At 41.2% G+C, this 72,089-nt stretch overlaps 2 long non-coding RNA genes across 2 annotated transcripts in view; one reads left to right on the top strand and one right to left on the bottom strand.

The window, feature by feature from the left end:
* Window positions 1-16,970: 16,970 nt before the first annotated feature.
* LOC117502931 lies at window positions 16,971-41,286 on the bottom strand. The gene is made up of 4 exons (XR_004558438.1): window positions 41,276-41,286; window positions 38,753-38,758; window positions 31,150-31,334; window positions 16,971-16,981 (listed from the first exon to the last, which is right to left on the bottom strand). It is a non-coding gene; the product is annotated as an uncharacterized LOC117502931 (long non-coding RNA).
* A 16,949-nt stretch (window positions 41,287-58,235) lies between these two features.
* Window positions 58,236-72,089, top strand: part of LOC117502938 — a 16,189-nt gene continuing 2,335 nt past the window's right edge. The window contains exons 1-2 of the long non-coding RNA XR_004558439.1: window positions 58,236-58,247; window positions 60,533-60,543. This is a non-coding gene — a long non-coding RNA (uncharacterized LOC117502938). The remainder of the gene's footprint in view (window positions 58,248-60,532; window positions 60,544-72,089) is intronic.

Raw genomic sequence — 72,089 nt, forward strand, 5'->3', positions numbered from 1 at the left:
AATTTGGATTCTGGATCAAGATTTCTCTTTATATATGCTTTGAAGGATTACATCAAAAGTAGTTCACAGATTGTCACCAAATTTGCACCAGAGATAGGGCATGGAAGACTCCACTGAATTTTGGAGGTGATCTAGATCCAGATTGGCGAATGTCAGAAAGGGTTTTTCTTGTTTGTAGTTTGTCGATTATTGGCCAATGCTACAGAATTAGTTGTTTTTCAGATTCAATTACAGTGTTAATGCGCATAAAAGTAAAGATTGGCTTTCTTTATATTTGGATGTTGATGGAATTTTTATAGGCAAAGGTGGAGATCAGTGAACAAATGTGTATTTTCATGCCAGGTACTCAAGCTTCAGCACTGTACATTGTCAATATTTTTATAACCTGTTCTATCCTCTTGAGTTTAGCCTCCTCTTATATCTGTCCATTATTGTGGTAATCACTCAGTTCTTAGTGTGGATGGTCATTCTTTGTGGCTTCTCATTTTTTGGCACTACAGGGTGCGGCGAAAATCAGCCATGTACAAACTCTACGGATTCAAATTCTAAATTTATACTCACAAGTTTGTTATCTCCTTATCCACTCCATGTTGAACTGGGTGCAGCTAATGTTTCTGCCAGTCAGTGCTGACAAGTGATGAATAATGTAGTATGCAAATATATATTCTAGGTTTTGTGCTGTACCTCCAACAATCTCACACTGAGAGACAGACAGACATAGGGAGATGGAGCGAGAGAGGGAGAGATGTAGAGAGAACCTAAGGGATAGGTATCAACCTGACACCTTATGATACCCCGTGTACTCAGAGTAGTCAATCAAACTGTGCACTTCAGTTTGATTCTCACTTTGATTAATGGACTTGTTCATGTTTTTGAATGTGCTTAATAAATAACTCAAGGAAGAATATATTTGTCTTTTCTTTCAACTGCAAGATTAAATCCAATTTCTGTGTTTTGATTTTAAGACCTCAGGCATTTCTGGGGGAAAATTGGGGTCAATGCAACAATTTTAGTGTTGATGATTCAACATTGGTTACAGCTGAAAGGTAAAATTACTGTGGAAATGTGGTGAGCATTTTGATTTTCTTAATTTAATTGGTGCAACAGTGTTCCATTTTTCTGTCCCATCACTGTGGACAAAGCATGGAGGACATGATGTCCGCATCTTTGCTCCATGTGTTTCTGTGTCTGTTATTGTTGAAAAATTATTGTGAATAACAGAAATTAAATAGATGTTAGATGCTTGATATTGACAGTGTAGTAGTCCTTACATATGTAGTACTGTCATTGAAGAGAGCATGTTTTCAAGAATAATTTTAACCGAAGCCATGAAATTCTGACCATCGGTTATTGCAAAGGGTTTGCTTCCTTCTGCCCATCTGTCCATCTGTCTGTCTGCCTGTGCTCAGCATAAGTCGAGTCCTATTACTCCCAGAGTCTTCAAATTTACAGGAAACATTCTTGGGACACAGATCTTGGACAGGTTCAAAGATGGCTAACATTGACCTATTTTAACAGGTATTTTAAGATGTTAAACGTCACACTCTGTTTCAAACTGTTCAGTTCTGTGTTTGAATGATGGGCATGATGGCTAATCAGAGTAGAGCTGCACTATGACATCATTGTTTCATTTTGTGTGTTTATATACATTTCTCACATATTATGTAAATGCTAGGAAAAAATAAACATTTCTATAAGTGAAAATGCTGTTTATAGAACCTATGAAATTATTTACAAGCCATTTCATGGATGTTTCATCACAGGCTGGTAGCTGTGATGTCACCATTTGGTTTGTGTGTAAATATAACCTCTGTGTCATATATTATGTAAACAAATGCTAGCGAGAAATAAAAACTTCTAAAACTGAAAACGCTGTTTATGTAACCTGATAACATCTCTGGAGTCATTTACAAGACATTTTGCAGGCATTAGCGTGCATGCTAACTTTCGCTAACTCAAAGCTAACTTTCTATGCAGTTTCATTTGTCTCATTAATACCTGCAAATGCAAAGAGGGTGATCTACAAATATTCCTTGATTTGCACAACTTCCGCTCTTAAAATGTAAATATTGTTTTTGATTGATTGACAGAGGGGCTTTATTGAACATGTACAAACTGTATGTAAGACAGTAGGAAATTAATAATTAATTCAACAACTCCAAATTATAAAGAACACAATGTTCATATGACCGAGGTATTTTAGCACTGCATTATATTAAAGGTTTGCGTTATAAACTGGTGATTAAATGGGCATCACTATTATATCTCAGTGGAACTGAAAAGTGTAAAATTAGGGAATAACCCTGTTTTGTCTGATGATTTGCAAATTGCCAGCGACACGTTGGTAAAACGGATATTTGCAACCATAATCTGGTATTAACGTCCGCAAATCATCAGATACAAGGGGGTTATTCCTATTCTGATCCAATTCCATCGTTTGCACAGTTTATTTTTCTCTAAGTAATTTGGTCAGTGAATCGTTGTGAAAGGATGTGGTCGGCTCATCAGAGATTACTGTAGCAACAGCATCTTCATGCCAAACTGGAAATTCTGTGAGCAGACCCACAGATTTCTCCTTCTCGTAGGTGCATTGAGTTAAATCCACAGTAAATCCATTAAATTCACCCATTTCGGGATCGTCGTCACTGCATGAGTTTCTGTCGCTGTCAGCTGACAGCATCATTATTGACACCTGCATAGCAATGCATTCAGGTGTGAAACGGTCAAATAGTTTACCTCCTCCAACGCAGTATTTTATCGCCTGAAATCTCACACAATTAACCAATCAGATTTGTGGAACAAATGTAATAGGATTAGAATTAGTATTTACTCTCTCAGTACAACATGTGGAGTGTTGATTGGCCGGCACGATGGCTTAATGGTTAGCAATGCTGCATCGCAGTGAGAACATCTTGGGTTGAAATCCTTCCTGGTCCTTTCTGTGTTGAGTTTGCATGTTTGTGTTGCTTCCCAACTGGTACTCCAGTTTTCTTCCATGTCCTACAACTGGTGTTCACTTCCTGCACGTTTAAATTGACCATAGCTGTGAGTGAAAGTGTCTGTCTGTCTGTATATGTCAAACCTTACCTCTCACCCAATGACTGCTGTGATATGCTCTAGCCCCCCGTGACCCTTAAATGGAATCAGCAGGTTTAGAAAATGAATGAATGTATAATAATGGAAGGAGCTCATGGTTATATCTCAGCAGTACTGAGCAGCAAAAAGTTCACATTCACATTAGGGGTACCTCATGCGGAGTAGATGGTGCAATACGAGTGTAACTGTCATGTTTTTGCACAGATTTACATATGAATGAGGAAAGCCTGATTTTGGAGTTCTGGAAATATCTCACAACTGCTAAGAACTGCAGAACATCCATATTTAGGTACCTCATGTTGAGAAGGAGCAACAGGTATATCACAATTTAATTTAATTTTATTTTATTGTATAATAATAATAATAATATCTCTAGATCAATACATTACAAATATAATGTGAACAATAGCCAAATTTTGTTCTGTGAACAAAGTTGCACATTTATTGAGAGAGCAGAGGACAAATACAGTTCAACAAGTTGTCCACTAAGTTAAATGTCAATGGGTTTGATCCCTAAGTGCATCTGAGTGTTGTTGAGCAAGACAATCAACCTATAAACTGCACAGTCTGGAGCAACGTTGTCACCTTTGAGAAACAGAAAAAAACATGAGAACAATTTTGCATTTTTCATCACTACTCTTAGCTTCATAGTGGAGTAGAGTGGAGAAGGATATTCTTTCACCAAAACAGACCAAATCCAGGCTTGCATCTCAGATGTACCTTCTGGCAATTTGTAGCTAAACTTTCAGGTCTTCTTTTTATGAAAATCCTTTAACAAAATGCAAAGCTTGTAGTTTGCACAATTTCTCCAATCACAGCCACATAAGCCTATAACTTCTTCTGGGTTGTCTGGGTGGCTTGGTGGCTTTCCTCATTCTTCTCTTTCTTGCACAGTCAGTCATTTTTTGAGAACTGTCAACTCCATGCAGATTTATCATAGAATGCCATACTGTTTGTATTTCTTCATAACTGATGTAAATAAAGTCCAAAACAAATTCAGTGGCAGCTTTACCATCAGCCTAAGACAAATTTCCCTAATGGGACAATAAAGTTGACCTTGACCTTGACCTTGAGAGCCTCATCCACAACTACCACAAAAGATTCCAAGCTGTCATTGATGTTACAGGGAGCAACACACAGTATTAAGAAGAGGAGTATGGAAAATTTTGATCAGGGACATTTTGGTAGTTTCTGTTGTTATTATGATTTTAAAAGAGTAAACAGTTGTTTGACAATAAATGGCTTCACCCAACCACTAACCATGAGTGAACAAAAAGTTTTTGTGTTATCATTAATATTCTCTGAAAAAGGGCCAAAAATATTTAAGAATTCATGCCACGGTATGTAAACCTTTGTGCACAACTGTATGTACATGTGATTTCTTCTTTTGTTTTAATAAATTTGCAAAAATAAGAAAAAAAAACTTTTTCATGTTGTCATTATGAGGTATTGTGGGTACAATTGTGAGGGGAAAAAAATGATCCATCCATCCATCCATTTTCTTCCGCTTTATCCGGAGTCGGGTCGCGGGGGCAGCAGCTCAAGCAAAGCCGCCCAGACCTCCCGATCCACACACACCTCCCCCAGCTCCTCCAGGGAAGCTGGGGGAGAAAAAAAAAATGATCTTCCTCCATTTTGGAATAACGCTGTAACATAAAATGTGGAAAGTGCTGTGAATACTTCCTAGATGCACTGTAACAGTCTGTGTTGTAAGAGTTCACCTGTTGTTACACCAGCTCAAAGTAGTGTTGTGGCTTGCTCTGTGTTGTGTATTTGACTCCTCCCAATCTTTCCCCTTAGGATGCAAACTCAAGATCTCCTCCATGGGAGGCAGACGCTCTGACCAGTCGGGTTAAAACTGGCCTGAGTGACCAGAGTATCCTTTGGCTCTTGGGGGAGTGAGGCCCATTGACTACCATATGCAAAGCAACTCCTCCCGACTTCCATCACAGAAGCACATAACATGGGTACTGTTTTAAGATGTGCCCCTCAATCCAGTCATCTGTCCATCTATGTGGAAGTAAAGCTGGCCTCTTGACTTTTGACACCTGTCTGTGTTTGTTTTGGGCAGGATAAAAGGATCCCCAAATGGGGCCTGAAAATCTGTGTAATTTGTGGTTAAAGCAACATTGTTTAATATTGTGAGCATTCAGGAAAGTCATTTTTTTATTATTGCCACACATGAACACATCGTGATCCACAAAATGTGAATAATCAGATGTAATTTGCACACATAGGGGGTAATATTTATTGATGGCTTTCATTTTTTAGTTCATTAGAGTATCATGAAATATATGATTTTTGCTTTAATGTGAACTTGGTTTCAGTTATTTTTGATGTCAGGTTACAGTTTGAGTTAAAATTAATATACAGTGCAGACTGTTTTCTGTTTTGGAGCAAGCTGTGAGTGATTTCATTGGTGCAGTGTAACACCTGATTGGAGTCACATTGACCATGTGTGCTGTGGCCATTCAGTTGGGAGTGGGGGGAGGCATACAGCCCCATGACATGCACAGCTCTGTTAGGTGCACAGCTCCCCTCATCACTCAGGTAATAAATGTCATATATATGTATGATATATTTGCGGCAAATGTGGGTAACGTGGACAATGAAGTAAAACTTCCACTGATATTGACCTACCATTCCATAATCAATCACCATCACTAACGAGAAGTTATTAGGCCTTGGCATGTTAAAAGGCATTGTAGAAGCTTAAGCACCAGTTATTAAAAGATGTGAATTTATATATTTGAGGCTGTATGTATAATTTTGACCATGTGTATCAGAGAAGATCCCAAATGAATTCAAACTTGTGCACACAATTCTTATTTTTTTAAAGTAATTAATGATGTATGTAATGAGGGTAAAGAGTAAGGTATATTCTAATTTTTTGAAAAAAAAATGGATTTGATGAAGTGGACGGGTTTAAGCTGATATTGAAGAGAGCTATAGCAAACAAACAAGGCAACCACTCATTACAAGTTAACGGTTTATTTAACAAATAATTTAAAGTATTTAAAAAGATAAAAACACAAGTTCAAAATGAACGGTCTCTAAACTAAGAAGCTAACTACACCAGTGGGTGGAGAGTGAGCAGTCTGGGCCCAAACGAAGCGTCCGTGAGTGGAGCCAGTCCAATGCGCATCTTTGAGATGTTGGTTTATTTGGGGAGGGTCCTCTTGACATTCAGTGTGTGTCACAATCTTCCCCTAGGCCCAAGGGAATTTAATGGCAAAGCCAACACAATGTCACCAACACTAGTTGTACTTCAAACGGCAAAGGCTATCTGTTACATTGTTCCAAGCACCGCCACAAATACTCACAGGTGGGGCAGGGTTCCTCCCCTGCCGCTGCATGTGATCAACTTCCCGGTACTCATCTCCGCTCTCATCTTTCCTCTGCCGGCATCTCTCCTTCCCTACACCTGATAGACACACACACGGGGGCCAGCGAACGCACAGCGAAACGTTCCTGGAGCCAAAGACTCTTGCTTGACAAGACCCACTACAAACACAGAAACTGTAATCATGGACCTGGCAGGGTTCCCCCTGCTGCTGCATGTGAGCCACATTGTGGTGCTCCTTCTGGACGGTAATCCAGCTGGGCCCTGTGGTGCCTGCACCGATGCGGTTCCCGATTTCTCCGGCAGCCTCTCCTGCTGTACTCTGCTCTCTGTGCCAAACCGCTTAGGACGCCGCCCCTGATGCTGCTCCCGTGCCCCCTGCACGTGTCCCCTCTGCCCCTGTCTGCCCCTTTGCCCAACTCCACCGTCTTTTATGGGCCACATTAAGCTCCATGCCCCAGGTGCGTTGATTGCAGGCAACATCAGATTAAACAAAAGTTAGTTGCTTTTGGGGTTGCCATAACAACCACTGAGGAGGCAGAACTCAAAAAGCACAGCAAATAAGACAAAAACATGCAGACACCACAGCAAACAAAAATTAAGCCTTCCCCAGGGCTGGATCACATGTGTAATCATTCCACACTGGCAAAAGAACAGTTCAAGAACATTATTATGAGCATAAAATTAATGCCCATGAAGCGTGTCCACAACTGTATGATTAAAACATTGAATTAAAAAAAATGCATGAAACTATGTCAGACATCTAAGGCTTGGGTGCTGCATGCTCTGAGTTTTGCTTCTTGTCCTCTCATATCTGTCAGTGTTCTTCCATTCAACAGTTGTACAACATAAGTTCATCTGATTAACAGTCAACATTGTGTTGCCACACGAGCACCCCATGTGCCACTTTTTGCATCTTATTTTCAAGCAAGTCCTGACTTTACTGTATGTGCCTATTTTAACACGAATCAAAAAGACTGTCCTTACATTTAATTTATACAAACACAAAATAAAACTGAATCCATATAAACAACATACCTGGCACATAAAGCTCATTGGTGCCAAGCAGGCTGTTTGCAGGACTCTGTGATTATTGACCAAATGTGTGAATGTGTAGATTAAGCACCAGATGCCTGAGGCAGACCTCATTCTTCATTCTTGAGAAAAAGAAAGAAGAAGATGAAGAAGAAGAAAAGTCCTATATTGCCCTGAGGCCCCATTGGTAATACTGCTTAATGCTAGAATTTATGTGGTAGCATGGTGGATTAGTGGTGAGCACTGTTACCTCAGAGCAAGAAGGTCATGGGATCAATTCCCACCTGTGGCCTTTCTGTGTGGAGTTTGCATGTTCTCACCAGGTACTCTGGCTTCCTCCCACATCCAAAGACATGCAGGTTAACCCTCTGGGGCTGATGCCGTCGTATACGACGGCTAAGACCAAGCTTTACTAAATTATAAATAACTTTTGAATGATATGAGATAGAAACTTACTCTTTTTTTTGCTGAAAAGTTAACTCTGTGGACCTTCGAGCCAGCCATAGGCCATCTTTGTACTCCTCATAGAAGCTGTGTGATGATGTGCGCAATGTGAGTGTCCAATCAGAATTGGTTCACCATCACATGGTTTTCCAAAATCCAATCGTAGGGCAGATTTACCTCACGTGAAAAGCCAAAGATCATTTTCAGGAGTGATGTGTTACTAGTTGGCCCCTTTTGAATAGCCCCCTGGGTGCTCCAATGAGTACATACTATTAGTACATACTCAGTGTGCCCTGCGCCATTACGCACAGCGATCAGTGAAAGCAGGAGTACATGGAGAGCCTTTGATGACAATCTCACGTGCTCAAACAAAGAGTGTGTAACTATCAGGATTGCTCCACTAGTTTGCATGTGAATGTTACTGAATAACTCTGTTGCTTTCTCTGTGTTGTTTACCATATCAATGGACAACAAAACGCATAGACCATTTTGTATATATTGTTCAAAATGTGCATTTGTGTTTATTGTTTGAACCTTTTTGTTGTACAGTCCTTCACACAAGACCTCAAACTACCTTTATAAAGTGTCAAAACAGTTGTTTATTATAGTTTGCTGTGTGTTTTGAATAAATGTGTGTGGGAAATTATTTTTTGCTTTATTTTTTCCTTACCTATTTTTGATTGTAAACCTTTATTACACTTTATTTACTTTATTACACAGGTTGTCCTGAAAAAAAGAGACATAAAACTTGATTGTGGATGCAGGGAGAGCTGTTAACAGCAATAATAATACATTTATGCCAGGCGAGTGAACTGTCCAAAAATGCCCTCAGACCCCAGAGGGTTAAGTGAATTGGAAACTTGGCAGTTATCCAGGTCTCCCTTGTAAAAGACATCTCAATCTCAATGGGACTAACCTGGTTAAATTCAAATAAAAGAAAAAAAATCATGTGGATTACAGTCTGGTACTCCCACTGGAAGTGACATTTGTCCAACACAGGTTACTTCCTCACCAAATTCCAATACCCATTTGCAGCTGGGTGGAATGAATTATCTTGATAGCTGAAAAGCGATTCTCACCAAGAGCTACACATTGGAAGTCCAACTAATGATATCACTGAGCTATCTGCTCTTTGTCCTTGGCTGGCCTCAAAATTAGCCCAGAGTTCAGGTTTAAACATATCTAAAATCTACCACATCACAAAAAACCCCCAATCACAATACAAACCTGTCAAGATTTCTATTAATGAACTAACTACAAATGAAACACATCAACACTTGTCACTTTAATTTGAAACATTTTGGTCTGTAAAAAGCACTCAGATTCTTCAGAAATGATTTGCTACTGTTGTGTTATCACTTGAAGCTGGGACAAAAGTATATTATCTTACAAGAACATCACTGGAAGTGCAACATGAATTTTGCTGCTATTATCGATTCAATCTGAAAATCACTGCTTATTGTATTCAGTTGCAAAAGAAATCTTTAAAATGACAAAAAAGTGTGTGTGTGTGTGTGTGTGTGTGTGTGTATGTATTGGGAGCGGGGGGTAACATTCATAGTGCTTTAGCCAAGCTTAAAAATAACTGCTGTTTTTCTCTTCAGCGGCCTGAGGGTGACAAAATAAGAAAGAAGTATTTTAGAATGTGTAGGCTAATTTAAAATCTCTCACTCTTTCAACATTTATTTTTCTTGCATAGCAAAAGTAATGCAAAGCAGCCAGAAGAACTGCAATTATCCAAATTTCTAATTACACTAAAAAAATCTCTTAATGATATACCACACGTCCTCTCAGAACAATGAAGATAATGACGAGTGATTTGTACACTTTACAGCTCACCTCAGTTGCAGCTGACTCACAGAGAGGAAAACATCAGCGGGGCTATTATCCGCAATCTGAAGCCTGCAGCTTGTGATGCTGTTCCGCCTACAAGCTGAGCCACTGTTCACTCTCAAGGCTGCACTTCTGCACTAATCTAATTTGAGTTCTTTCTTTTTTATCACAGAAACTCTTTAACTGAGCCTTTTGTTTATTTTAATGCTATCTTGAGTGAGATGTGTAAAATTCAAACAAAGAAACTTGTTTTGTTCCATCTTACATTGAGTGCGTTTTTGGCGCCATGGGAAAAGAAAACAACAGATTTCTATTTCTGTGGGTTAGCCCACTCTTTGCCCTCAGCATCATTACTTTTATTTGTTCTTTGAAAGAACCACAAAACAGACAACACTTGCAATACCTGTTGAAGATATGGGCTTTCATCTGTAAAGGACTGGTTCTCAAATAGTGGTGCACAGTGTGGTGCAGAGCAATTGCAAAGGTGACACAGATGAGTGGGAGTAAAAACGTGTATATATATATATATATATATATATATATATATATATATATATATATATATATATATATATATATATATATATTCACAATGCTTTACTTTTTCTACATTTTATGTTACAGCCTTATTCCAAAATGAATTGAATACTTTTTCCCCTCAAAATTCTACTCACAACATCCCATAATGCCAACATGAAAAAAGTTTTTTGATTTTTTTAAATAACTAAGAAATCACATGTACCTAAGAATTCACACCCTTTGCTCGATACTTTGTTGATGCACCTTCGGCAGCCATTACTAGCCTAGTCTTCTTGAATATGATGCCACAAGCTTGGTGCACCTACCTTTGGGCAGTTTTGCCCATTCCTCTTTGCAGCACCTCTCAAGTTACATCAGGTTGGATGGGGAGTGTCGGTGCACAGCCATTTTCAGATTTCTCTGGAGATGTTCAGTCAGATTCAGCTCTGGGCTCTGGCTGAGCCACTCAAGGACATTCACAGAGTTGTCCTGGATCCACTCTTTTATACCTTGGCTGTGTGCTTAGGGTCATTGCCCTGCTAACAGATGAACTGGCGCTGCAATCTGAGGTCAAGAGTGCTCTACAGCAGGTTTTCATCCAGGATGTCTCTGTACATTGGTGCATTCATTTTTCCATCAATCCTGACTAGTCCTGACTAGAGTTATACAGCTACATGATGAAGTGGTACAGAGGAGGATTTTATGAAAAAGAAGACCTGAAAGTTCAGCTACATTTTGAGGTGATACTGTCGCTTTAAGGACTGACGTCGCGCAGCGGTCCCGGGCGCCGTCGTCAGCCTGTTTCAAGCTGAAAACCTCCACATTTCAGGCTCTATTGATCCAGGACGTCGTGAGAGAACAGAGAAGTTTCAGAAGAAGTCGGTTTCAGCATTTTATCCGGATATTCCACTGTTAAAAGAGATTTTTTTAATGAAAGACGTGTGGACGGGTCCGCGCGTTGGGACGCAGCCGGCGCGGTGCGGCGGCACAGGAAAAACACCTCCGTGTTGATAACCATTTGTAAAATCCAGGTGGCTTTTGATGGCTTTCAGTGGAGTGAGTATATGAGAAATTGTTTAACAGCTGGACATGTTCCAACTTGTCCTTAAGGCTTCCAACGGAGGTGTTTTTCCTGTGGCGGAGCGTCGCAGCGGCTGCGAGCCGACGCTGCAATCCGCCCGCACCGTGGGAAGTCCTTAAAGCAACAGTATCACCTCAAAATCTCTCATCAGCTGTTAAAATTTTCACCGAAAACCAGCTTAATTTTTCGAACCGTGTCCACTTCGATGTGTCTCACAGGTTTAGAAAAAATTTTGATCAAACAAAGCGCCAGTCTCTCAGCAACTTCTCAGACAAAGGAATTCCGACGAGGGGCTGGACGACTCCTCCCACAAGGAGTGCTCACAGGCGAATGACGTCACCGACAGGCGTGGAAAAACTCACGCATGCGCACGAGGGTTCAAGCATGTCTGACGTAAAAACATATGAATAAAATCCATATAGGTTTTGAAAAAAAAAAAAGGACCTATACTTTATGGACAGACCTCGTAATTCTGAAATAATTAAACATAAATCAGTGTCTAATATTTAATACCCCTTTAATATTTTTTAATTCTTAAATTAAAGTGCGTCCTTTTATGGTTTTTAATGCCTCAATTAAAGAAGGATTAAAAAATACCCGTATCTTTTGCACAATTATGGGAGGTTTTCTTCAATTTAGTGATTAAACATGAATATTTGAATACCCCTTTAATATTTTTTAATTCTTAAATTAATGCGTCTCCTTTTCTGTTTTTTAATTCTTAAATTAAAGAAGGGTTAAAAATAACCGTCTCACGGCTGTAACGGCTGTAAGTCTTTGCAGCAAGATGGTCAAATACCCACGCATAGAGCTCCTCACAGAAACATGACCCCACGGCTGTAATACCTGTTGCAGACGCTAGCTGTGTGCGTGTGTGTCTGTCTGGGGGTGTGTGTGCGTGTGTGTGTGCGTGTGTGTGTGTGTGTGTGTGTGTGTGTGACCTGCGCAGTGGGGGTGTCACGCCGGATGGTCTTTTATAACATAGTAGAGAAGCTTGAATCTTTGGTTGAAGCTTGAATGTTTTATTACATCTGATTTCCTGATGACGGAGTCGTTCGCTGGGCTTGTTTGAAGATGGAAAAACAAAGCTTATTCTTACTCAAGATAGATGCAGTTTCTTTTAAGATATTATCCGGTCGATCAGGGACTGCGGGACACCCGCTGATCGGAGATGCCGCCCGAGGTGATGAAGGCGGAAAAAACAAAGTTTCTTCTCAGTTACGTCCCCCTGTGGGAAGGAGTCACCGCTCATTTCCACTACGACCGGTGAAGAGTGAAGGCGTCTGGACCCTGCGATGGATATAAAATAGAATTCATTTGCGGTAAAAAAAATCCCCTGGTCCTGAAAAATCATGTTGTTTAATTAAGTTTTCTTGTCTTCGAGCAGAGTGCGAAAACCACATCAGCTTTCAGGGTAAGTGATTTAAGTAATCTTTTTTTGATAGAAATGACTGTTTTTAAATGATGCACGCGGTCTGAAACTGTGTCTTTTTTAGACAAAACCACGCAGACGCTCCAGAGTGCGTTCGGACCCGGCCTCAGTAATATATTTGAAATATTACAGAATATCTGCTTGCGAGGGTGCTGCTTTTTATTTATTTATTTATTTTAATTCTAGAAATCAAGTCAGAGCCCCCTGACTTCACCACGCAGATGTAAGTACACCGACCAAAATTAAATCACGGTTAAAACTCTGGAATAACCTGATTTTTTCTGTTACAGCCCGTGGAGAAGCGGGTCAGCGGCAGAGAACCGTAAAACGATCCACGGATTTACGGTAAGGAGTCGGAATTTATGTATTTATTTATTTTAAATATTTAATAACTAACGTTTTTCTCTTTTTTTTCAGCACGCGGTGGAGGGAGACTGTCTATTTTCCTCCGAGACACAAGGCTTGAAGATATTCTGAGCTGGGATTAATCTCATCTCGCAACTTTTTTGGAAATGTGTATTCTGTTTTTTTTTTTTTTCTTATTCCGATGGAACGGGAGAATTTATTTTGAAGAGGTATATTAATTGATTTTCTTGAGGTAGATTCATCCTGGTACAGATTTTAAAAGATGGAAGGAGAGAATTCAGGTCGGGAAAATAACTTCGGACGTGTATCGGATTTAAACGCTTCAATAATCGACTCAGCGGGGAGCGCTCCTGGAACAGATGGCCCATTACCCGAGGCGTTAAATTCGCCGCCTTGAAATAACATCGAGTCCGGAGAGAGACTTTTAAGCCATGTTCGTTTAACACCGCTAAATGATGCTCTTAACAATTTGGCGGCTGAATGAGAATCGGAAGAAATTAACCCCTACATCATTTCTGCGATTAACGCGATAAATTCGACGGTCCAGTCTGATACTGAAGAGCCCCCTGACCCCCCGCACACCCCGCCTCCAGACGAGTCCGGTCCCGCGGTGTTGAACCAGGTACGTCTGACTCCTCTAAATAATGCCGTAAACCTCCTCGCATGTGAAGTTAATCCTCACGTCCAATCCGCGGTGGATGAATTAAATCAAATGCCTAACAACGCACGCGTTTTTTCACTTTTAAGAAGTCCCTCCCAGCGCAATGCGCACGGAGAAGATATTTTAAACAGAGCTCGTTTAACCCAGATAAACGCGGCAATCTCTGTTTTGATGGAAGGCGGGGATGATGCACGACCGGGGTCCAGCCGACACTCTCCCATGACGGGTGGTGGGGCTGCTAACGTCATCAGGAGACCGGCTTTTAACAATATCGAAATCAGGCAGCCTCTAAATTTCCACCGCGTCGATGAAATTCCTGACTACACGGAATTTTATCGTAACGTCGTTGGGACTCTTCAGAACTCGGTCGAAAAGGCTTTAACACACGCCAGGGCCGGGGACTTTATCCAGATGGAGATTCGTGGGGACTCAGTCTACAATGAGGCCGCTTTGATCAGCTCATATAACGACGCGGGCGATGTGACGGGCTTCCAAAATCTGTTAGAACGATTGATACAATCAAATTCCAACGTTTTATCCGACGAGTCTCTGGAATTAGTGGTCCAAGTCATCCGCAACCAGAACAGCGCGGGGAAACACAGAATAGATGACCTCCTCCATCACGAGGTTCTGAGGAAAAAATCCAAATGCCTTAATATCGTGTATAATCCTGACAACAGCGATAAACCTCGTTCAGTTATTGAATCCTCATCTGACTATATGCACGAGGCGGAGCAGCGCAGGCAGGCGTTACAAATTAGCGTCGGATTAACGGCTGCTACACCAGTATCTTTAGAGTAGGTGGGAACATTTGAAAACGTTCTGGGTTGTAAAATTGTGGTGTTTTTCAGAGCTGAAGGGGAGAGAAAGCTGACAAAATTCCAAACAGGAATACCGGCGCAGCAGAAAACTTTTCGTTTTTCTGTTTAATAATCATTTTTACGGAATCACCGATTTAAAGAGATTTTTGGGAGTGAGATATGTATGTGAGTTTTGCTTTGAGGGGTACAATAACCCCGCCTCCCATAATTGTCCGTCATATTGTAAAATTTGTGAATCCACGCAGTGTTACGAGAAAAATAACCTGGTATTCTGCAGCGAATGTGACAAGAAGTGTCGCTCGCCCGCCTGTTACAGCCTGCATAAACAGCCGAACTATCGTTCTTCCGCCGGTAAGTTCGTTAATGTGTGTGATAACAGAAAAAAATGCCCTCGATGTAAACGCGAGTATTACATAGCATTTTCTAAAAACAGCGCTCTGCACGTGTGTAAGCAGAAGAGGTGTCATATATGCGGCGAGGCTCTCCAGGAGCCAGGCGAGGGTCACCTCTGCTATATGACGCCGGTCAAAGCTGAAGAGATGCATTCAGAGAAATATGTTTTTTATGACTTTGAAACGTATGTCGATAATAACGGGGAACACGTGCCGTTTTACGTCAGCACTGTAACAAAGACGGGTGATTTTTGGAGTGCATGGGGGACAGACTGCGTAGCCCGCTTCTTTAAACATTTTAGAATGAGAAAATTCAAAGAATACGTGTTCATCGCTCACAACTCAAAAGGTTTTGACAGCTATCTGCTTCTAAAGTATTTAGTCCAGCAGGGTGTAACCCCCGCTGTGATTATGACCGGGAGTAAACTATTACTCATGACAGACGCCGCCTTGAAACAGAAATATATAGATTCGTTATCTTTCCTTACAATGCGCTTATCTCAGATGCCTAAAGCCCTGGGAAGCCCTGGGAATCCGGCTGAAAGACGAAATCGTCCGCAAAGGTGACTTTCCGCACCTGTTCAGTTCAGGAAAAAATCTGAACTATGTCGGGCCGTACCCTGACTCTGCGGCTTACGGGGTCGCAAATATGTCAGAGGGAGAAAGAGAGGAATTTAACGCGTGGTATGTGAGCAAAAAAAACGCGATTTTTGATTTTAAAGCCGAGGCCGTTATGTATTGTGATAACGATACAAAAATCCTGGCTGCAGCCTGCTCCAAATTTATGGCTGAATTCATCGCTGAAACATGCGTGGATCCTTTTACCTGCGTTACAATCGCCTCGGCGTGTATGAAAGTCTTCCAAACTAACTTTCTCGCTCCAAAATCGCTGGCGATCCCCTCCACCGACAATTATAGAACGAAGCATAAAAAATATTCAGACGTGGCCGTGCAGTGGTTAGAATGGGTTGCTGAGACGCAAAACATTACCATCAATCACGCTCTAAACGGGGCGAGAAAAAAATAGGAGGTTATTATGTTGATGGGTATGCTCAGATTGACGGGCGGATAAAAGTGTGGGAGTTTCTCGGGTGTTTTTACCACGGGTGTGCAACGTGTTTTACACAGCACGAAATAAACCCTCTCACAAACACCTCATTTGGAGAGCTCCACGCAGCGTGTCAGAAAAAAATAGCCTTTCTGCGGGCTATGCCGGGTGTCACCCTCAGCGTAATTTGGGAACATCAGTGGCTTGAAATGAGGCTGAGGGATGAGAGCGTTCGCCATTTCTTCAGCCGCAGGGGGTTACCACTGTCCCTCGAACCTCGCGACGCTTTATACGGCGGTCGGACTTGCGCGTCCCATCTGAGGTACACGGCTAAGCAAGATGAGAGGGTCTATTACGTCGACGTGACCTCGCTGTATCCTTATGTTAACGTAAATTTCACATATCCTACGGGGCATCCGGAAATTATCGAGAGAAATTTCCGAGACCCCAGGACTTATTTCGGGCTCATCAAAGCCGTCGTGTATCCGCCCCGGGGGCTAAAATTCCCCATCCTCCCACACAGAACTCCTCACGGTAAACAGGTGTTTACTCTGTGTCACACCTGCGCTGATGAAAATAATCAAGCGGGAGCGTGCACACACAGTCAGCAGCAGAGAGCTCTGTCTGGGACTTGGACGACCCCAGAATTCCACAAAGCTCTGGATACAGGCTACGTTGTAACTAAGATTTTTGAAATCTGGCATTTTGAGGAAAAAAGTGATAAAATCTTTGAGGGGTACATAAACACCTTCTTAAAACACAAGCAGGAAGCCTCCGGTTTCCCTCCCGAATTTGATAAAGACCCAGAGAGCAGAGAAAAATATATCACGGACTACTGGCTGAATCAGAAGATTCGTTTAGACCCAGAAAAAATCAGTCCCAATCCGGCAAAACGACAGATGGCTAAGATCTGCCTCAACTCCTGGGGGAAATTCGCCCAGAGGTCAAATCTGATGCAGACCGCGTTCGTTAAAAACGCTGACGATCTGTTCAGGTATCTGTTTTCTGAAGAGTACAAGGTCACATATCTAACATTCCTCAGCAGTCAGGTGGCTATGGTTCAATGGAGGTACGGCCCGCGGTACGTCAGCCGACCGGGTAAAGCCGTCAATATTTTCATCGCAGCGTTTACAACGGCATACGCGCGTTTGACCTTGTACGGTTTAATGGAGGCTGTGGCAAATCCTGACAGGATTCTGTATTATGATACAGATAGCCTGATTTACGTTTGTAGGCGGGGTGAAACCCCGCTGCCTACCGGTAATTATCTGGGGCAGCTCACCGACGAGTTGAACGGCGACGTCATCACAGAGTTTGCAGCAGCGGGGCCTAAAAGTTACGCATATAAAACTGTACGAGGTAAAATGGTCATGCGTGTGAAGGGGATTACTCAAACCCACGAGAGCTGTCAGAAAATAAACTTTGACAGCATCAAAGATCTGGTCGTGGGTTATATAAAAGACCCCACCCTGACTGCATCTATCAAAACACCGCAGCAGGGAATTAAACGTCATAAAAGCAGTTTCAGTTTGACAAACGTGTCATTTCAAAAATCCTTCAGGGTGGTGTATGACAAGCGTCGTCTTTTAAAGGAGGGGGAAACCGAACCTTTCGGATTTTGAAACATGTCTCACTCGGGAAATACGGTGGAGTTTGACCCCAGACTTCAGCCCCCATTCTCCTGTCTCATTGTTGGACCGAGTGGTTCGGGAAAGACTGTGTTTGTGAAAACATTGCTGGAAAATTGTAGCCACGCTATGAGATATGTGCCTGACAACATTGTATGGCTGTATATGTCTGAACAACCTCTGTATTCTGAACTGAATTTGTAAGAGGACTCCCTGACTCATTTCTGGACGACAGCCTTTTCCCTGAAGGTCAGAGCCATCTGGTTATTTTGGACGATCTCATCTTTCAAGCAACGGATCATCCTGAAGTTGTAAGAATTTTCACCCAGTACAGACATCAATCAATCAATTTTATTTATATAGCGCCAAATCACAACAAACAGTTGCCCCAAGGCGCTTTATATTGTAAGGCAAGGCCATACAATAATTCCGTAAAAACGCCAACGGTGAAAACGACCCCCTGTGAGCAAGCACTTGGCGACAGTGGGAAGGAAAAACTCCATTTTAACAGGAAGAAACCTCCAGCAGAACCAGACTCAGGGAGGGGCAGTCTTCTGCTGGGACTGGTTGGGGCTGAGGGAGAGAACCAGGAAAAAGACATGCTGTGGAGGGGAGCAGAGATCAATCACTAATGATTAAATGCAGAGTGGTGCATACAGAGCAAAAGGAGAAACACTCAGTGCATCACAGGAACCCCCCAGCAGTCTAAGTCCATAGCAGCATAACTAAGGGATGGTTCAGGGTCACCTGATCCAGCCCTAACTATAAGCTTTAGCAAAAAGGAAAGTTTTAAGCCTAATCTTAAAAGTAGAGAGGGTGTCTGTCTCCCTGATCTGAATTGGGAGCTGGTTCCACAGGAGAGGAGCCTGAAAGCTGAAGGCTCTGCCTCCCATTCTACTCTTACAAACCCTAGGAACTACAAGTAAGCCTGCAGTCTGAGAGCGAAGCGCTCTATTGGGGTGATATGGTACTATGAGGTCCCTAAGATAAGATGGGACCTGATTATTCAAAACCTTATAAGTAAGAAGAAGAATTTTAAATTCTATTCTAGAATTAACAGGAAGCCAATGAAGAGAGGCCAATATGGGTGAGATATGCTCTCTCCTTCTATTCCCTGTTAGTACTCTAGCTGCAGCATTTTGAATTAACTGAAGGCTTTTCAGGGAACTTTTAGGAAAACCTGATTATAATGAATTACAATAGTCCAGCCTAGAGGAAATAAATGCATGAATTAGTTTTTCAGCATCACTGTGAGACAAGACCTTTCTAATTTTAGAGATATTGCGTATGCGTAAATATCAGTCGCAAAAAAGCAGTCCTACATATTTGTTTAATATGCGCTTTGAATGACATATCCTGATCAAAAATGACTCCAAGATTTCTCACAGTATTACTAGAGGTCAGGGTAATGCCATCCAGAGTAAGGATCTGGTTAGACACCATGTTTCTAAGATTTGTGGGGCCAAGTACAACAACTTTTAAGTTTTATCTGCGTTTAAAAGCAGGAAATTAGAGGTCATCCATGTCTTTATGTCTGTAAGACAGTCCTGCAGTTTAGCTAATTGGTGTGTGTCCTCTGGCTTCATGGATAGATAAAGCTGGGTATCATCTGCGTAACAATGAAAATTTAAGCAATGCCGTCTAATAATACTGCCTAAGGGAAGCATGTATAAAGTGAATAAAATTGGTCCTAGCACAGAACCTTGTGGAACTCCATAATTAACCTTAGTCTGTGAAGAAGATTCCCCATTTACATGAACAAATTGTAATCTATTAGATAAATATGATTCAAACCACCGCAGCGCAGTGCCTTTAATACCTATGGCATGCTCTAATCTCTGTAATAAAATTTTATGGTCAACAGTATCAAAAGCAGCACTGAGGTCTAACAGAACAAGCACAGAGATGAGTCCACTGTCTGAGGCCATAAGAAGATCATTTGTAACCTTCATTAATGCTGTTTCTGTACTATGATGAATTCTAAAACCTGACTGAAACTCTTCAAATAGACCATTCCTCTGCAGATGATCACCGGAATATGAGCGTCATCATGATCACACAGAACGTGTTTCATAAAGGGAAATACAGTCGAACCATCAGTTTGAATTGTAATTATATGGTGCTGTTTAAAAACCCCAGAGACAAGTTACAGATGAACAATCTGGCACAGCAAATGTTTCCCAGCAGAAAACAATTTTTTTTGGAGGCTCTTGATGATGCTACGAGCGTACCTTACGGGTATTTATTACTGGATTGCACGCAGGAGTGTCCAGATCAGTTCAGACTGAGATCGGGATTACTCCCGCACGAGTGGCCCACGGTTTATTTACAGAAAGATAAATGGATATGAGCTCTCTTTTAAAAAGGAACGCCCCCGCTCTTAAAGCGCTAATCAGAGCCGGGGCGAGGGAGCGTCACCACAGCCTGAAGACCTGCAGGCCGGAGCTTCTGAAAACTTTATCCGAGATCGCTTTGAATATATTAAAGGGGAATATCGCCTTGAGTGACTCTCAATTCCGTACCTTGAAAAAACGAAAAAGAGTTTTACGTCTTCTGGCCGATAGAAAAACCAGTTACAAAAGGAAGCGAGGAGCGCTGATTCAGACGGGCGGCTTTCTCCTGCCTCTGCTCGCCGCGGCCCTGCCCATTATAACGAGTCTAATACTGCCCAGAGGATAATGGCGTTCAAAGTGGCGCAAAAGATGTTTTTACTGACTCCTCAACAGATGCTTCAACTCGGACATTCCGTTCCGCCGAGCGGAAATAACATCAGACAAACGGCGGAAAATGATTTAGACTCGCGAATGCGGGCCGTGCTGGAGGAACGTACTCACTCCCCTTATGAAAAAATTAAAAAGTATGAGGCTCTGCTGCAGCGCTATTTAACCCTGATCAAACAGTGGGAACTTGAATCACGCGTTTCACCCCCGCAAGAGACTTGCGTCGCTAAGCAACCTGAGGAGGAAGGGGTGGAGGAGGAGGAGGTCACAGAGGTCCTGAAGAATATCCCCTCCAGAGAGCGTAGAAACGCTGAATATATTATGAGGAAATTGTCGATGGGTGATACGCGCTGGAGTCCGTCGGGGGAATTTATTTACAAGGGGAAAGTCCTGAGGGGGTCTCACGCCATAGATCTTATGAAACATCTCGGATCCTCGTTCAAGAAATCGAGCCCCCCTACAGGCTGGGTGAAGTTCCTCAATATTTTACAGGAGCGGAACATTCCGGTGGCGTGCGTATCAAACCCTCAAGCCCGCGAGCAGTTTCAGAAGTTTAAAAAAGGACGGAGCAGCTCGCCGGATGAAACCCTTCTTTTAACCGATTCGCCGGCCAGGAAGAAACTTAAGAAAAAAAAAGACTTCCAACACTGGGAAGGTTTCTCACCATAAAAGGAGGGTGTCGAATTAAAAACTGACTGGATATTATGATCAAGATTTTTTAAAATACATCGCAGTCAGACACGTTTTTGTATACTGTTACTAATAAAACACCGACTGAAACTCATATCCGGCCTTCATCACCTTTATTCGGCATATGGTTTAAAAACAACTTTCAGCACTTATCTACTTAATAACAATGATGCAAAAAATGAAAAACATTAAAGGTATGATCGGGGGTGCGTTTTCTACACATCCGGAACATTTTTCACAAAAAAAACACACATAAAAAAATCAAAGGTCAAAGGTCAATGCTTCTTTCTACGCTTAATAACGGGGGTTTAAAGCGTGCAAACGTGATAAAACTTTAAAGGTATGATCGGGAGGCCGCTCTCACACATCCATCCTGTTTTCAGGGGAAAAAAACACACATAAAAAAATCAAAGGTCAAAGGTTAACGCTTCTTTCTACGCTTAATAACGGGGGTTTAAAGCGTGCAAACACGATAAAACTTTAAAGGTATGATCGGGAGAGCATTTTCTACACATCCGAAGCATTTTTTCACAAAAAACATAAAAAAAATCAAAGGTCAACGCTTCTTTCTATGCTTAATAACGGGGTATTAAATTATGCAAACGCGATAAAACTTTAAAGGTATGATCGGGAGAGCGTTCTAAGATGGGGGTTATATTTTCACACGGAAAAACATAAAATAATAGGAACGCCGGTTAACACAAGCCGTGACAATATTTAAACTCATGCAAAGGCCCTGCTAGCTGGTTACAGGAGGTATTGCAGCTTTTCTTAAGGCAATAACGATATCTTTTCACAAAATCAGAAACCAAATCATCGTTTGCGATAGTATTTTCGGTGTATAAAGACACCATGTCCTGGTACGACTTCCCGGCGGCTCTGTTATACAGATAATACATGCAGTGTTGTCCACATACGTCCGATAACTCGTGCTGAAGCTGTTTGTTGTGATACAGAATGTTTTTAACATCTGGGAGATTCTCCAGATATCGCAGGATGCTTTTAGGGTAGTATTCAAAGTCCGGGCTGAGGCCGAACGAGTCAAAAAATGTGGCTCGACCATTTTTTTCAACGGTGAGCGCTAACCAGTGTTCCCCCGGTAAATGTCTAGGGTGGGTGTTTACAATGAAATACACGGGAGGGTCCGGCTTGATCCGGAATAACTCGTCAGATGCGAAAACACCGGCGAACAGGTCTCCTATTAAGCCCCTCATAACAGCGTCCAATTCCAGGTTGTTCATCAGTAAAAATCCATAATCCTGTTGCTTGGAATTAATCTCCAGGAGAGAATCGTAACACGCGTACACTATCAGCGTGGTGGTATGCGGAGTCGCGACTCTGAATCTCATTTCAAGTCGCAGGGTCCCTGTGGAGACGGGGCTCAGAGCGCCGCTGTCCTCCTTCGGGTTTAAATTGAAGACGTACAGCGCATAGCCGTGTGCAAAATCCTCCCGATCTATACAGAGAGGCAGGTCCTTGAGGTGTCGCCCGATTGCCGTGTAGAGATTGTAAAACTCCCTCACAGAGAGTCCGTTGTTAAATTCAGGCTGGAAAGCTTTAGCCGGCAGCTGTCTCCCGTTTTGACTGAGTGCGAGGTACTCCAGGTCGTAGTGTGCAAATTCAAACGGGGACAGATCTCTTCTCCCGCTGAATGCATTATGATTCACCATACCCAGAACCACATATTTGGGCATGGTTCCTAAAAACAGGTTCTCCTGGTTGCATATCCTGGAATGGCTGGGGATCACGTAAGTCTTAACGTTGATTCGTGATAACGGGTACATGGCGTTCCCTTCCATTAGAGCTGCGGAGTGACCCAATCTCACTGCAGGGGATACGGTGACTTTCTTAACGAATAGGGATGCTCCCAGAATTTTCAGCTTGAAAGTGGAGGCCGCCAGCCCCATCAGGCAGAAAGCATCACTGGCTCGAATTAATTTAACTCTTAGATCAACATTATTCAGAAGAAGCCTCTCGCAGAAAAATATGTCCGCGTGCAGCGGACCCTGAACTTGAAATTCACGCGATTCGGCGCTAAAGCGTGCTCTGCTCACGAGGCCTTTATTCGGGCCCGCGTCATCCACAGCGGTCGAATTGTGCTGACCCGGGGTGTCTTTGTAAAACAATCCGCCCGTGAACTGCGATTTCAATGAAGCAGGCAAAAAGTTCAGCAGCGTCTCAATCATTGCCCTGTACGGGTGCGTCACGCTGGATTGGGAAATTAGCCGGTCACCCAGAGTCACGTCAACTTGCGAGAAAATCATATTGAGAGGGTAATTTATTACCCCCACGCGGGCGTCATTAGCCAGGTCAGTCCCGTCGGCGTTTGTAATTTTCAATCGCAGATAAAGCAGCATATTATTGAGGTCTAAATACCTTTCACTGTCTCCGGGGATAAAAAACTTGACAGGGCCCGTGTCCGTCAGGGCTGATAACGGGCTGACCTCAACGTATTGGCTTTGCTCGATGGACACCTGGGTCCTGGGGACGGCGAATAAATCCAATTCGCTCATGGTGCATTCGGGGGAATTATTTCGCAAAAGAGACATTGTTTAAGAGAAAATGTCCACGGACAACCTCCTCTTCTCATGCTTCCTTCGAACTGTTCTGCTTTTTCCGGGGGTCTTTCGCTTTTTAACCGTTTTGATCCGTTTCCCCGGGGGGTGTTTCCGGGGCCTTCTTGAGAGCACCATGATCCCGGACCCCCGCTGCTGCTCGGGTTCCTGACTCCGTCCGGCCTTCTCAACAATGCGGCTCACTACGTCGGAAGCGATGCTTCGAGCTGAGTTTTTCAGGTGAGGTTTGGCGATCGTGTATCCTTGTTTAATCAGCGGCGACACAAATTTGAACAGTTTTGAAAATATGTTCCCGAGCCCGTACATAACAGGAGCGCCGTGGAAGCCGTGAAGGCCGTTCCCGACTTGATTTTCATAGTAAGGCACAAATCTATAAATGTCGGCTTTGTGCGCTGCCCCGGCCATTTTTTTATCCCGCCGGTTTAAAATGTAATGTCACAACCACTTTACCATATCTGAAATTCACCGGTCGATCTTGATCGCTTTTGATTTCGATGCGTATCATCTCAATATGTCTTTTGGAGACCGGGATGTAATAAGCGGGGTTGAATTTCTTTGTAATTATTTCCCCGAAACGACCTCCAATTTCGAACGCTCGGAGGAGAGGAGCAAAAGCGTCGCCCACCGCCTGAGGCTGTACAACGTCTGTATAACAGAACAGGTGATACCTGCCCGCTTTTATATCGGGGTAGCGGGGAGAGCTTGTGACCCCGGGTCCGCATCTCAGCCATTGATTAGGCTGTATCCCCAGCATGTACGCTGTCGGGGCTTCAAAATATACCTGGCAGGTACCGTCTCCTTCCCACAGAAACTTTTTCTGGATATCGTCATATTTTAAAGTCAGCTTCGGATCTATAGTCTTCAAACGAGGGTTTATCCGCGCCGCAATAACCTCAAAGTTATCGTAATATCCCATGTCAAAAAATTGCGAGTGAACGGCGAGTTTGTTCTTGGGCGGTAAGCCCGTAATTTTCTTCACCTGAAACATACAGCAAGGCTTTTCTGGGATATTTAACCAGGTGGATAAGAAATTTCCGTCAGCGCCACATCCCAGTCACCCTCTAGATCCAGGTGTCGAGCCAAGTCCACCTGGTAGCATGAAATTGTGTTGTCCAGGAATACTTTTAGGCTGGCGTTTGAAGGCAGAGTCATATAAAATCCGTGTTTCAGATCCCGATCCATTTCTCATATGTCGGTTGAAGATAGATGTTGTCATATTTATACGGCCATCAGCTGGTCCGCGGGAACCCAGGAGTTAAATTTCTCGGGCCAATTTTTCCATCTGACAAATACAAATTTCTTCCCCTTGGTAAAACGTTCACGAATAATTTCTTGAACCTGATACGGTCTGTCTTTTGCTATTTTAACTTTCTGCAATTCTGGTTCATAGAATGAACCTTCAATGATCTCGCCATCATAATCTTTCAATTTATAAACGGGCGGCGCACGTTGTATACATTCTGACACTGTGAACATTTCATCCGTAAAACTTTGTTCATATTTTTTATCAAAAACTCCCCTGAGCTTGAAGACCCTGACTATATCTCCGACCTTATATTTAAACTTCCCAGGCCTCCTGCGTTGGGTGGATGCCCCATACAAATTTTGAAACACTCGATCTACGTTTCGAGCGTTAACCTCATTCGGTCTCATCTTAATGCTTTTATGATAACTCTTGTTATAAGCCGTGAGTAAAGACGGCAGGACGTCGATGTATCTTCGTGTGTTTTTAGTAATAAAATATCTCCACATTCTTGTCTTTAGCGTGCGATTAAACCTCCCGACAACTGAGGCTTTCAGATCACTTGAACGGTTTGTTAAAAAACTCTTTCCCAGCATCAGTCTGTAGCTTCAGAGGCACCCAGCTGTGCTTTAAGAGCGAGGCAAAGGCCTGTGAGACTTCGTGCCCTTGCTTCGACTTCAGGGCTCTGGCATACGCTTTTTTTGAGAAGATATCGATAATGGTCAGCAGGTACTCGTCGTTAAAATCTGATAACCCCTGCATGTCGCATAAATCCACCTGAAATTGGTTAAGCGGGTTTGTGACAAATACTCTATTTCTTGAAAAATGCGTCCTGGCAGGTTTGTGTAATGTGTATGCATCTTCCCCCGACAGGAAATCTCTGATATGCTTCATACGAATTTTAGATCCGAGTTGATCATGCAGAGCCCTGCGTAAACGCTCCGGTCCTCCAAAACTCCCCAGATTTGCCAGACTATAATACATAGCCCTCATTAAATCCTCATCACCCATCTTTTAAGGTGGATCTCTTCAGAATGATGAAGCGGATAGTCCTTTTTCATTTTTATATGTTTTAGCGAACATAAATATTAATCTTTTGTTTTAAATAGGTGCTCTTGGAAACGTTAAATTGAACTCTGATTCAGTAACGCGGAGAGCGCTCACAGATGAGCGCGGGCCTTTAATACAGCCGCTCTTGGAGACGTTAAATTGAACTCTGATTCAGTACCGCGGAGAGCGCTCACAGATCAGCCTCGACCTTTTAATAAGACAGTGTTAAAACCCCGCATAAATTCATACGAGAACCTTTTTTTCCACCAAAACCTCGTTTGTATGACTCTGTCTTGCAATATGAAGCGCCTTGGGGCAACTGTTTGTTGTGATTTGGCGCTATATAAATTTGATTTGAAAACATTTCACCCTTTTTTCAACAATATTATTGGAAAGAACACTGACCATCTAAGTTTTAGAATATATGCTTTATTACATTCATTAAAGTCACACAGAGAAAAAAACAATTGTTCATGTTTATTAAACACAACATACGTGGAGGAAAAAAGTATACGTTCATGTTTATTAAACACAACATACGTGGAGGGAAAAAAGTATACGTTCATGTTATACGTTCACGTACAATACTGGAAAACTCTGAGTAATACATCTCCCCCGGATTTACGGTTTATTTCAGTATTCAGCTGTAAAAGTGTAGGAACAATCTCCCCTCTGGGCAGTTCCAGCTGTTTCACCCGGCACGCCATCACATCCACAAACAGAGTGTATAATGTAAGCAGGTGCAGCGGATTACACCGTGTAAAATTGTCGGTGGTCAAAACAGAGATTTTCAGTAATACGTTGTACAGAGATTTTTCAGATGAATGGAGAGCCGCGTTGTAGATATGTTCTGTCCAGACTCCGGGCCCAGGACGACGTCTGATAACGTCGAAGACCCTCTCCATAACGCATGAAGGCGGGGTGTCTGGGGTCTCCAGCCTGCAAATGACTGCCCGCTCCAGCTTATACGAGAGTCCACGTATAATATAAACTTCCCGCAGGCTTTGAAAGAGACTCATCACACAATTACCCATGACTGTAAACAATAATGATGATATAAAAAAAAAAAAATGCAGGTTTTTTTTCAGTTGTTGGGGTTATAGACGGCTACCATCCAGGGCTTGGAGGTGGAGCTTGGGGCGGGGTTAGGGGATGTGCTAGGGGCGGGGTTAGGGGTGGAGCTTGGAGCAGGGTTAGGGGAGGAGCTGGGGCGGAGCTTGGGGGTGGGGCTAGGTGATGAGCAAGGGGCGGGACTAGGGGAGTGGTTAGGGGCGGGGCTTAGGGGCGGGGCTTGGGGGCGGGACATTGTGACGTAATCAATTCAGATTGGCTATGTGGTCTATTAAACATTAGGTCTCTCTCTTCTAAGTCCCTGTTGGTAAATGATATAATAATTGATCAACATATTGATTTATTCTGCCTTACAGAAACCTGGTTACAGCAGGATGAATATGTTAGTTTAAATGAGTCAACACCCCTGAGTCACACTAACTGTCAGAATGCTCGTAGCACGGGCCGGGGCGGAGGATTAGCAGCAATCTTCCATTCCAGCTTATTAATTAATCAAAAACCCAGACAGAGCTTTAATTCATTTGAAAGCTTGACTCTTAGTCTTGTCCATCCAAATTGGAAGTCCCAAAAACCAGTTTTATTTGTTATTATCTATCGTCCACCTGGTCGTTACTGTGAGTTTCTCTGTGAATTTTCAGACCTTTTGTCTGACTTAGTGCTTAGCTCAGATAAGATAATTATAGTGGGCGATTTTAACATCCACACAGATGCTGAGAATGACAGCCTCAACACTGCATTTAATCTATTATTAGACTCTATTGGCTTTGCTCAAAAAGTAAATGAGTCCACCCACCACTTTAATCATATCTTAGATCTTGTTCTGACTTATGGTATGGAAATAGAAGACTTAACAGTATTCCCTGAAAACTCCCTTCTGTCTGATCATTTCTTAATAACATTTACATTTACTCTGATGGACTACCCAGCAGTGGGGAATAAGTTTCATTACACTAGAAGTCTTTCAGAAAGCACTGTAACTAGGTTTAAGGATATGATTCCTTCTTTATGTTCTCTAATGCCATATACCAACACAGTGCAGAGTAGCTACCTAAACTCTGTAAGTGAGATAGAGTATCTCGTCAATAGTTTTACATCCTCATTGAAGACAATTTTGGATGCTGTAGCTCCTCTAAAAAAGAGAGCTTTAAATCAGAAGTGCCTGACTCCGTGGTATAACTCACAAACTCGTAGCTTAAAGCAGATAACCCGTAAGTTGGAGAGGAAATGGCGTCTCACTAATTTAGAAGATCTTCACTTAGCCTGGAAAAAGAGTCTGTTGCTCTATAAAAAAGCCCTCCGTAAAGCTAGGACATCTTTCTACTCATCACTAATTGAAGAAAATAAGAACAACCCCAGGTTTCTTTTCAGCACTGTAGCCAGGCTGACAAAGAGTCAGAGCTCTATTGAGCTGAGTATTCCATTAACTTTAACTAGTAATGACTTCATGACTTTCTTTGCTAACAAAATTTTAACTATTAGAGAAAAAATTACTCATAACCATCCCAAAGACGTATCGTTATCTTTGGCTGCTTTCAGTGATGCCGGTATTTGGTTAGACTCTTTCTCTCCGATTGTTCTGTCTGAGTTATTTTCATTAGTTACTTCATCCAAACCATCAACATGTTTATTAGACCCCATTCCTACCAGGCTGCTCAAGGAAGCCCTACCATTATTTAATGCTTCGATCTTAAATATGATCAATCTATCTTTGTTAGTTGGCTATGTACCACAGGCTTTTAAGGTGGCAGTAATTAAACCATTACTTAAAAAGCCATCACTTGACCCAGCTATCTTAGCTAATTATAGGCCAATCTCCAACCTTCCTTTTCTCTCAAAAATTCTTGAAAGGGTAGTTGTAAAACAGCTAACTGATCATCTGCAGAGGAATGGTCTATTTGAAGAGTTTCAGTCAGGTTTTAGAATTCATCATAGTACAGAAACAGCATTAGTGAAGGTTACAAATTATCTTCTTATGGCCTCGGACAGTGGACTCATCTCTGTGCTTGTTCTGTTAGACCTCAGTGCTGCTTTTGATACTGTTGACCATAAAATTTTATTACAGAGATTAGAGCATGCCATAGGTATTAAAGGCACTGCGCTGCGGTGGTTTGAATCATATTTGTCTAATAGATTACAATTTGTTCATGTAAATGGGGGAATCTTCTTCACAGACTAAAGTTAATTATGGAGTTCCACAAGGTTCTGTGCTAGGACCAATTTTATTCACTTTATACATGCTTCCCTTAGGCAGTATTATTAGACGGTATTGCTTAAATTTTCATTGTTACGCAGATGATACCCAGCTTTATCTATCCATGAAGCCAGAGGACACACACCAATTAGCTAAACTGCAGGATTGTCTTACAGACATAAAGACATGGATGACCTCTAATTTCCTGCTTTTAAACTCAGATAAAACTGAAGTTATTGTACTTGGCCCCACAAATCTTAGAAACATGGTGTCTAACCAGATCCTTACTCTGGATGGCATTACCCTGACCTCTAGTAATACTGTGAGAACTCTTGGAGTCATTTTTGATCAGGATATGTCATTCAAAGCGCATATTAAACAAATATGTAGGACTGCTTTTTTGCATTTACGCAATATCTCTAAAATCAGAAAAGTCTTGTCTCAGAGTGATGCTGAATAACTAATTCATGCATTTATTTCCTCTATGCTGGACTATTGTAATTCATTATTATCAGGTTGTCCTAAAAGTTCCCTAAAAAGCCTTCAGTTAATTCAAAATTCTGCAGCTAGAGTACTGACGGGAACTAGAAGGAGAGAGCATATCTTACCCATATTGGCCTCTCTTCATTGGCTTCCTGTTAATTCTAGAATAGAATTTAAAATTCTTCTTCTTACTTATAAGGTTTTGAATAATCAGGTCCCATCTTATCTTAGGGACCTCGTAGTACCATATCACCCCAATAGAGCGCTTCGCTCTCAGACTGCAGGCTTACTTGTAGTTCCTAGGGTTTGTAAGAGTAGAATGGGAGGCAGAGCCTTCAGCTTTCAGGCTCCTCTCCTGTGGAACCAGCTCCCAATTCAGATCAGGGAGACAGACACCCTCTCTACTTTTAAGATTAGGCTTAAAACTTTCCTTTTTGCTAAAGCTTATAGTTAGGGCTGGATCAGGTGACCCTGAACCATCCCTTAGTTATGCTGCTATAGACGTAGACTGCTGGGGGGTTCCCATGATGCACTGTTTCCTTCTCTTTTTGCTCTGTATGCACCACTCTGCATTTAATCATTAGTGATCGATCTCTGCTCCCCTCCACAGCATGTCTTTTTCCTGGTTCTCTCCCTCAGCCCCAACCAGTCCCAGCAGAAGACTGCCCCTCCCTGAGCCTGGTTCTGCTGGAGGTTTCTTCCTGTTAAAAGGGAGTTTTTCCTTCCCACTGTAGCCAAGTGCTTGCTCACAGGGGGTTGTTTTGACCGTTGAGGTTTTACATAATTATTGTATGGCCTTGCCTTACAATATAAAGTGCCTTGGGGCAACTGTTTGTTGTGATTTGGCGCTATATAAAAAAAAATTGATTGAATTGATTGATTGATTGATTGGGTGACAGGGCCATAAATCAGTTTTTGACATAAGGTCGCTCAGTTTACACTCTAACACAGTTTAAGGGGACAGCTTTTCTAGAGCTTTTACTTCAATCAATACTCATCCCATCAAAATTCATCCCATCCTCTCTATGGCTGAGGCAGAGACCTTGATCCATGCATTTGTTTCTTCTAGATTGGACTACTCCAATGTTCTAATTTCTAGTTTACCACAGTCCAGCATTAAGGGTCTCCAATTGGTTGAAAATGCTGCTGCCAGACTCTTGACAGAAAGTTTGACTACATTACACCCATTTTTGCATCTCTTCATGCACTAGCACCTCCCTACTTAGACAACCTTGTCAAGCCCTATGTACCAGCCGGGGCTGTGCGTTCTCAGGGTGCAGGGCTATTTTGTGTCCCTAAGGTGAATAAAAAGTCTGCAGGCCACAGAGGCTTTTCTTATCATGCACCTGTTTTGTAGAATGATCTCCCTGCGTTAGTAAAACAGTCAGTCAGATTCTGTAGAGACTTTCAAGTCCAAACTTAAGACACATTTATTCTCCCTTTTGTATGGCTAGCATACTGACATAGTATGGTACTGTGCTTCCTACCCTACTAAATTCATTTTATTAGTATACAGAATGGGTCCCTGCCTCAACTTTATCAAAAGTCTGAGTCTGTTAGTGCAGCTTAGGCCTAGTGACCGGCGATCACCTTAGTATTTCTTCTGCTTTACTGTTGCTTAATGCTAATGGATTACACCTTAAGTGTAGTTTTTCTGGCTGACTGTTTGTTTTTTTTTTTTTTTTATCTCTGTCAAAGACGTGACTGGATCCATGTGCTGGATTAGATTATTCCGGTAATGGACATGGAAGGGACACTGATGCAGGAAAAGATCCACTGAGTAGCTCCATGACCCCTCTACCCAACTCCCCCAGACGGTGGACCGGACACCTGCATGGACTCTCCTCTGTTGTTGTGTATTGTAAACCTTTTCACAGTGGGTCACCCTTTTTGAGACTGGTCTGCTTGAGGTTTCTTCCTCAATATCATCAGGGGGAGTTTTTCCTTACCACTATCGCCTGTGTGCTTGCTCAAGGGGTCGATAAGTTACTTGTGTGAAGCATCTTGAGGCAGCTTTGTTGTGATTTGGTGCTATATAAACTAAAATAAATTTCAACTGAAATTAATCTGTGCACATTTGATGTGCATTAGTCCATCATGCTACCAGAAAATGGAACGGAAAAGAAAAATTAACAAAATCAAAGTTGAAACAAATTGTCAGGTAAAGTCTGGGTATCTGCATGACCACATATTTCACCATGAAACACATCCTTCTCATGTGAGTTTCCCGAAGTAACTACTCATGTGATACAAAGTCATTCCAGCGGTACCCAAGCATCATCTGGGTAGACCTAAAACTAAAGATATCACGCCCCATTCAGTTTTCACTTGGGGTCTGGTGTTGAAAGATGGTCTGAAATGAAAATGTGAATTAGGTTTCTGAAATTCTGCATAACATAACCCATTTTTTCCAATGCAACAAGAGCAGTAATGAGTCCGTACGTCATGGACATGACACGTGCTGTGGACACTGAATACTACAGAGTGCTCTCTAATCAGCGCACACTAAAATGTTGATCAAGCAAATCTTTGGATCGGAACTGTTTTTCATATTCTTTGAAAAGGATTTCAGTGAAATCACAACTTTGAATTCCCTTGAAGATTCAGCCTGATATCACTGCGCTGTGTTCAAAGACAGACTTTCTTACAGCTGTAGACTGATGAGTTAAAATGTAAATTTTGCTCCAGATATTTAATTTAGTGCATGGCATCCACACAGACCATTGCTTGTCACTGAGCTTTGCAAACACAAACTGCAACTCTTTCACCTGTTCATAATCCTGGTGTGAGGAGTACAGCGTGATTTACCATCATGCTCAGTAGTGTCGTTGGCACATTGTGTGATCAAATGAGATCTTGGTAAATTAGTGTTTCAAAACAACAAAAATGTGAGCTCGCTCATTTCAGAAATGGTTCTTCTGTCTTTTTCAAAAATGCTTCTTTTCTCTTCCTAACTCTGCTGTCTCTGTAATTTACTCTCGTCTGGCTTCCTGTCTTTCCTCTTTTATGTTTCTTTTCACTGACACTTTTGAATCACATATCGCTTTTGAACATTGTGCACTGAAAAAGGTCAAACATTCCAATCCATTCGCTTAGTGACAAGAAAACCAGGAGGCTGTCTGCACAGGTTGAAGTGGATCCTGGTCAAAAAGGAAAGAACATTGTGCAACAGCCCTCACTGTTCAGTACACAGGCTCGTATGTCTGGGTTTAGTATAGATCTACGGAGTGAGTAGAAACTTGACTTGCACGCCGTATTGCGGCGTGAGGACAACAACTGCAGCAGTTCTGCTGAAGCTCTAAAATATATCTGCTACCTCAAATAATCAGGATTGCCTTCATCAATAATTCCTTTTATCTCTTCTGTATAAAAACAGTTTGAAAGACATAAATAAAAATCACACAATTGGCTTTTTCTTCAGTCTGCTCATCAACAGAACTATTTTTTAATAATGAACAGGTTTTGTATAATAGTGAACACCATCTTCTTAGATGCAATCACATATCTTTTCTCAGGATGTGTTACGTCTAAAATAGGGTGCAGTCAATTATCACAGCTCCAGAGCTGCACCGACAGACTGATGGGGCCAATGCTTTATACATAAGTGTGCATTGACCTCTGTTCCTTTGCAGAGTAATTATGACTTTGGCAGTGGAAAGAGTTTGTGACAAAGGTGAAGATGCCAATAAAATGTCAGGATATTTCAATCTTGAGAAGCTAATATATCATGCCAAAGGTCGAATGTCAACATGGTGTGAACATGGATTATTACATTTTAGCTTCACATGTGCTCATTAACTGTATGCATAGTTATGCTGAACAATGGACGTAACTACAGTACATCCAGAAAGTATTTGCAGCGCTTCACTTTTTCCACATTTTATGTTGCAGCCTTATTGGAGTAAATTACTTTGTTTTCTCTCAAAATTCTACTCACAACAACCCAAAATGACATCATGAAAAAAGTTCTTTTGAAATGTTTGCAAATTTATTAAAAATAAAAAGAGAGAAGCACATTTACAGTGAGGAAAATAAGTATTTGAACGCCATGCAATTTTGCAAGTTTTCCCACTTAGAAATCATGGAGGTGTCTGAAATTTTCATCTTAGGTGCATGTCCACTGTGAGAGACATAATCAAAAAAAAAAAAAATCCAGAAATCACAATGTATGATTTTTTTTTAATAATTTATTTGTATGTTATTGCTGCAAATAAGTATTTGATCCCCTACCAACCAGCAAGAATTCTGGCTCACACAGACCTTTTAATTTTTCTTTAAGAAGCCCTCTTATTGTGCACTCTTTATCTGTATTAATTACACCAGTTCACACACTAAATCTGTCCACCATAGCCAAGACCAAAGAGCTGTTTAAGGACACCAGGGACAAAACTGTAGACCTGCACAAGGCTGGGATGGACTACAGGACAACAGGCAGCTTGGTAGAAGACAACAACTGTTATGATTATTTATTAGAAAGTGGAAGAAACACAAGATGACTGTCAATCTCCCTTGGTCTGGGATTCCATGCAATATGTCACTTCATGGGATAAGGATGATTCTGAGAAAGCTCAGAACTACACACGAGGACCTGGTCAATGACCTGAAGAGAGCTGGGACCACAGTCACAAAGATTACATTAGTAAGACATGATGATATTATGGTTTAAAATCCTGCAGGGCAGCAAGGTCTCCCTGCTCAAGCCAGCACATGTCCAGGCCCATTTGAAGTTCACCAGTGACCATCTGGATGATCCAGACCAGGCATGGGAGAAGATCATGTGGTCAGATGCGACCAAAATAGAGCTTTCTGGTATCAACTCCACTTACCATGTTTAGAGGATGAGAACAACCCCAAGAAAACCATCCCAACTGTGAAGCATGGGGGTGGAAACATCATACTCTGGGGGTGCTCTTCTGCAAAGGGGACAGGACGACTGCACCGTATTGAAGGGAGGATGGATGGGGTCATGTATTGCGAGATTTTTGCAAACAACCTCCTTCCCTCAGTAAGAGCATTGAAGATGCATCAAATCAAAATCAAATCAATTTTATTTATATAGCGCCAAATCACAACAAACAGTTGCACCAAGGCGCCTTATATTGTAAGGCAAGGCCATACAATAATTACGGAAAAACTCCAACGGTCAAAACGACCCCCTGTGAGCAAGCACTTGGCAACAGTGGGAAGGAAAAACTTCCTTTTAACAGGAAGAAACCTCCAGCAGAACCAGGCTCAGGGAGGGGCAGTCTTCTGCTGGGACTGGTTGGGGCTGAGGGAGAGAACCAGGAAAAAGACATGCTGTGGAGGGGAGCAGAGATCAATCACTAATGATTAAATGCAGGGTGGTGCATACAGAGCAAAAAGAGAAAGAAACACTCAGTGCATCATGGGAACCCCCCAGCAGTCTAAGTCTATAGCAGCATAACTAAGGGATGGTTCAGGGTCACCTGATCCAGCCCTAACTATAAGCTTTAGCAAAAAGGAAAGTTTTAAGCCTAATCTTAAAAGTAGAGAGGGTGTCTGTCTCCCTGATCTGAATTGGGAGCTGGTTCCACAGGAGAGAAGCCTGAAAGCTGAAGGCTCTGCCTCCCATTCTACTCTTACAAACCCTAGGAACTACAAGTAAGCCTGCAGTCTGAGAGCGAAGCGCTCTATTGGGGTGATATGGTACTATGAGGTCCCTAAGATAAGATGGGACCTGATTATTCAAAACCTTATAAGTAAGAAGAAGAATTTTAAATTCTATTCTAGAATTAACAGGAAGCCAATGAAGAGAGGCCAATATGGGTGAGATATGCTCTCTCCTTCTAGTCCCTGTTAGCACTGTAGCTGCAGCATTTTGAATTAACTGAAGGCTTTTCAGGGAACTTTTAGGACAACCTGATAATAATGAATTACAATAGTCCAGCCTAGAGGAAATAAATGCATGAATTAGTTTTTCAGCATCACTCTGAGACAAGACCTTTCTAATTTTAGAGATATTGCGCAAATGCAAAAAAGCAGTCCTACATATTTGTTTAATATGCGCATTGAATGATATATTCTGATCAAAAATGACTCCAAGATTTCTCACAGTATTACTGGAGGTCAGGGTAATGCCATCCAGAGTAAGGATCTGGTTAGACACCATGTTTCTAAGATTTGTGGGGCCAAGTACAATAACTTCAGTTTTATCTGAGTTTAAAAGCAGGAAATTAGAGGTCATCCATGTCTTTATGTCTGTAAGACAATCCTGCAGTTTAGCTAATTGGTGTGTGTCCTCTGGCTTCATGGATAGATAAAGCTGGGTATCATCTGCGTAACAATGAAAATTTAAGCAATGCCGTCTAATAATACTGCCTAAGGGAAGCATGTATAAAGTGAATAAAATTGGTCCTAGCACAGAACCTTGTGGAACTCCATAATTAACCTTAGTCTGTGAAGAAGATTCCCCCATTTACATGAACAAATTGTAATCTATTAGATAAATATGATTCAAACCACCACAGCGCAGTGCCTTTAATACCTATGGCATGCTCTAATCTCTGTAATAAAATTTTATGGTCAACAGTATCAAAAGTAGCACTAAGGTCTAACAGAACAAGCACAGAGATGAGTCCACTGTCTGAGGCCATAAGAAGATCATTTGTAACCTTCACTAATGCTGTTTCTGTACTATGATGAATTCTAAAACCTGACTGAAACTCTTCAAATAGACCATTCCTCTGCAGATGATCAGTTAGCTGTTTTACAACTACCCTTTCAAGAATTTGTGAGAGAAAAGGAAGGTTGGAGATTGGCCTGTAATTAGCTAAGATAGCTGGGTCAAGTGATGGCTTTTTAAGTAATGGTTTAATTACTGCCACCTTAAAAGCCTGTGGTACATAGCCAACTAATAAAGATAGATTGATCATATTTAAGTTCGAAGCATTAATTAATGGTAGGGCTTCCTTGAGCAGCCTGGTAGGAATGGGGTCTAATAGACATGTTGATGGTTTGGAGTAAGAAACTAATGAAAATAACTCAGACAGAACAATCGGAGAGAAAGAGTCTAACCAAATACCGGTATCACTGAAAGCAGCCAAAGATAACGATACGTCTTTGGTATGGTTATGAGTAATTTTTTCTCTAATAGTTAAAATTTTATTAGCAAAGAAAGTCATGAAGTCATTACTAGTTAAAGTTAAAGGAATACTCGGCTCAATAGAGCTCTGACTCTTTGTCAGCCTGGCTACAGTGCTGAAAAGAAACCTGGTGTTGTTCTTATTTTCTTCAATTAGTGATGAGTAGTAAGATGTCCTAGCTTTATGGAGGGATTTTTTTATAGAGCAACAGACTCTTTTTCCAGGCTAAGTGAAGATCTTCTAAATTAGTGAGACACCATTTCCTCTCCAACTTACGGGTTATCTGCTTTAACCTGCGAGTTTGTGAGTTATACCACAGAGTCAGGCACTTCTGATTTAAAGCTCTCTTTTTCAGAGGAGCTACAGCATCCAAAGTTGTCTTCAATGAGGATGTAAAACTATTGATAAGATACTCTATCTCACTTACAGAGTTTAGGTAGCTACTCTGCACTGTGTTGGTATATGGCATTAGAGAACATAAAGAAGGAATCATATCCTTAAACCTAGTTACAGCACTTTCTGAAAGACTTCTAGTGTAATGAAACTTATTCCCCACTGCTGGGTAGTCCACCAGAGTAAATGTAAATGTTATTAAGAAATGATCAGACAGAAGGGAGTTTTCAGGGAATACTGTTAAGTCTTCTATTTCCATACCATAAGTCAGAACAAGATCTAAGATATGATTAAAGTGGTGGGTGGACTCATTTCCCTTTTGAGCAAAGCCAGTTGAGTCTAATAATAGATTAAATGCAGTGTTGAGGCTGTCATTCTCAGCATCTGTGTGGATGTTAAAATCGCCCACTATGATTATCTTATCTGAGCTAAGCACTAAGTCAGACAAAAGGTCTGAAAATTCACAGAGAAACTCACAGTAACGACCACCTGGACGATAGATAATAACAAATAAAACTGGTTTTTGGGACTTCCAATTTAGATGGACAAGACTAAGAGTCAAGCTTTCAAATGAATTAAAGCTCTGTCTGGGTTTTCGATTAATTAATAAGCTGGAATGGAAGATTGCTGCTAATCCTCCGCCTCGGCCTGTGCTACGAGCGTTCTGGCAGTTAGTGTGACTCGGGGGTGTTGACTCATTTAAACTAACATATTCATCCTGCTGTAACCAGGTTTCTGTAAGGCAGAATAAATCAATATGTTGATCAATTATTATATCATTTACTAACAGGGACTTAGAAGAGAGAGATCTAATGTTTAATAGACCATATTTAACTGTTTTAGTCTGTGGTGCAGTTGAAGGTGCTATATTATTTTTTCTTTTAGAATTTTTATGCTTAAATAGATTTTTACTGGTTATTGCTGGTCTGGGAGCAGGCACCGTCTCTACGGGGATGGGGTAATGAGGGGATGGCAGGGGGAGAGAAGCTGCAGAGAGGTGTCTAAGGTGCGTCATTGCTGGGTCTTCCAGCATGACAATAACCCCAAACACACAGCCAGGGCAACTAAGGAGGGGCTCTGTAAGAAGCATTTCAAGGTCCTGGAGTGGCCTGGCCAGTCTCCAGACCTGAACTCAATAGAAAATCTTTGGAGGGAGCTGAAACTCCAAACCTGAAAGATCTGGAGAAGATCTGTATGGAGGAGTGGACAAAAATTCCTGCTGCAGTGTGTGCAAACCTGGTGAAAAACTACAGGAAATGTTTGACCCCTGTAATTGCAACCAAAGGCTACTGTACCAAATGTTAACATTGATTTTCACAGGTGTTCAAATACTTATTTGCAGCAGTAACATACAAATTATTTAAAAATCATACATTGTGATTTCCAGATTTTTTTTTTTTAGATTGTTTCTCACAGTGGACATGCACCTAAGATGAACATTTCAGACCCCTCCATGATTTTTAAGTGGGAGAACTTGCAAAATCGCAGGGTGTTCAAATACTTATTTTCCTCACTGTACATAAGTCTTCACACCCTCTGCTCAATACTTTGTTGATGCACCATTTGGCAGCAATCACAGCCTCAAGTCTTCTTGAATATGATGCCACAAGCTTGGCCCACCCACAGTTGTATGCAAAAGTTTGGTCACCGCTAATAATGTTCATGATTTTTCTTTACAAATCATTGGTTGTCTGGATCAGAAATTTCAATTAAATACGAGGGCTGTCAATAAAGTAACGGTCCTTTTTATTTTTTTCAAAAACTATATGGATTTCATTCATATGTTTTTACGTCAGACATGCTTGAACCCTCGTGCGCATGCGTGAGATTTTCCACGCCTGTCGGTGACGTCATTCGCCTGTGAGCACTCCTTGTGGGAGGAGTCGTCCAGCCCCTCGTCGGAATTCCTTTGTCTGAGAAGTTGCTGAGAGACTGGCGCGTTGTTTGATCAGAATTTTTTCTAAACCTGTGAGACACATCGAAGTGGACACGGTTCGAAAAATTAAGCTGGTTTTCAGTGAAAATTTTAACGGCTGATGAGAGATTTTGAGGTGATTCTGTCGCTTTAAGGACTTCCCACGGTGCGAGACGTCGCTCAGCGCTCTCAGCCGCCGTCGTCAGCCTGTTCAAGCTGAAAACCTCCACATATCAGGCTCTATTGATCCAGGACGTCGTGAGAGAACAGAGAAGTTTCAGAAGAAGTCGGTTTCAGCATTTTATCCGGATATTCCACTGTTAAAGGAGATTTTTTTAATGAAAGACGTGCGGACGGGTCCGCGCGTCGGCTCGCAGCCGCCGCGACGCTCCGCCACAGGAAAAACACCTCTGTTGAAAGCCTTAAGGACAAGTTGGAACATGTCCTGCTGTTAAACAATTTCTCATATACTCACTCCACTGAAAGCCATCAAAAGCCGCCTGGATTTTACAAATGGTTATCAACACGGAGGTGTTTTTCCTGTGCCGCCGCACCGCGTCGGCTGCGTCCCAACGCGCGGACCCGTCTGCACGTCTTTCATTAAAAAAATCTCCTTTAACAGTGGAATATCTGGATAAAATGCTGAAACCGACTTCTTCTGAAACTTCTCTGTTCTCTCACGACGTCCTGGATCAATAGAGCCTGAAATGTGGAGGTTTTCAGCTTGAACAGGCTGACGACGGCGGCTGAGAGCGCTGAGTGACGTCTCGCACCGTGGGAAGTCCTTAAAGCGACAGAATCACCTCAAAATCTCTCATCAGCCGTTAAAATTTTCACTGAAAACCAGCTTAATTTTTCGAACCGTGTCCACTTCGATGTGTCTCACAGGTTTAGAAAAAATTTTGATCAAACAACGCGCCAGTCTCTCAGCAACTTCTCAGACAAAGGAATTCCGACGAGGGGCTGGACGACTCCTCCCACAAGGAGTGCTCACAGGCGAATGACGTCACCGACAGGCGTGGAAAAACTCACGCATGCGCACGAGGGTTCAAGCATGTCTGACGTAAAAACATATGAACGAAATCCATATAGTTTTTGAAAAAAATAAAAAGGACCGTTGCTTTATTGACAGACCTCGAATATCATATAGTAGACAAATAGTGATATTTGAAGAGTGAAATGAAGTTTGTAGTATTTACAGAAAGTGTGTAATAATTATTTAAACAAAATTAGGCAGATGCATAAATTTTGCACACCCTTGTCATTTTATTGATTTGAATACATTTAGCACTAATTATTGCAACACAAAATTGGTTTGGTAAGCACATTGACCCTTGACCTCCTTACACAGGTGAATCCAATCATGAGAAAGGGTATTTAAGGTGGGCATTTGCAAATGTTTCCCCTCTTTGCATCTCTTCTAATGAGTGGCAACATGGGAGCCTCTAAACAACTCTCAAATGGCCTAAAAACAAAGATTGTTCAACATCATGGTTTAGGGAAAGGATACAAAAAGCTATTTCAGTGGTTTCAGCTGTCAGTTTCCACTGTGATGAACAATGGAAGCCCACAGGCACAGTGGTAGTTAAGGTTTTTTAACTCACTATTCCTACCCCTACTCCTACCCCCAACCCTAATTTTAACCATAACCACCCCCAACCCCCCGATTCACTTTTAATTTCATGCAGCCATCACAGAATGAATTAGAATGAATTTGTGCTGCCGTGATGAAAATGAGGCGCTTTTTGTCACAAAATCACAAACCAATAGATTAATGTATATTTTGTGCAGCTGATCTCACAGCCATGAGACCAGGTTGCAAAACCTACTAAGGCATTCATGCAGAGGAACAAGTACAATGTTCTGGAATGGCCATCTCAGTCCCCAGACCTGAATATTATTGACAATCTGTGGTGTGATTTTAAGCGGGCTGTCCATGCTCGGAGACCAACAAACCTGAGATGATTTGTAAAGAAGAATGGTCCAAAATATCTTTAACTAGAATCTAGACTCTCATTGGAAGCTATAGGAAATATTTAGAGGCTGTTATTTCTGAAATGGAGGATCTACTAAATACTGATTTTTTTTTTTTTTTCTGTTGGTGTGCCCAAATTTATGCACCTGACTAATTTTGTATAAACAATTAAATCCTACAAACTTTATCTCACTTCTCAGATATCACTGTTTGTATGCTACATGATATATTTAACTGAAATTGCTGATCCAAACAACCAATGATTTGTAAAGGAAAATAATGGAAATGATCAGGGGTGGCCAAACCTTAACATACAACTGTATCTTTGGGCAGTTTTGCCCATTCCTCTTTGCAGCACCTCCCAAGCTCATTCAGGTTGATGGGGAGCATCAGTGCACAGCCATTTTCAGATCTCTCCAGAAAGGTTCAGTCAGATTCAGGTCTGGGCTCTTGCTGGGCCACTCAAGGACATTCACAGAGTTGTCCTGAAGCCGCTCCTTTTAAAACTTGGCTGTGTGCTTAGGGTCATTGTTCTGCTGAAAGACTAACCACCACCCTACTCTGAGGTCAAAAGCATTCTGAAGCAGGTTTTCATCCAGGATGGGCTGCCATGTTTGGCCACTCTACCAAACAGGCCTGGTTGGTGGATCGCTGGTTATCCTCTCTCCACAGAGGAATGCTGGAGATCTGACAGAGTGACCATTGTGTTCTTGGTCACCGAACTGACTAAGGCCCTTCTCCACTGATCACTCAGTTTAGGTGAGCAGTCAGCTCTAGGAAGTTAGAGTCCAACTTCTTCCATTTATGGATGATGAAGCATCTGTGCTCATTGTTACCATCTAAGCAGCTAAAGTGCTTCTGTACCCATCTCAAGATTTGTGCCTTGAGACAATCCTGTCTAGTAGGTCCACAGACAGTTCCTTTGACTTCATGCTTGATTTGTGCTCTGACGTGCACTGTCAACTATGGGACCTTATATGTAGACAGATGTGTGTCTTTCCAAATCATATTCAATCAACTGAATTTACTCCAGGTGGACTCCAATTAAGCTGTAGCAACATCTCAAGAATGATCAGTGGAAACAGGATGCACCTGAGCTCAATTTTGCGCTTCATGGCAAAGGCTGTGAATACTTGTGTACATGTGATGTGTTTTTGTTTTGTTTTTTCTAATAAATTAGCAAAAATCTAAACAAAAAAAAACATCTTTTTCACATTGTCATTATGGGGTATTGTGTGTTGAATTTTGAGGATAAAGGAATAAGGCTGTAACATAACAAAATGTGGAAAAAGTGCAGCGCTGTGAATACTTTGTGGACACACTGTAACTTGCCCTGGAACATAAGTTGCACTCCTCAAAATATGTGAATTGAACAGAGAAAAAAAAAATTGTAATTTGTACATTTGTACATTGTACATTTTGTACAGATGGGGAAGTGAGCAGTGAGTTATTTCGCGGATCCCTCCAAAGTCAGCAATGAGAGCTGATCCTTGTAGTATCTGACAATATAACAATTCCCTGATATTGTAATAACTTACAATAATTTAATAAAGAATATCAGCATAAGTCCCTAAAACATGAAATAAAACCTGATAATGTAATAACAACAAATGTACTATAATGCACTTCCCATTAATATAGCAATCTCCATACCACTAATGTAATAAAAGGTTCTACACATGCGGAACCCAATAATGTAGTAATTTTGCAATAACTTTAACTAATGTTGTGGTTGCAGGCCACCAATTTCTGGGGTAGTGGTGTTAAATTAGGTTCATGTAATGGACTTGGGTTACTCTGAGTCACTCACTGAAGTGATCCCGTTCACCTGAGTCAGTGTGTTGGCCACTGCAAATCAATTATAAATTAACCAAAGTTTAAATATGTTAAATGCAGAACCGCGAAACAAAACCAAAAATGCAAAATATGCAAACATTATATAAGTTTACGTATATAAGAATAAAATCCAAATATAAAAAGCAAGAAATGCAACAAAAACGCAGTGTGCAAATTAGAATATAGACAAAGAATTAAATATTTTTTAAATGGCTATATAAACATAAACAACCAAAATAACCAAAAATGCAACCTGTCTAAAAACCTAATTAACTTTATCCATAAATATACAAAATGCATCCAAATATAATCATCATAGCATGTGCAGAAAATATATCAGTCACAAAATAAATGCCATATGGTTGTGTGTGTGTGCAAATGTTTTAGGCAGTTAATGCATCTTAAATGTTGTGGCAGTATCGAAAACTGGAATCGGACTGAAAATTCTGAGGCAGGAGTCAAAGGAAAATGCTTTATTATAATAATGCTGGAAAAAATGTAATACTGCGAGTAATGGAGACCAGGAGGTGAAGATACTGGAGGACAGGCTGCAGGTGCGGGAAACCAGGGTAGCCAGTAGAACTGGTGGTCGCTGCAGACTGCTCTAGGGAATGGAATAATCTTTTGGCATCCTTCTGTACAGCTGAGGCTTAAGTAGGTACTGCTGCTTTGATGCAGGTGTGCCGCAGCCACAGGTGTTGGTGATAATCAGCTCCACCAGCAGGGAAAAAGGAAGGAGGGGAGAAACAAACAAAGGAGCCAGACCAACTCTCCAGACCACAACAATAAAAGCATGAAAAATGATGAAAACCTGATAAATATTTATAAATAAATGAAATGTGTGATGAATTTCAACTTTAATGATAATCATAATGAAAACTGGATGCTATTTCTGTGTGATATGATTATATATATATGTCGCACCAGAGTACAAGTCACAGGAAATCAGAAATGTTTTTTAGGAAAAAAACAAGACTTGAAGTATGAGCAATTGTGTTTTACAATCTTTTTAATATTGCATGATCATTTGCAACTGTGTTTGTGTGGTATTGTATGGACCATTACACTTACAAATCATTATTTTGCTTTGAAGCACTTTGAAGCGTGAACCAATGAAGTAATGCTTCAATCCGCTGGCTCGTTAGAATTTAACTTAATTTTTCCCTGCTAAAACCCTAAAGAGCATATGCCTGTGAGTAATATATACCCTTTTTATGTAAAACAGACCTGTTATGTTCTTCTGAAACAGTTGATAGAGGTATTTTATAACTTAAAAATGGGACCAATGCAAACGCGTTAGCATGTCTATGGCGTTTTCAACGTTAAAGTTCGCATTAGCTGTTCGCATCTCAGCACATTTGTGTGTATTTGTTTTCTGTATAATAATTAATGGCTCAGCATTTGTTGTTGTAAAAGAGTCAAATGTATTAAAAATTGTAATGTTTTTTTCATTTATTGTTATTTATATATTAATAATAATAATAATAATAACAATAATAATAATAATAATAGCAACAACAGCAGTCCACTTCTTAACTCATTTCAAAGCCATTAAAATATGTCAATTGTGACTGTGAGTCACTTTTGTGCAGATTAAAGTCACTAACTGGGACTCTTGTCTTGTTGCAGTCAAGAAACGAGAATCGTCCACTGTTCCGTTGGCAGAGCTCCAAACGCTGTGTGGCTCTCTGCCGAGATAGAGTCCGATCGGAATTAATAACTTCAAAACGAATTGCCGCTTTAAATAAAATGATACCTTTTTCCAAATGCTGTAATACAGACAAACTACAATTGACTAAAATGTTTTTTTTCCTCTTTATAAATTAAACTGATGCTCAGCTCAGATGTATGGAAAGACATTCATTCCAATAATGTCTGAAAGGAAATTTTTTTGACAAAAACTACAGATTTTTGTTTACTTCTATTTATGTTCAGAGATCCAGGAGCCACCATGTAGAGTTTATTTAGGTCCAGAGTTTAAGGATTTAGTGACCAATATCATATTTATTTACTTTAAGACTCAATAAAATATTGCTGACATAAAAATCCTGTAAAGCCTACTTTTAGTACACAGAAAATTCACAATCAATATGGAATTGGATCGATAAGGAATCAGGTCGATAAGCAGAATCGATAATGGCATTGATATTGCTAAAATCTTATCAATACCCATCCCTATTTCTATCTCATATCATTACAAAGTTATTTATAATTTAGTAAAACTTGTACTTGGCTTAACTTGCACTTGCAGATGTAGCGACGAACTGTGTTAACTGACAGTGGTTTTCTGAAGTGTTCCTGAGCCCATGCGGTAAGATCCTTTACACAATGATGTTGGTTTTTAATGCAGTGTCTCCTGAGGGATCGAAGGTCACAGGCATTCAATGTTGGCTTTCGGCCTTGCCGCTTACTTGTAGAAAGTTCTCCAGATTCTCTGAATCTTCTGATTATGTTATGGACTGTCCATGCTGGAATCCCTAAACTCCTTGCAGTTGAACATTGACAAACATTGTTCTTAAACTGTTGGACTATTTTTTCATTCAGTTGTTCACAAAGTGGTGATCCTCACCCCATCTTTGCTTGTGAATGGCTGAGCCTTTTGGGGATGCTCCCTTTATACCCACTCATGACACTCACGTGTTTCCAATTAGGTGTTTTTTGAGCATTCATCAACTTTCCCAGTCTTTTGTTGCCCACATGCCAACTTTTTGAAATGTGTTGCAGGCATCCATTTCAAAATGACCAAATATTTACACACAAAAAAAGAACAACGTTTATCAGTTTGAACATTAAAAATCTTGTATTTGTGGTGTATTCAATTGAATATAGGTTGAAGAGGATTTGCAAATCATTGTATTCTCTTTTTCTTTACATTTTACACAGCGTCCCAACTTCATTGGAATTAGGGTTGTACGACAGCATGAAAATGAGCCAAAAAAATAAGAAAATACATTCAGACACAATCCAACAACCAGGAGCAGTGGGCAGCCACAGTTTGGCACCCAGTGACCAACTCTACATGTAGAAATGCTTCCTTTGTGAAAGCAGCAGACCCTGATGTGCATGTTTTGATGGTAGGAGGAAAATGGAGTTGACAGAGGAAACCCACACAGACACAGGGAGAACATGCAAACTCTACACCGAAAGGAAATGGGCATGGGTGGAATTGAACCCCAGACCTTCTTGCTGTGAAGCAAGAGTACTAACCACTGATCCACTGTGCTGCCCTTTGGTTAAAGCAAATACCAGACCATCAAGGACCTGGGAACACTTTCACGTAAAACAGACATATCAAAATCAATAAATCAGCTGTTTGTCTTTCAGCTGTCCCCACTTTCTTCTCAAGGATGCCACAATGGCTCCAGTACAGGTCTGCATTGGGATTTGGCACAAGTTTTATGCTTTTCCTGATGCAGCTCCAGTTATACCTGGAGAAACACAGACCATCCCTAGTCTTCCGAAGACCTCTGCTTAACTACTGAGATCTGACGGGATCAGGCTTACACAAAGCAAAGTGGCTTCAAATTTAATAAATCAGCAATAATAATATGAATTAATAATAATAATTAATATTGATACATGAATATAACTATTTCCGCCAAGCTTGAGCAGCTCACAAATAGTAATGAGATATGGTATGCTAATAGATCATCAGAACAACACAATACTTCCTCATCACGGAATTTTCTTTTTATCAATGAAATCAATTTTAGCTGGTGACTCCCACAAGAACAGTACAACCAGTGAATGGACATCATTTACTTCCATCATCTAACACAGTATATATTCAATACATTGACCGCCAAGCAGGTTTATCATTTCACATTTGGTGCTGTGACAATGAATCCAGTTTGTGTTGTAAAGAACTAAGAAATCTAGGAACAACAAATAATGTACATCGTCTCTCACCCAGTGACCACTGGGATAGCCCCCGTGTAACCCTTACTGGCATAAGCATTTCTAGAAAATGAATGAAAAATTTCAGCCAACTTAATAATCCAAGTACCTTGAATAGGGCCCTGACATTAAAGCCTGTTTGCTATGATCCTGATCATAGAGCTTTGATCTCTTTTGCTGACCTTTTGATCATGTTCACTCACTCATCTGTGGTTTTGATCTCTGATCCAGAACTTTCTTTGCTGATTGTTCGTAACGTCTACAAAGAGCACAACTTGCTTATTTGATCCCATACCAACAAAACTGTTTAAGGACCTGTGGCCCACTCTTGGGCCGACTGCACTGGAAATTATTAGTCTCTCATTAACTTCTGGATCTGTTCCTAAATGGTTCAAATCTGCAGTGATTTAAACCATTACTTAAGAAATCTAATCTTGACCCTAGTGTATTGAAAAACTATAGGCCAATATCAAATCTATCATTTTGCTCTAAAATTCTGGAAAAGGTTGTTTCAGCTCATGGACTACCTTACTGAGAATAATGTTGAGCCACTGCAGTCTGCTTTTAGAAAATATTCCACAGAGACAGCTCTCACTAAAGTGGTGAATGATCTTCTGCTTGCAACAGGTTTTGTCACCACTACAGTTCTGGTGCTGTTAGATCTTAGTGCTGCATTTGATACCGTGGTTCATCATCTTCTACTCAATAGGCTAGAGAATCATTGTGAGATTACTGGGAGTGCCCTTGCATGGCTGACGTCATACCTGACCAGTCATTCTCACTGTGTTTTGTACAATAACACTACCTCTAACCTTAGTGACATGAAATTTGGGGTTCCATAGGGGTCAGCTTTAGGCCCCCTCCTTTTCTCCCTTTATATAGCACCCCTTTGCCACATATTGCGGCATTTTGGTATTACAATTCAATGCTATGCTGATGATACTCAGTTATACATGCCGATAACTGCTTGTAGTCTCATCCACATAAAATCCTTAGAAGATTGCCTTGCATCAGTGAGAAGCTGGATGTCTACCAACTTCCTACTTTTAAACTCTTCGCCCAGGCTCGTGTGTCATACATCACACTGACAAAGTGAGGAACCTTGGGGTAATTTTTGATCCTACTTTGTCCTTTCACCTTCACATTAGAGACATTACGAGGAGTGCTTTCTTCCACCTACAAAATATCACAAAAATTCGTCCCATCCTGTCTATGGCTGATGCTGAGACATTGATTCATGCATTTGTCTCTTCTAGATTGGACTACTGCAATGTTCTATTTTCTGGTTTACCGCAGTCCAACCTTAGGGGTCTCCAATTGGTTTAAAATGCTGCTGCCAGACGTTTGACAGGAAGCAGAAAGTTTGACCACATTACACCCATTTTGGCATCTTTTCACTGGCTTCCTATCCCTGGGATTTAAGACTTAAGGATGCTACTAGTCTATAAAATTGTTCACGGACTGGCACCTCCCAACTTAGCTGACCTAATTAAACCCTACGTACCGACCCGGGCTCTCCGTTCTCAGGGAGCAGGACTACTTTGTGTCCCTAGGGTGAATAAAAAGTCTGCGGGCCACATAGCTTTCTCTTATCATGCCCCTGTTATGTGGAATGATCTCCCTGTGTCAATAAAACAGTCAGATTCTGTAGAGACTTTCAAGTCCAGATTTATAATGCAGTTATTTTCCCTTTGGTATGGCTAGCATACTGGCATAGTATGTTACTATGCTTTTTACTCTTTTAAATTAATTTTATTCGGAAACAGAGTGTGCTGCGGCCTCCACTTTATCTAAATTCTGGGTCTTTTAGTGAAGCTTAGGGCTCGTGGCCGGCAATCACCTTAGTATTTCTTCTGTTGTTGTTGTTGTTGTTGTTGCTGTTGCTTAATGCTGACAAATTATACTGTGTTTGTTGTCTTTCTGCTGCCTGATTCTGTTTCACTCTGAGGTGCGGCTCCATCCAGAGATGGGTGTGGTGTCTGTTTCTGAAACCCTCCTGTCCTGTGGACTGGCAACATTTCCTGTATATTCGTTTTGTGAATTGTTTTGTAAATTGTGTCGGGAGCATGGCCCAAGCAGAAGGTCACCCTTTGAGTCTGGTCTGCTTGAGGTTTCTTCCTCAAATCATCAGAGGGAGTTTTTCCTTATCACTGTCAACTGTGTCCTTGCTCTGGGGTTAGTAAGGTTAGACTTTACTTGTATGAAGCACCTTGAGGCAACTTTGTTGTAATTTGGTGCTAAATAAATGAAAATAAATTGAAACTGAAATCTTTCATACATGTTTGCAGATAGTTGCTCTCATACTTTCACACTGCAAAGCTGGAGGCTTGTCTGGAAACAGTGAAAAGCTAGATGTTTTGTGATTTTACGACTTTGAGAGGACTGAAATGATTGTTATTGGCTCTGTCAAACAAAGACATCTCTATGACCACTGAACATCTCATGGAATTAAATAATTAATAATTTTGGAATGATTTTTGATCCAACATTATCCTTTGATCTGCAAAATAGAGAGAGGGCAAAGACTGCCTATTTTCATTTACATAACACAGTTGAGATTGAACCTATCCTGTGTTTGGAGGATGATGAGGCACTAATTCATGCTTTTGTGTCCTTCACAGTTGATTATTGTCATATATTATTTTCTGGGCTGTCCCATAAGAGTACACAAAGTCTTCAAATGATTCAGAACACAGCAGTGAGAGTTCCTCCTAGAACTCCAGAACTAGGAAGTTCAATCACATCACCCCTGCTTTGGCAACCCTCCACTGGCTCCCCATAACTGCATTAACAGTTTTAAAAGGTTTTGTGGATGACATGAGCTACTCCAATGGGAGTGCACCCACTTAACTCATAGAACCCGTTAAACCTTGGGATGCATGTACTACAGCACACTCTGTTTTCTGAAGGTGATGAAGAAGTCATGAGGATGCATAGCTTTTCCTTATAATGCTCCTATGTTGTGGAATTCATTGCCTGCTGATATTAGACAGATATTTAAATCTCACATTTTTTTCTGTTGCATATAATTAGCATGTGGTTCATCTTAATTTTTGTAGTTCATAAATTTCTAATGACATTTATTGATGTGAAGTTGTTGAAATTGTTTTCGTGGTTCATGCATACAAGCTGCTTCACCCTGATTTGTACTTATTTGTACTATGTGTGAAGGGGCCCTAACTTTGGTTCGATTTGCACTGTAATTGTTGGTTCAGTTTTTCATGATCTGGTTTTAGCTTCCACTCTGTTAATGTGTTTATTTTCCTTTGTTGATTTTGTATGTTCCCTGAGATGTCCGTTTATCCACTTTGTGTCCCCATGTGTTTGTGTTCCTCTTCCCCCTGACTGCTTTCACCTGTCACTTGTCACCGCTGTGCTCCTGTTCCGGAACACAGCGGTGTTCTGCTGTATCTGTTAGCTGTTTGAACTGAGCTGTTTGAGTTCTTTGAATTAACAGTCTTTTTCAAGACTTTTTTACTTTTTACTTTTTTACTTTTTTTTTTTTACTTTTTCACCGTGCTCCAACGCCTAAAGAAGACCTCTAACGGTCGAAACATCGCGACGGAGCACTTTTATCAGCTAACTTTCATCAGCGTTGGCAAGCTAACTAGCTTGCTAACGCTTTCGTTTTTATTTTTATTTTATTTTTTAGCACTGTTGTCGTGCTGCTCCACAGCCTGTCTAGTGGATTTTTATTTTATTTTAGCGCTGTTGTCGTGCGTTACCTGTGCTGCTCCACAGCCTGCCTAGTGGATTTTTATTTTATTTTAGCACTGTTGTCGTGTGTTACCTGTGCTGCTCCACAGCCTGTCCAGTGGATTTTTATTTTATTTTTTAGCACTGTTGTCGTGCGTTACCTGTGCTGCTCCACAGCCTGTCTAGTGGATTTTTATTTTGTTTTTTTGCCACCGTTGTCGTGCGTTGCCTGTGCTGCTCCGCAGCCTGTCTAGTGGATTTTTATTTTATTTTTTGCCGCCGTTGTCGTGCGTTACCTGTGCTGCTCCACAGCCTGTCTAGTGGATTTTTATTTTATTTTTTACCACTGTTGTCGTGGGTTACCTGTGCTGTTCCACGGCCTGTCTAGTGGATTTTTATTTTATTTTTTAGCACTGTTGTCGTGCGTTACCTGTGCTGCTCCACAGCCTGTCTAGTGGATTTTTATTTTGTTTTTTTGCCACCGTTGTCGTGCGTTGCCTGTGCTGCTCCGCAGCCTGTCTAGTGGATTTTTATTTTATTTTTTGCCGCCGTTGTCGTGCGTTACCTGTGCTGCTCCACAGCCTGTCTAGTGGATTTTTATTTTATTTTTTACCACTGTTGTCGTGGGTTACCTGTGCTGTTCCACGGCCTGTCTAGTGGATTTTTATTTTATTTTTTTTACCACCGTTGTCGTGCGTTACCTGTGCTGCTCCGCAGCCTGTCTAGTGGATTTTTATTTTATTTTTTACCACTGTTGTCGTGCGTTACCTGTGCTGCTCCACAGCCTGTCTAGTGGATTTTTATTTTGTTTTTTTGCCACCGTTGTCGTGCGTTGCCTGTGCTGCTCCGCAGCCTGTCTAGTGGATTTTTATTTTATTTTTTGCCGCCGTTGTCGTGCGTTACCTGTGCTGCTCCACAGCCTGTCTAGTGGATTTTTATTTTATTTTTTACCACTGTTGTCGTGGGTTACCTGTGCTGTTCCACGGCCTGTCTAGTGGATTTTTATTTTATTTTTTTACCACCGTTGTCGTGCGTTACCTGTGCTGCTCCGCAGCCTGTCTAGTGGATTTTTATTTTATTTTTTACCACTGTTGTCGTGCGTTGCCTGTGCTGCTCCACAGCCTGTCTAGTGGATTTTTATTTTGTTTTTTGCCACCGTTGTCGTGCGTTGCCTGTGCTGCTCCGCAGCCTGTCTAGTGGATTTTTATTTTATTTTTTGCCGCCGTTGTCGTGCGTTACCTGTGCTGCTCCGCAGCCTGTCTAGTGGATTTTTATTTTATTTTCTACCACTGTTGTCGTGCGTTACCTGTGCTGCTCCACAGCCTGTCTAGTGGATTTTTATTTTATTTTTGCACCGTTGTCGTGCGTTCGCTGTTGCCGTGCGTTACTTGTGCTGCTTCATGGCCTGTCTGGTGCCTTAACTAAAGCACTCCTTCTGCTGAATCACCTCTAAATTATTTACACATTATTCACTTTGCGTGTTTTTAGGAATCCACTAGGTTGCGTAGCTACTAGCTTTTAGCCGATTTAGCATGGCGGCTTCTCCTGTCTCTCCCGCACTTTTCTGCTCTGGTTGTGAAATGTTTAGTTGTTCCTCGGCCTCCTTTAGCAGTAACGGTACTTGTAATAAGTGCAGCTTATTCGTAGCTTTGGAGGCCAGGCTGGGCAAATTGGAGACTCGGCTCCGCACCGTGGAAAATTCTACAGCTAACCAGGCCCCTGTAGTCGGTGCGGACCAAGGTGGCTTAGCCACCGTTAGTTCCCCCCTGGCGGATCCCGGGCAGTCGGGAAAGCAGGCCGACTGGGTGACTGTGAGGAGGAAGCGTAGCCCTAAACAGAAGCCCCGTGTACACCGTCAACCCGTGCACATCTCTAACCGTTTTTCCCCACTCGACGATACACTCGCCGAGGATCAAACTCTGGTTATTGGCGACTCTGTTTTGAGAAATGTGAAGTTAGCGACACCAGCAACCATTGTCAATTGTCTTCCGGGGGCCAGAGCAGGCGACATTGAAGGAAATTTGAAACTGCTGGCTAAGGCTAAGCGTAAATTTGGTAAGATTGTAATTCACGTCGGCAGTAATGACACTCGGTTACGCCAATCGGAGGTCACTAAAATTAACATTAAATCGGTGTGTAACTTTGCAAAAACAATGTCAGACTCTGTTGTTTTCTCTGGGCCCCTCCCCAATCAGACCGGGAGTGACATGTTTAGCCGCATGTTCTCCTTGAATTGCTGGCTGTCTGAGTGGTGTCCAAAAAATGAGGTGGGCTTCATTGATAATTGGCAAAGCTTCTGGGGAAAACCTGGTCTTGTTAGGAGAGACGGCATCCATCCCACTTTAGATGGAGCAGCTCTCATTTCTAGAAATCTGGCCAATTTTCTTGGATCCTCCAAACTGTGACTGTCTAGCGTTGGGACCAGGAGGCAGAGCTGTGGTCTTATACACCTCTCTGCAGCTTCTCTCCCCCTGCCATCCCCTCATTACCCCATCTCCGTAGAGACGGTGCCTGCTTCCAGACCACCAATAACCAGCAAAAATCTATTTAAGCAAAAAAATTCAAAAAGAAAAAATAATATAGCACCTTCAACTGCACCACAGACTAAAACAGTTAAATGTGGTCTATTAAACATTAGGTCTCTCTCTTCTAAGTCCCTGTTGGTAAATGATATAATAATTGATCAACATATTGATTTATTCTGCCTAACAGAAACCTGGTTACAGCAGGATGAATATGTTAGTTTAAATGAGTCAACACCCCCGAGTCACACTAACTGTCAGAATGCTCGTAGTACGGGCCGGGGCGGAGGATTAGCAGCAATCTTCCATTCCAGCTTATTAATTAATCAAAAATCTAGACAGAGCTTTAATTCATTTGAAAGCTTGTCTCTTAGTCTTTTCCATCCAAATTGGAAGTCCCAAAAACCAGTTTTATTTGTTATTATCTATCGTCCACCTGGTCGTTACTGTGAGTTTCTCTGTGAATTTTCAGACCTTCTGTCTGACTTAGTGCTTAGCTCAGATAAGATACTTATAGTGGGCGATTTTAACATCCACACAGATGCTGAGAATGACAGCCTCAACACTGCATTTAATCTATTATTAGACTCTATTGGCTTTGCTCAAAAAGTAAATGAGTCCACCCACCACTTTAATCATATCTTAGATCTTGTTTTGACTTATGGTATGGAAATAGAAGACTTAACAGTATTCCCTGAAAACTCCCTTCTGTCTGATCATTTTTAATAACATTTACATTTACCCTGATGGACTACCCTGCAGTGGGGAATAAGTTTCATTACACTAGAAGTCTTTCAGAAAGTGCTGTAACTAGGTTTAAGGATATGATTCCTTCTTTATGTTCTCTATTGTCATATACCAACACAGAGCAGAGTAGCTACCTAAACTCTGTAAGGGAGTTAGAGTATCTCGTCAATAGTTTTACATCCTCATTGAAGACAACTTTGGATGCTGTAGCTCCTCTGAAAAAGAGAGCTTTAAATCAGAAGTGTCTGACTCCGTGGTATAACTCACAAACTCGTAGCTTAAAGCAGATAACCCGTAAGTTGGAGAGGAAATGGCGTCTCACTAATTTAGAAGATCTTCACTTAGCCTGGAAAAAGAGTTTGTTGCTCTATAAAAAAGCCCTCCGTAAAGCTAGGACATCTTTCTACTCATCACTAATTGAAGAAAATAAGAACAACCCCAGGTTTCTTTTCAGCACTGTAGCCAGGCTGACAAAGAGTCAGAGCTCTATTGAGCTGAGTATTCCATTAACTTTAACTAGTAATGACTTCATGACTTTCTTTGCTAACAAAATTTTGACTATTAGAGAAAAAATTACTCATAACCATCCCAAAGATGTATCGTTATCTTTGGCTGCTTTCAGTGATGCCGGTATTTGGTTAGACTCTTTCTCTCCGATTGTTCTGTCTGAGTTATTTTCATTAGTTACTTCATCCAAACCATCAACATGTTTATTAGACCCCATTCCTGCCAGGCTGCTCAAGGAAGTCCTACCATTATTTAATGCTTCAATCTTAAATATGATCAACTTATCTTTGTTAGTTGGCTATGTACCACAGGCTTTTAAGGTGGCAGTAATTAAACCATTACTTAAAAAGCCATCACTTGACCCAGCTATTTTAGCTAATTATAGGCCAATCTCCAACCTTCCTTTTCTCTCAAAGATTCTTGAGAGGGTAGTTGTAAAACAGCTAACTGATCACCTGCAGAGGAATGGTCTATTTGAAGAGGTTCAGTCAGGTTTTAGAATTCATCATAGTACAGAAACAGCATTAGTGAAGGTTACAAATGATCTTCTTATGGCTTCGGACAGTGGACTTATCTCTGTGCTTGTTCTGTTGGACCTCAGTGCTGCTTTTGATACTGTTGACCATAAAATTTTATTACAGAGATTAGAGCATGTCATAGGTATTAAAGGCACTGCGCTGCGGTGGTTTGAATCATATTTGTCTAATAGATTACAGTTTGTTCATGTAAATGGGGAATCTTCTTCACAGACTAAAGTTAATTATGGAGTTCCACAAGGTTCTGTGCTAGGACCAATTTTATTCACTTTATACATGCTTCCCTTAGGCAGTATTATTAGACGGTATTGCTTAAATTTTCATTGTTACGCAGATGATACCCAGCTTTATCTATCCATGAAGCCAGAGGACACACACCAATTAGCTAAACTGCAGGATTGTCTTACAGACATAAAGACATGGATGACCTCTAATTTCCTGCTTTTAAACTCAGATAAAACTGAAGTTATTGTACTTGGCCCCACAAATCTTAGAAGCATGGTGTCTAACCAGATCTTTACTCTGGATGGCATTTCCCTGACCTCTAGTAATACTGTGAGAAATCTTGGAGTCATTTTTGATCAGGATATGTCATTCAAAGCGCATATTAAACAAATATGTAGGACTGCCTTTTTGCATTTACGCAATATCTCTAAAATCAGAAAGGTCTTGTCTCAGAGTCATGCTGAAAAACTAATTCATGCATTTATTTCCTCTAGGCTGGACTATTGTAATTCTTTATTATCAGGTTGTCCTAAAAGTTCCCTAAAAAGCCTTCAGTTAATTCAAAATGCTGCAGCTAGAGTACTGACGGGGACTAGCAGGAGAGAGCATATCTCACCCGTGTTGGCCTCTCTTCATTGGCTTCCTGTTAATTCTAGAATAGAATTTAAAATTCTTCTTCTTACTTATAAGGTTTTGAATAATCAGGTCCCATCTTATCTTAGGGACCTCGTAGTACCATATCACCCTAATAGAGCGCTTCGCTCTCAGACTGCAGGCTTACTTGTAGTTCCTAGGGTTTGTAAGAGTAGAATGGGAGGCAGAGCCTTCAGCTTTCAGGCTCCTCTCCTGTGGAACCAGCTCCCAATTCAGATCAGGGAGACAGATACCCTCTCTACTTTTAAGATTAGGCTTAAAACTTTCCTTTTCGCTAAGGCTTATAGTTAGGGCTGGATCGGGTGACCCTGGACTATCCCTTGGTTATGCTGCTTTAGACGTAGACTGTGGGGGGGTTCCCATGATGCACTGTTTCTTTCTCTTTTTGCTCTGTATGCATCACTCCGCATTTAATCATTAGTGATCGATCTCTGCCCCCCTCCACAGCATGTCTTTTTCCTGGTTCTTTCCCTCAGCCCCAACCAGTCTCAGCAGAAGACTGCCCCTCCCTGAGCCTGGTTCTGCTGGAGGTTTCTTCCTGTTAAGAGGGAGTTTTTCCTTCCCACTGTTGCCAAGTGCTTGCTCACAGGGGGTCGTTTTGACCGTTGGGGTTTTTCATAATTATTGTATGGCCTTGCCTTACAATATAAAGCGCCTTGGGGCAACTGTTTGTTGTGATTTGGCGCTATATATAAAAAAAGTTGAAGTTGAAGTTGACTTGTTAGTTCAGTTAGGTATTTAAGTCACACCCTCTCACATCCTGTCAATTACCTCACAGTCCTATTCGCTGCCACATGTCCGCAAGTTTTTTCCCCGTCTTGTATTTTGAATCCGTATCTGTTATCACCTGGTTCATCATTTGTCTGACAACCTGTTTGGAGGATGTTTGGACATTTCCACTTGGATGTATTTGTGTCACCATTGTATTTTCACTGTCACACTTGGTTTTTAACTTTAACCCTTTGTGTTGGCTGCCTGTTTCCTGGGGTCTAGTTCTCATGCTTTAGTGGTTCCAACCACAACAGAAATTGCTCTAAAATGTTTAAAACCTAGTAAATCACAAAATTATCAGATGGTGCAGGTTTTGTGTGAGAATGATAAACTATTTTGTGCTTGATATTTTTTGGCATAATGATTATTTGTTGCCTCAAAGCAGAGTACATGGCTGTGCCTTGACATGAACATGTTTCCTATTTTTTCAGTGAGCAAAAGTGCAAATGTGATGCAAAAAAAAAAAAAAAATGCTGATTTACAATGTGACTTTCTGTGGACAGTTTGCAATGTCTGAAGCATGGTTAAAATAGAATTAATGTCAACATGGGCATCCAAAGCCATTAGCATATTCCCCAGGTAATAAACAGCAAAGAGTTTGACAGATTACAATTCATTGTAAGTTTAGGAGGATAGATGCTGGATGCAGCCAAAATGGGCTTCCTTAGGAGGGTGGCTGGTGCCTCCCTTAGAGAGAGGGTGAGAAGTTCGGTCATCTGTGGAGAGCTTGGAGTAGAGCCACTGCTCCTTCATGTTGAAAGGGGCCAGCTGAGGTGGTTCAGGCATCTGGTAAGGATGCCTCCTGGCACCTTCCTAGGGAGGTGTTCCAGGCACGTCTATCTGGGAGGAGACCCCGGGGAAGACCCAGGACTAGGTGGAGAGATTATATCGCCACATTGGCCTGGGAACGCCTCGGGATCCCCCAGTCAGAGGTGTCAATGTGTCCCGAGAAAGGGAAGTTGGGGTCCCCTGCTAGAGCTGTTGCCCCGTGACCTGATTCCGGATAAGCAGTTGAAGATGAATAAATGAGGTGCTGGATGCAAATTCATGCTGGTAATTTAGCTTTGTCGAGGAAATTATGAGACTGACCCTGTGTCAGCATTATTTTACAGGCAACACCAGCTTTTTAGCATTCAGATCCCTGCACCAGAGTGGTGGAGGATTATCAGATGACAACATACAATTTATGCTTTGCAAATGAGACACAGAATTGAAAATGTCACTGGCCCCCAAAGCTACAATTCCAAAGGAAATAGACTCAAGTGGGAAAATGGTGTCATGTCTTATAGTCATTCATTTTGTACGGGGCGATATGCCGTGCAGTCTTTCAGTAATCATGTTTTCATGCTGAATGTAGCAAATAACATCACATGCCTAACCACTTGTGGGGCATTTCAAGGTTAATTCATGCTCTTTTCATACCTTCTTGTGTACTCGGTTCACAACTGGAATACTTGCCATTCAGCTCTAAAAACTAGTCATTTTATGGAGACAGAATCACTGTGAGTACACTGTTGGTGCTGCATCTTGCAAAAGCTTAGGTTTGAAATTCATGTTTCACACACTTTTTTGCAGTAAAGGATCATACACATCTTTAGGAACTTCTTTCATATGCAGCACTTCTTACTATGAAGTGTTTGAGGTACTCCCTCATGACTATTCCATCTGTTGTAAAACATTTGAGCTTTTTCATGCATTACTTTTCCTCAGTGATGTATGTCTAACTCAGATAACTGAGATACAGGCAGTAGGTAATTAGTGTCCTATTTTCAGAGGCTGAACAGCAAATTATTCTGCGTGTGTCCATTCTCTTTTAACCAACAGGGGATTTTAATATGTTTTAACAGGGGAATTCAGGCTGAGGATAGTTGTTCCATCATACTCTGTTCAATAAGTTTGTTCCACAAACACATCAAAAGAAAAAATAATATTAATGTCACAGAAAAACATTTTTATTATTTTGCAGTGATGGTTCTTAACACTTTCACTGTGATTGTTAGTAATGTGCTTTTGTCTCTCCTGTTGCAAGAAAGTAAATGTCACAGAAAAACATTTTTATTATTTTGCAGTGATGGTTCTTAACACTTTCACTGTGATTGTTAGTAATGTGCTTTTGTCTCTCCTGTTGCAAGAAAGTAAATATACTGTTACAGTACTTAAATGTGCATCAGGAAGTTTTTTTTTTAAATTTATATTATAATAGCCAAGTGACCAATGTGTGCGTGTGTATGACTTCGATCACACAAAAACTGGGGAGAACTGACATTTGCTGTTTGGTATACTTATGTATTTTGGGTCAAGGATGAATGCTGTGAAAACGAAAAGTTGATAGGACAAATATTTTTTGAGAAATGGGCAATTTTAGCTAACCAATAAACAATGGACATTGTACTGCAATGCATCATGGGAGTTTAGAGTTTTGGGGGTTTAAATGTTGTTGTGGTTCATGTTAGTTTAACAGTGTTGTTCGTGTTATTGATTTCTTGTACTTTTTTGTAGTTCAATTGGTTTAGTCAGTTTCGGTAAGTGTTATGTTACCCGTCACTATGAGGGAGTTAAGTGTTATGTTGGCACCATGAGTGAAATGTATAGTGTTTTTAGTGTCTTACGCCACAGATTCTGTTTATCCAATTAAAAGCACATAAAAAATGAACAGCAGAAAAGACAAACAGCTGTGCGTGCAGTTTTAATCACTCACAAAGTGGTGAGAGCTGACATTTGCTGAATTGGTCAAGGATGAACGACACCAAAACCGAACGTTGGTAGGACTAATATTTTTAGACAAGCTAGATATATTAGTTAACAACACTGAACAATATACACTGATAGTTGCATTCTGGAGTCACACGCCATTTCAGCAGGGGGCAATAAATCATCTATATATTAAAAGAATGTGTGTGATTTTATTTAGTAAGTTCAATGTAAATACATAATATAATTGTAAATACGTTAAAAATACATGGATGACATAAGAAAATGAAAACACTTATTTCCATTGTTGTCCATTTAAAAATCAAATGACAAAATATAAGTTAAAATGAAATAATCATAATTTTGATAAAAATAATAATGATAGTGTGTGTATATGTATAAGAACCTAAACAATTTATACATACATTAAGACAGTAAATTAACATTACAAAATTATGTAATTAACAGGAAATAAAATAGTTGTGTTCGTCTTCTAAAAATTGTTGAGGTCTAAGGTTCTAAAAACATTCTAGAATCACACAGCATTTCAACTCATAGAAAATTTGCACAGTTTATTACCACCCTTGAAAAATGTCAGCTACCTGTTTTTATAAACACGACTCAACCTAGAGACGCATGGGCAGTGCACAAGTATATTTTAAATTTCTTAATCATGTTTTAATGGCTATGGTAAACACATTGTAACTTGACCAAAATCACACCAAACCAACTTTATCAGTTGCCAATTACACAATCTGTAATTGCAACTGAGGTTTAACATTGCTGTAACATAATTTTATAGAGTTTACAGAGGTTGCCACAAAAAAAAATCTAGGTTGTCACAACAGTACTTTTAATAATATGATGCCAGAAAGTGACATGACCACATCATTCTGCAGACTCCCAACAGCATTGCTACAGTGTTGAAGATCACCACATTGTGGAGCCTATCCCAGCAGTCATAGGACCCCCTGGACAGTACACCAGACTAACACAGGGCCACATATAGACAAACAAACACATTCACACCCGCCCACATACAGATGGTAAATTTCAAGTTTCCAATTCACCTAACATGCTTGTCTTTGGAAGTGGGAAGAAGCCAGACCATCTATAGTGAACCCACATGAGTGCGACGGAGGCCAGCATGAGTCTGTGTGCAACAGTAATCAATAGGCTTCAATCCCTCAACAGCTAAAGGACACTCTGGCCACTCAATGCTGTCAGGAAAGATGACTTTAAGCTTGCTTTCAGCTTGTTTTCATCTTGGAATATAATACGTGCCATGGAATTAAAATACATGATGTTGGATTAAACTGCACAGTGTTTGGTACGTTCCAGGAGTAAGTGAGGTCATACCGGACTTTTCCAGTGTAAATGGGGAGGCCCACGGAATGAACTCGGTGGTGAAGACGAGGGAATATGTCTAAAAATGATTCTAACATGACAAGTATGATCAAATGAAGTATTAATGTGTTAAAATTAAGAGTTGATTAGAAAAAGTATTTTACGAATAAGTGAAATGAATGATTATATGAGTTGTTTTTCATAAAGAGTGCAGAGTCAGAGAAAAAGAGGAAGTGAAGAAGATGTCGCAAGCAGCGCAAGGAAAGCTGATGTTAAACAACTGATCAAATGATTAAAATGTTAGTAAAATATGAAATGAATAATAAGGAATGAGAATGTTTGTATATGATCATATGAATTGTTTTTATGTAAAAGAGAGTTGTAATGAAATGATTGAATATGAATGATGTGAATCATGAAGAAATGATTTAAAAGAATGAATTCTTGGAAAAGCTGAAGTGTTAACGGAAAAGAGAAACTTGAGAAATAAGTTACTGGTAAGGGCTGCTGAGATTTCCAGTAAGCAGAAGGAGAAGGGAGGAGGTTTTGAGTCAACAGTGTCCCCATGGTAACCAAGATCATCTGAGGACAACAAGAGTCAAGCACATATATAAACTGTGAAACACCAGAAAACGGGGTTATTCTTCCAGGGAGAGGTGCTGTTGCCACTACTCCCCTGCTACGAGGAGATCACAAGACTTGACCATCTTGTGAGCAGCAATTGGAATCGTGGAGTGAGAGGTTTGGAGCCATGAAAGATCATTTGAGAGAGATTTCAACTCCTACTCAGGCCGTCCAGTCACGGAGTAGCAGAACAACGGAGAGTAACCACTGGCCTTAAGTCTGAGTGGGGAATGTTCAACGATTTCTCTCTCAAGGAACATCACCGCATACCATCAACTTTTGGTTGATTGAAGACGGAAAAAATTCTTATGTGGATTAACTTCCTGAAGGATTACAACATCACACAAGGATCGTGGTCAGCTAACGACTAATAGCTGATGAAGAGGAAATCAAGTTCATCGAGCTGGGGACCCTAACCTCAAAAACCTCCTTCCCTCACTCCTAGAAAAAATTGTTAAGAAGTCAATCCAGTCCCAGTCAAAGTAAGATCAGACAGAGTTACTGAATTAAAAACAAAATCTCTGCCAATCATTATTCTAATTATACTTGAATTACTGTTGTGAAATTATCACCATATAATCTATGTTGATTATGTTATTGGCACTTGCAAAACCTGCAATAAATTTCCAAGCATGCAGTTAAAGTGTTAAGGCTTGGACATTGGATTATTGATGCTTCTTAAGGTGTAAAAGTTAAAGTTTATTGGGTGTACAACATCAAAAAGGCTCTAAAAGGTTAGTCTGGTTTTTTAATGAAAATAACACATCCCAGGGACTCGCTGTACGAGTCACTAAATTCAAAATCTAGCAACATTCCAAGAGCCCTGATCCATAAGAGGAGAGCTGCCGTTAACGGGCGTGGCCGGTTCGTATCCTGGTTCCTGAGAAGGCTATTCGACCGGGGTGCGAGATCAGCTTCAGCGGGGTGGACGTCCGGATGGAGGCAGTGAGCAGCTAGACGAATCTCCTCGCCACCAGCTTGAACAGCCTTTGTGCAGCCCTGCCGGGTAATACCCGTGGAGACACGAAGGTCGGACCCCAGAGACGGAGAGCTGGTTTTGTACACAAACACACTCATCGGAGGGTGAGCGTGTGCCGTGTATCTAAAAAGCGGGATCTGACAATGCCTAGCTCAGATTTTAGCTGATTGGTCAGTGTGCCTGCCTCCCATGCCAGAGATCATGAGTTTGCATCCTGATGGGAGAAAGTAGGAGGAGTCAACAACACAATGCAAAACCAGAGAGTGCAAGCCACTACATTGGTGTTGTGACCCGGACAGGAGGGAGGCTCAAGGGGTGGATGAGTAAATGGTAAATGGACTGCATTTACATAGCTCCTTTCCATATGCATCAGACACTCAAAGTGCTTTACAATTATGCCTCACATTCACACAGACACACTCACACACCAGTGTCAGGGTGCTGCCATGCAAGGCACTCACTACACACCGGGAGCAACTCGGGGATTAAGGACCTTGCCAAAAAGGCCCTTAGTGATTTTCCGGTCAGGCTGGGGTTTGAATAGAGGATCCTCTGGTTTGAAGCCCAATGCTTTAACCACTAGACCATCACCTCCCAGTGAGTGTGACAAAGGCCTACAGGATTTGCTGTGCAATAGTAGTCAATAGGCCTCATTCCCCAGAAAGTTAAATTATACTCTGGCCACTCAGCTAAGAGCCTGGATTTTTAGCCAACAGGTCAGAGTGTCCGCCTCCCATGCAGAGATCGCGAGTTCACATCCCAAGGAGAGCAAAAGGGAGGAGTCAGAACTGAAACACAATGCAGGCAAGAGAGTACAGCTGCTACACGAACACGGGGAGACATGCAAACAATGCAATAGTGCTAACCACTAAGTCACTGTGCTGCCCATCTATGAAATATCACTCACTCACTCACTCATCTTCAACCACTTATCCAGGATCGGGTTGCAGGGGTAACAACTCCTGCAGGGGACCCCAGACTTCCCTTTCCTGGGACACATTGACCACCTTTGACTGGGGGATCCTGAGGTGTTCCCAGGCCAGTGTGGAGATATAATCTCTCCACCTCATCCTGGGTCTTCCCCAGGGTCTCCTCCCAGATGGACATGTTTGGAACACCTCTCCAGGGAGGCTCCCAGGAAGTATCCTTCCCAAATCACCTCAGCTGGCTACTTTCAATGCGAAGAAGCAGCGGCTCTTCTTTGATCTCTCCTGGGATGACCGAGCTTCTCACCCTATCTCTAAGGCAGACAGCAGCCACCCTCCTAAGGAAGCCCATTTCAGCCACTTGTACCCTCCAGTAAAACATTTGTTCCACTTGGTCATTCTGCAATGTAGAATCAGTGTTGCCAAGAGTCTACAGAATTGCACTGTCCCTTTCTGATGTCATCATTGCTAAAAATGTAATGTGCCAAAGTGGAATTGTTTGTGAGGATGGTTGTGGTATAACACAAAATTTTGTGCTGTTTGCTGTGTTTGTTATTCTAACTGGTTTCTCGATATGTGGCACATCCATCTGGTTTCTTCTTGTACGTGCTGTGTCTTCCATCATCAGCCCCGTATATCAGCTCCTGTTTTTTCTGTTGGTGTTTGTTGGTGGTGTTACCCTTATCACATCACATGTTGGGTATTGCAGCACTGTTGTGCCCTTGTACATCTGTTTCTATCACCACTTTCCTGCATTGTCTTCAGTTCATGTCAGTTGCATTCATCACCATGCTGCTTCCACTTCATAGATGAATAAATCAAGCCCAAAGATATGTGTCTAGAAGTGAGAGTGAAGGATTATGTGTATGTGGATTTTGACATGACGGCGTGTGTGTGTGGTTCTGGACATGTGAGCACTTGTGTGTGTGATCTGAACTTGGGTGCATGGGTGTGTGATCTGGACATGGAAGTGGGTGTATGTGACACATGGAAGGGAATGCCGGATCTGCCGGATTTTCTTGGCTAGAAGGTGTAGCAGAGACAAAAGGTTGTTTACTGTTCTTGCCATTGCAGCCCCACTGAACACCGCCACTGTGGAAAAGATGCTGTAGGCCAGGGGTGCCCAAGTTCGGTCCTCGAGATCTACCTTCCTGACACTCTTAGTTGTCTCCCTGTTCCAACACACCTGAATCCAATGAAAGGCTCATGAAATGCCTGCTAATGAGTCTTTCATTGGATTCAGCTGTGTTGGAACAGGGAGACAACTAAGAGTGTCAGGAAGGTAGATGTCGAGGACTGAACTTGGGCACCCCTGCTGTAGGCACATGGACATAGTGAGGAAATTTGACATCATGACCCCTGACTTAGCCGGATTCTAGCCACATTTGTGTACAGACCTCAGCGAATCCCTTTCCAATATGGCTCAAATCCAGCTCAGAGGTGGGCTGAGCTGGATAGAAAACAATCTGGTTTAAACCTGATTTGCACCATTCACATTCAGAAAAAAAAAAACCTTTCTGGCTCGAGCATGATTCAGCCCACACAGCTGCTGTGACCCTTCTGGCCCCTCTAAAGAACAAGATCTCTGAGTACTTTTCAGTCATTTATGCTTCTGTCAAGTAATTGGCAATTTTATAGTCAACTGTGATGCATAGAAGATTTGGCAGAAATGTCTCTGCTCTCTAATGGGGTAAAACATATTTAAACAAAAAAAAAAAAACCCTGAAGTAAACTGAGTAGTGACAAAGATTCTACTTGAAGAACCATTCACTCACTCATTCGTCTTCTACCGCTTACTCCAATTAAGGGTCACACACTATGACTGCAGGGATAGGCTCCAGCCCCCCCCCTCCCCCCCACCGTGACCCTTAATTGAAGTAAGCGACTGCAGATGAGTGAGTGAGTAAGTGAGTCAGTTTCCACTTCCACTTAATTGAGGAGCACATTGTCTCATCATTTATTCGCTATGGCAGTAAAATGTAGGCATAACTTATCAAATTTGCCTTGTTTTCCCCATAAAATGTCCACTGTATTTAAGAAAAAAAACAAAACAAAAAACCCTTAGAGTGCATACGTCACTTTTCCAATTGGTCAATAAGGATTTGTGACATTTTCATTGGAGCAGAAATAGTGGCCTGTGTGTCCACACACATCTGCATTCTATAAGTCAAGAAAATGCCTTCAGGCGAGGGTTTTCTTTGAAAGGGAGGCCCAGTAACGGTTAACTCAAGGGTCACGGGGGGGGGGGTCTTGACAATCCATACCAGAGGTCTTCACAAGTCCCCACTGTGTTGTCAAACCTTAAACTCAGTACAAGCCTGAGCCAGATCAACAGCAAATACCAGACAGTTTACACAAGGCTCAGTTCATGTTGTCTCGATGCAGGTCTCAGATCTACAGTAGGTATGTTTAATTGACTTGAGCAATCACAGTGCATAGTCTCTGAGCGAAGATCATGTGCACACCACATGTGAGAGTGCACATACAGGAGAGAGTGCAGCGTCCTTGTATGAAAAAAATAGCAAATAGGGAATATTACAGTGAGGAGGATAGGTGTGGAACACGGCCTCTGTATTACAGCGCCTCCACTAGGGGAGGGTCCGGCGTGCTTCAAACATTTGTGAGCTGCAGCTTAGCATGGCGGACAAAGAGCTAATTCAGCCAGCACCCTCTTTACTGAAGGCAAATGTTTGGGCGCATTTTGGATTTTATTATTTGCTGTGTAAGAAGGAGCTTTACATGACTTATGCAGTGTGCAAAATCTGCTAAATGAAAGTCAAGTACTTCGGAAACACTTCAAATCCTTGAGCCCACATGCTACGCCATCACCCGGAGCTAAAAGAAGCGGAGCAGCGGTCTCTGCCGACTACAGAGCAGCGCACACTCCATCACTTCAGTAAACTGCCAGCAAACTCTGAACGAGCAAAGCAGATAAGTAAATTTACATCTTTAGAATCACTTGATTAACCTTGTAAAGCTGCTTTTTCTTAAACATAAACATTTTTAAAGTAATATAACTATTTCTCAGAGCTCTTTCAATTGAAAATTGATTCTGAATCAAATTGTTACCCCAAGAATCGGAATTGAATAGAATCATGAATTGTTGTATATTCACATCCCTAGTATTCACCTTTTGCAATTTACGGTTTGCAGATATTTCACGATTCACAGCTGATTCACGTTTTGGGGGTTAACAAACCTCACGCAGACCCTCTGCTTGGACCATGCTACTGACAAAACTGACAATACAAATATAGAAGAAATTTTTGTCTTTTGTTCCTATTTGCACCTTGTCTGTTTTGGATAGGTTTTGGGTTTGGCAAGATCCCTAATCCATACTCCAATGAAGGCGATGATGATAACGCACCAAACATGAATTAGCATCATCTGGTTATTCAGAAGAAGAAGATAGAGAAAAAAGAAAATCAACAAACAAATGAAACAAAGAAGAAAGCAAGTTGATTATTTTGGAATTTCAAAAATTTTATCCTCCCACTTGAAAATGTCCATTGAAACAGCAACCATAGTTGAAGAATTCGAACTGTAGTTGCTAACTGTAATTCTGCCTTTGGATCCCCTCCCCGGTAGTTTTAATGTGATGAGGGAACTTGGAGACTCAGAGACTGACATGGCACAGACTTCAAAAACCAGAACTTGTATTGAAAAGATGCCTTCACCGAATGAACAGAGTCATTATGACAGTGCACGCTGAACTCCTGCAGCAAATATTCAACACAACATTGCATACAAGAACCCCAATATTAGGTTAACCTGCCTTTTTTAAGCCTTCTTTTGGCCCACCCCCAAGTGAGTGGGCCTTTGCCTCGTGCGTGGCTCAGTAGAGCTATGTGATTGGTTGAAAAGTATTGCATTTGACATTTTTATATGCGGGTGACCTGCTCGCGTTGTTTATCTGAAACGGTATGTGTCATATCAAAACTGTGTTTTGTCTGTGTGCCATGATAAGCAAAGAACAGTATGCATCATTGCCTGTCACCCCAGAGGAGATATGAAGTTAACAAATAGTCAGAAGGACAAGGTCATGGAACGTACTGTCCAACATAACCATTATCAGCCATGAAGGTATGTAATTTGCTTGCAGCCAATATTTTCCTCCATGACAGTGAAAATAAAGGGAAACATAAATGCGTACAATCAAACAAAGTATGTGTGCATATGTATATGACCAGCATTGCTGGTTCATTACATTCCCAAAGAGATAATGTTCCCAGCTTTCTTTGTGTCTCTGCTGGGCATTTGGTTTGTCAGCAGGACCTCGACAAAAACTGATTTCTATTAATTTTGGTGGCCTTGGGAGATAGAAGAATTTAATTGAATCAAAATAATTTGATTCAGAGGCAAATGCCTTTCAGTGAGTTATTTTAAAGCAATGTCACATCTCCCACTGATTACAGTGATACAGGTGGTTTGGCAAGACAACACCTCCACCTGCACTTTAAAGCAGCCTCATGGAATTTTTGAACATGTCAAGCGATCAGGTTTCAGACTGCAACCACCAGAACCAAGCATGTGCATGAATGGACGTGCATTAAGTAGACTCTAATCCAGTTGACTAAGCGTTACCGCCATAACAACACCACACAGTGTGATCCTGTTTTTAGTACAAATGATGGGTTCATTTACATTCCCTATCTTTGAAACCACCATCAGTGCTGTTTTCTTCTGGATTATTTTAGGTTTTTTTTTGTCATTATATGTTTTCTCTCAAACTGTCCCACTCACTCTCACTGAGTAATGCACCATGTGTTATAATGTTGTGTTGTCACTGAAGGGGGAAGTTTTGTGGAGACTCTGAACCAAAGTCTTTGGTCACCAGATGTAGCGCTAAGAACTTAAAGGGGTTCAGTTGTTCAAAAAGAATCTTCATCAGGGGTCAGAGTTCAGCAAAGCAAAATAATCTTTATTGCCAGCAAAAAGGATAGCAGATTGAGTGGTGCACGTAAGTTACACAAGAAGTGCTCTAAAATAACACTGGTGTGCATCTGCCTTTTATTCTCTTCGGACTATAGCTTTCCACGCCTACAGATCAACCCCTTAAATATTGTAAGATTACATCATTAAAGGCCCCTTCACACATAGTGTGAATATGTACAACTCCAGGGCAACTCATGGTGGTAGAGCTCATATGAGCGCTCCACGAAACATCACGCCAACGGGCAGGTGTGCAAGATGCTGGTGCAAAGGTTCATGCACACAGGAACACAGTGCCAGCAGCTGTGCGGTGTGTAACCACATCGCACAGCTGCTGTGAAGAAAAAAAAAAAAAAAAATGCATGCTGCAACAGTTCCGTGCACGCAGGAACACAACAGCTTTTCGCAGCAGCTGTGTGATGTGGTTAAAAAAAAAATGACATGCCACCCACAGGAATCAAACCCATGCCTTGCAAAAGCTCAGATTTCCAGTCAGAAACTTTACCACTGAGCTTCTGTTGCTGTCCTATGAAAGCTGTGGGAAAATGCCTGATATCAGAAAGGACATGGACATATTTAAAAATAAATAAATAAATAACACCACACACCATATAAAAACACTGTATTTATTAAGCGGGCAATACAAATATGATCCATCTGTTCCTCTGTAGATGACCCATGGTCACAGATGTACAGTCATGAAATGATATGAATGAGAAGCAGTGTGATCTGATCATGTCCACATCTGCTGGCACATGTCCTGCCGGCATGCCGCTGGACTGACACCACGTCATGTGGAACAGAGCTCACATGGGTGACGTGACAGTCAGATCGGCCACTGCATGTTATGATCTGTCCATTTCAACCTGGGAGTAACCTGTCATTGGGCTGCAGCGTGTGCATGCTCGCTCGCTGCAGCCCGTCGCCAAGCAATATATGTTTTTATTTATGTCTACATGATGACAGCAAGCAGACACACATGCATCACAGTAGGCAGTTGTTAGTCCTTGTCCGTCCAAACACAGTACATGTTGACTAGCTGGGTTGTACAGAACAACAGATCTCCACAGCTGCTTCTTTCAGCGGCCACACCTCCTGTCAGTTTAGCGCACAGACCAAAGCCACAATAGTGGGACACTTAGACAAATTTCACTGCAGTCATGACAATGATCGTCTGCTGACTGTTGTCATGTTAATAGTGCAAATGGCCACACATTTTCTAAGTGCCAAATGAGCGGTGTTAGATGTTCATGTGTGTCACCTGGAATTTGGTCGACCTGCCACAAGAGGGATCGATGGGCTCGCACAGCGCACACTCTGTCTTTCAGCCTGTGGTGTGCACAAATAGAGGTAGCAGCACGTGTATGAGGCAGCTATGATTTTACACATTTTGCACACGATTCTGAGCTTCATGCGCACTTTATGCGCAAATCGACCAAATTTGCACTATGTGTGAAGGGGTCCTAAAATAAGTCTGTGTCAACTTTTAGGAAAATCCCAAAGTTTTAGACACTTTTGGGAAAGACCCAAAGTTTCCTTGGAACCGTCCAGATCTGACTTATGGGACTTTCCTAACTCAGAGCATGCAGTTTCTATTTTTTTAAAACTAAGTTACCTTTGCTTTTTACACCCTTATTTCTTAGCTTTGCCTTGTGGTGTTTTTTTGTAATTTTTTTTATATCTATTGCTTCACACATACATGTTGTTTATATATAGTATGAAGAGATAAATATATTCATATTTGTCTCTTCATATAATAGGTGCTGACAATAGTACTTCACATAACATAATCATCGTTGGCATTTGCATTTCTTAATATATTTGTTTTAGCACATCGCTTATCTTTATTGAAAAATTATACTGCAAAAGACAAGCTCTTGTGTTCTGGCTATAGACATTCATATGAAAAACCATTTTAATTTAATAATAATATTATGGATTCTTTGATAGTTATTGCAATAGCTGTGAAGAGGATTAAGTTGGAAAAATGGGTCCATATCAAACATAATTTTATTTAAAAACTGAAGCAATTTCATTTAAAGTAATAGCTTATCAAACAAAAATGTTTAAAAATATTGATTCTGTTAATTTGTGCATTTATCCAAATGATTTCTTTCTTTCTTTCTTTTTAGTATTATGAATGTTAAATATTTTTTAGGTTGTTGTGTGTCAGATGAAAAATTATTTTTTGAGGTCAGCAGTGGGAATTTTCAATGAAGAAATGTTGAAATCCCACTTTTGAACACAGCACAAAATTCTTTGTTTTTAACACCAGAATGTTCAGTCCATAGACATCAGGGCTGCTGCAAACAGCAAGCACATCCAGGCTTTAATGAATGTGGGGCACTTGTTTAAGACCAGTGTTGGAGTGAATTTACTCAGCTGCTCTCCATCCAAACGAACCACTTGTACTCCTTTCATACACCAGTTAAAAGAGATTCTTTCCAAGCTCTGAATTATCAGATAAGTAGACGAAAGGTGTCATTCCCATCAATTAAAGCAGGAGAAGAACATGAATGTCAGCAATGGTGAGTCAAATTGTTATTTTTTAGTAATGAATGAGTGCAAATTAATATTAATTTATATTTTTTAATGATTACACAAACTGACATAATTTCTTCATGAATTTGACACCACAATAATGTACAGCCTTCATTCTCTTGTTCAAAGACGAGGGAATGACAGTCATTCATTTTCTGTACTCCCTTATTTAAATTTCAGGTCGCGGTGGAGCTGGAGACTATCCCAGTGTCACAGCATGAGAGGAGGTACACACCCATGGACAGGATGACCGTCTAACACAGGGCCACATAGAGACAGACAATATCATGCACAGACCTAGGGTCAAATTAAAGCTTCAAATTCACCTAACCTGTTTGTCTCTGGAAGTGGGAGGTTGTGGGGAACACCTGGAGGGAACCAGTACGAGCATACAAACTCAGTACTGAAAGGACCATGTGAGAAGTGATCCCAGTACCTTCTTGCTATGATGCAACTGTGCAAACCAATAAGACACTGTGCTGGAACAACTCTAGGGCCGACTCCGTCGTATACGACGGCTGAGACCAAGCTTTACTAAATTACAAATAACTTTTTAATGATATGAGATAGAAACTTACTTTTTTTTTTTTTTTTTTTGCTAAAAAGTTAACTCCGCACACTTTCGAGCCAGCCATCGGCCATCTTTGTACTCCTCATAGAAGCTGTGTGATGACGTGCACAGTGTGAGTGTCCATTTGGAATTGGTTCACCGTCACATGGTTTTCCAAAATCCAATCGTAGGGCAGATTTACCTCACGTGAAAAGCCAAAGATCGTTTTCAGGAGTGATGTGTTACTAGTTGGCCCGTTTGAATAGCCCCATGGGTGCTGCAATGAGTACATACTATTAGTACATACTCAGTGCGCCCTACACCATTACGCACAGCAAAAGTGTAAGCACACGGAGCAGACGGAGAGCCTCTGATGACAATCTCACGTGCTCAAACAGAGTGTGTAACTATCAGGATTGCTCCACTAGTTTGCATGTGAATGTTACTGACTAACTCTGTTGCTTTCTCTGTGTAAAGCACTGTTTACCATATCAAAATAACAAAACACATAGACCATTTTGTATATATTGTTCAAAATGTACATTTGTGTTTATTGTTTGAACCTTTTTGTTGTACAGTCTTTCACACAAGACCTCAAATTACCTTTATAAAGAGTCAAAACAGTTGTTTATTATAGTTTGCTGTGTGTTTTGAATAAATGTGTGTGGAAAATTATTTTTCGCTTTATTTTTTCCTTGCCTATTTCTGATAGTAAACCTTTATTACACTTATAAAACACAACAAAAACATAGATATTCTGAAAGCACGGGTTGTCCTGAAAAAAAGAGACATACAACTTGATTGTGGGATGCAGGGAGAGCTGTTAACAGCCATAATAAATTATTTATGCCAGGCTAGTGAATTGTCCAAAAAAATGCCCTTGGACCCCAGATGGTTAAAAATTCTGACCTCTGATGAGCTTGTCTTTATGCATTTGTTGTCTTAGCACCATTGTTTGTTTGAGTAAATCAACTGTATTTCTATAGTGCATGTTCAAAC

This window comes from Thalassophryne amazonica, chromosome 2 (genome assembly GCF_902500255.1).
Source record: "Thalassophryne amazonica chromosome 2, fThaAma1.1, whole genome shotgun sequence".
In the NCBI taxonomy this organism is placed as follows: Eukaryota; Metazoa; Chordata; class Actinopteri; order Batrachoidiformes; family Batrachoididae; genus Thalassophryne; species Thalassophryne amazonica.